Genomic DNA, 72,089 nt, shown 5'->3' with positions numbered 1-72,089 from the left:
CACGGTTGGCTATATTTGCTATCGTGGAAAAGAACCAGTCTTAATTTGAAATGAAGACCGGACGGAGGCTTGCCGGTTTGCAGTGACTCTGTCTGTGTTGCTTAAGGACTGATTCTTGGAGCCTTTCCTGTTCATGTTGAACGCATGCCTCTCTCTTAGTTGGCCATGTCCGAAGACCGACCGCGAAGCCGAGTAGCTCAACTCAGGCCGGGAGTCGATAAGTATAAAGTATGCCTCGGAAGGGAGCCATAGGTGTGAGTCTAAGGGCAGGTGATTTAAAAGTCCTGATCGTCCTAGTAGAAGGGTAATCCCTGAGAGCGCTAGCGCCGATCGAACCCACGAATTTGGTTCCTGAGTTGTACCAAAGGTAACCCACGGCTACCCTTGCTAAGTATGCCAGGGTGAGAGTTAGGAATACCCCCTCAGCTAAGTTGTAATTCGATTCGAGTTGCCGTCTCTCCCGGTTAGTGAGAACTTGACGGGCTTATCTCCAAAGTAGATACACTAAATAGCATAATGGTTCAGAATTGATGATATGATGATGACAGCCTTATTATACCTACTATGGTTAATATTGTTTGCTCCTAATAAGTGAGTGCTCTAGTATAGGTGCTAATCTAGTGGACAGGTAAATGATGATAACTTGATGCTAAGTTTAAATTGGTTACTATTATCATAAGCTCTTTTATGCAATTGTGTCAAGCTAGCCCACCTAAAAAGCCTTGCATGATCCTTGGTGCCTTTTATTTCTGGTTTTGATGGGTAAGTCTAGCTGAGTACCTTCTCGTACTCAGGATTTATCTCCCACCTATTGTAGATGACCAGTTTTACTTTGGTTGCTGCAAGTACTGCCTTCTCCCAGCTGGGGATGAAGACTAGACCATTGGGCATGGTCTCTACTAGTTCTCGTACCTGATAATGCTTTTGTGGGACATGACTCAGACTTGGCAATGTAATTGAAAACTATGATGTTTTGTACCAAACTATGTTGCTTCCGCACACTCAAACTTGGTTTGTAATATTCTATTTAAAACTCCGATGGATGTATCCGAATGCTACTTATGAAATGTTGTAACGGATGATGTGTTGTGTTGAATCACTATGATCTTGGTTTGTATGTCGAGAGTTGGTTGAAATCCTTCATGATTTCTGGACTACCGGGATTATAGGAGCTTAAGTACAGGACTTTGATCGCTTCGGTGATTGTTTTTGTACTTATGTTCTTATGATTTGGTCGGTTCTGTTACAACTGGTATCGGAGCAAGATTTGACACTAAACATGTCATTTGTGTATTTAAAACAAAAGTATTTGTGAAAATCCTAAATTAAACACTAAGTATTGCCAGTGGTGATATCCCTTATGCCTAAATAAGGACTCTTAGGTGGCTTATTAAAGTACTAACTTGGGGGTTCCTACTTGTTTCTGTTTCATCATCCATACGGTGTGCTATTGTATGGATGCCATCTACTTGGGTGGTAATGTATGGATCAAAATACCTCTATGCTCTGGTAAGTGGGAGTTGTAAGGGCATGACCGTCCAATCGTCAGTCTAGGGGAGAGTAGTTGTGGTTGCTCGCATACTTACAAGTTCGATCATGTATCTATGAGAGTACTTAAATGTGGGTATCTCTGACGGGTAGCTGTGATACTAGAGTATATGCATCAGGGGATGTATGTATGAAAGTATTTAGTTTACTGCTTGTTTTCTATGCTTTTTGAGAAATTATTGGGCTGAAATGAAATTTTCTGTAGGTACACTAACAACGTATCATTGTAGATTGACTAGCTACCATATATGAGAGAGCGTATGTATGCCATCGTATATTTCACTAGCCTTTAAATTTTTCTAGGTTTGTGAGGACGTATGGATCGTGCATGCATCATGTTCAAGCAAACATGGCATTTCTTACATTATTCCCTCCTTTAAAATTGATGGTCCTGACTAATTAAATTTCGTATCCCTTAAATGATTCTCCCCTTACGTTGTAACTTTTTGCTACAGATGGCGCGCACGAAATGCACTGCTCGCAAGTCCGCTAGAGGAAGGGCACCTCATCACTGGTTAGCTCCTCATGAGCCTCGTCCTAAGCCTACTGAGGTGGAAAGGCTGAGGACAGAGCTGGCCTAGGTGACTACGGAGAGGAATGCTGGCTCAGCACTGTTTGGAGCAAGTAACATAGGAAAGGGACCAAGAGACCCTTGAGGTTCAGAGGTTGATAGTTGCTCACCGCAACTGTGAACGCATGTTGATTCATGTGATGAACCAACGGAATGAAGCCTGGCATGAAGAGAATGTGTTGAGAGCGCGACAGATGGAGCTAGAGCAGCAAGTGGCAGTTGCTGAAGAGTACAATGACAATCTCCATGAGGAGGTCCACCTGTTACACAATCAACTTCACCCTCTCCTGCCACCTGATGATGAGGATGAGATGGGTTCTAGTGTCATCATGGCTGAAGGTGATGATGACATGGAGGTCAATGGACCCGAGGACGTTCCACCTGATGAGGAGGAAGATGAGGAGTTAGAGCCTGCTAGTGATGAAGATGGAGGAGAGATCTTCGACACTAACTCCGAGGACGATGCGTAGTTTAGCTTACTACTTAGCTAATGCGCTAGATCTAGTCTTTTGTTGATCCTCATGCATGAACAAGTAGCTTTGTATCAAGTTAATCATTGGGATGTAATATCAAACCCTATGTTACCCTTGATGTAAGTTTGGAACCACTATGGCTTGGATGTAACCTATCGAACGTGTTGTGCTCCACGTATGTGAGCTTTTGCTGAATTTCGTCCTTGCGGTCTGTGGATCTCGTTGTTGGTTAAGTTCATCACATTTATGTGTCAATTGATGCGCTTGATGAGTTGTGTGATTGTGATGAATGATTGTGCCTCTGTCGATTATTTAAATGCATTCTCTCCGATGGAATCAGTTTGGCATAATTATACAATTCATCTACAAAAGTTTCCACATCGTCAGTGCTCATTGGCTATACCTTTTGCAGATGGCTTATAACCTTCATCGTGGTCATAGCATGGGAGATGAGGAACAACCACCTCCTCCACCGCCCACACCAGTTGAGCTAATGCAGACGGTCGTGGAAAGTCAAGCGCATGCTAGCTGAGGCTATGCGCCAGATGGCTAACCGTGAGGATCAGCATGTCCGCCAGGGACCCGAGCTGAACCAGTATAGCAGCTTTAAGGACTTCATGGACATAAAACCTCCTATCTTTCATGAGGCAGAAGAACCCTTATAAGCAGATGAATGGTTGAGCATGATAGAGCAAAGGTTTGGATTGCTCCGTCTGACTGAAGGAATGAAGGCTTCATATGCAGGACATTAGCTCCAAGGCCCTACAGGCATCTGGTGGACCTATCATAGGACCACCTTCCCTGCTAACATTGAGATCATTTGGAACCAGTTCTAGGCAGCCTTCAAGGGACACTTTATCCCTCCTGGTCTCATGGCCATTAAGCATACTGAGTTTATGAAGCTCACCCAAGGCAACAAGAGTCTCAATGAGTACCTCCAGGCATTCAACAACCTGGCAAGGTATGCTCCCGAGTTTGTCGATACTGACGCCAAGAGAATAGCTAGCTTCAAGAGGGGACTTTCCCCAAAACTGATGAAGTCAATGGGCAACTACAAGTGTGTTACCTTCAATGAGTTTATCAGTGACACTCTGACTCAGGAGAATAATGACAAGATTTATGCTGCTTCCAAGAACCGTAAAAGAAACTTTGAGGCTGGTGCTTCTCAGTCTAAGGCTCCAATGGTATCTAAGACCCTGTACCGTTCACCCAATGCTAATGTCCGGTACCGCCCACCTCAGAAGAAGAACCAAGCTAAAACCAGTTTCCGCAAGGGGTATACAATTTCCTTGCCAAAGAATACCTCTGGGCAGGGCAGCTCCAATGTTCCACCAGCAAACCGGCCATGCTGGAACTATAACCAGCCTGGTCATTGGGCAAATAGATGTCCCCATCCTCCCAAGAATGCTCAAGGAAACGTCCGTCAGGGGCGTGTTCACTACACTAAAGTGGAGGAAATTCCTGCTGGTGAAGTGGTCACCGCTGGTAAGTTCCTTGTTAATGATCACCCTGCAGTTGTGCTCTTTGATTCGGGTGCTTCGCACTCCTTTATGAGTTCTACTTTTGCATCTGAGCATAATATGAATGTGATTACAATTGTCAAGGGTGGTTATTGTATTAGTGCTGCTGGAAATAATATCCTGACTAACCAAGTAGTTAAAGATGTAAAGATTGAGATTGGGGATCAAGAGTTCCGTACGGATCTTGTAGTTCTACCGAGGGTAGGAATTGATATAATCCTAGGAATGAAGTGGATGAGTGGGAATGGAGTGTTGATCGATACCTCAACCCAGTGTGGTAATGTTGAGGGATCCTATGGATAAGAAGGGTTTTCTAGTGCAGTTACCTCATGATATCTCTATCCACAATACAGCCAATGCTACCCTAGCCAAAGCCATTAAGGATCTACCGGTTGTCTATGAGTTTCCAGATGTCTTTCCTGATGACTTGCCTAGATTACCTCCGGACCATGATGTAGAATTCAAGATAGAACTCATTCCGGGTATGACTCCTATTTCTCAAAGGCCCTATAGAATGCCGCCCAATGAGTTGGCTAAGCTAAAGAGTCAGTTGAATGAGCTATTGAAGAAAGGGTTGATTTGGCCTAGTTCTTCTCCTTGGGGTTGTCCAGCTATATTTGTGAAGAAGAAGGATGAGTCCTTGCGCATGTGCGTGGATTATCATCCCCCTAAATGCTGTTACTATCAAGAACAAATACCCTCTTCCTTGCATCGATATTCTATTTGATCAGCTCTCCAAAGCTAATGTATTCTCTAAGATCGATTTGAGGTCTGGCTACCATCAGATCAAAATTCGTCCTGAAGATATCCCAAAGACAGCTTTCTCTACTCGTTATGGCTTGTTTGAATACCTCGTCATGTCATTTGGGTTGACAAATGCTCCGTCACACTTTATGTACCTGATGAATTATGTATTCATGCCGGAATTGGACAAATTTGTCGTCATGTTCATTAATGATATCCTGGTATATTCTCAGAATGAAGAAGAGCATGCTAAACATCTGAGAATTGTTTTAACTCGGTTGCGTGACAACCAGCTTTATGCTAAGTTCAGCAAGTGCGAATTTTGGTTGAACAAGATACCTTTTCTAGGTCATGTATTATCTGGTGATGGAATTTTGGTTGACCCTACTAAGGTGCAAGAAGTCCTTGAGTGGAAGGCACCTACTACGGTCATAGAAGTCCGAAGTTTCCTGGGATTGGTGGGCTATTATCATCGCTTTATCCTGGATTTCTCAAAAATCGCCAAGCCCATGACTCGACTACTGCAAAAGGATGAGAAGTTTGTGTGGACTCTAAAGTGTGAAGAGGCTTTCCACACTTTGTGGACCTTACTAACCTCTGCTCCTGTATTGGCACAACCTGACAACGAGAAGCCTTTTGATGTCTACTGTGATGCATGTGGCACCGGTTTGGGGTGTGTTCTTATGCAGGAGGGCTGGGTCATTGCTTATGCTTCACGCCAGCTTTGAAAGCATGAAGTCAACTATCCTACCCATGACTTAGAACTAGCCGCAGTTGTTCATGGCCTGAAGATTTGGAGACATTACTTGCTGGGTAATGTGTGCAACATCTATACTGACCATAAAAGCCTCAAGTACATCTTTACTCAACCTCAAGTTGAACATGCAGTCAATGGCGATGGTTAGAATTGATCAAAGACTACAACCTTCAAGTGCACTACCATCCTGGTAAGGCAAATGTGGTTGCTGATGCCTTAAGCAGAAAGGCCCATTGCAATTCCTTGGTTAGTAAAGATTTTCATCCGGCACACCTCCTTCATCCTGTAGTACTCCACAATATCACTACGGATTGCTCTCTTAGAAGTCAAATTATCAAACTCTAGAAGACTGATGTGGGTGTGTTTCACATCAAGCGAAAGATGAAAGAGAAAGAAACCAAGCACTTTAAGGTTGATGACAAGGGAATTCTCTGGTTTAATGATAGGCTTGTGGTACCCAAAGACAAAGAACTTAGAAATCAAATTATGGCTGAAGCCCATTCTTCTAAATTGTCCATCCATCCTGGTAATAGTAAAATGTATTTAGATCTCAAGCTATATTATTGGTGGACCAAGATGAAGAAAGAAATCACAGCTTACGTGGCAAGGTGTGATAACTATTGTAGAGTCAAGGCTATTCACATAAGGCTCGGACTATTGCAGCCACTCTCTATTCCTGGCTGGAAGTGGGAAGAAATTAGCATGGATTTTATTATTGGATTACCCACTACCAAAAAGGATTGTGATTCCATCTGGGTTATCGTAGATCGTCTAACTAAATCTGCTCACTTTATTCCGGTCAAGTCTACCTATCACCCGCACAATTATGCTGAGATTTATTTTCAACAAGCGGTACGTCTCTATGGTGTACCCAAATCCATTGTTTCTGATAGAGGACCTTAGTTCATGGCTCGCTTTTGGGAGTGCTTACATCAGAATCTTGGCACTCATCTAATCCGTAGTTCTGCCTATCATCCGCAAACATCAAGACAGACTGAGCGTGTTCATCAAATTCTTAAAGACATGCTTAGGGCTTGTCTTATCTCTTGCAAAGGCTCTTGGGAAGACTGGTTACCTCTCGCTAAATTCTCTTATAACAACAGTTATCAAGAGAGTATCAAAATGGCTCCTTTTGAAGCTCTTTATGGTCGTAAGTGTAGAACTCCTTTGAACTGGGTGGAACTCGGGGAAAGAAGATTCTATGGTATTGACTTTGTAAAAGAAGCCGAAGAGCAAATCCGAACTATACAGAAGAATATGACTGCCGCACAGGCTAGACAAAAGAGCTATGCTGACAAGAGAAGAAAACCTATTGAGTTTGAAGTAGGTGATCATGTTTATTTGAAGGTATCCCCTATGAAAGGAGTCAAGCATTTTGGAATTAAAAGGAAGCTTGAGCCTCGATATGTTGGACCCTACCACATTATCGAGAAAAGTGGAAGAGTAGCATATAAGCTCGATCTACCATGTGAGATGGGAGCTATATTCCCGGTATTCCATGTGTCCCAGCTGAAGAAGTGTCTTCGTGTTCCTAAGGAAAGAATAGCAACAAGGAAAGTCAACTTGAAGTCTGATCTTTCTTATGAAGAGAAGCCCGTGCAAGTCCTGGATACTCAAGAAAGAGTGACTCGTACATGAGTAGTTAAATTATACAAGGTAGTTTGGAGTAATCATAGTGAACGGGATGCAACTTGGGAGCGGGAAGATTATTTAAAGGAAAACTATCCGGCTTTCTATACTAATTGGTACGCTTTCCAAATCTCGGGACGAGATTTTTTTCTAAGGGGGGAGGGCTGTAACACCCTAGGTGTTTGGCTTCTACTAATTGCATTTCATTTCATAAACATGTGCATCATCTATCTCATCATGCCTTTGATTACTGAAACATGCATATGCAACATTTTCTAATTGTGTATGTTTCATACTTGAGTGTTGTGAATAGTAATGGTGTAACATGTGAATGCAACCTGAGTTTCTCATACCTTGAAACATGGCAACATGGTAGTAATATGACAAGTATAAAATAACCACAAGGTCATGAAACATGTGAAACATGGAAGTGAAACATATGAAAGAATTGCTTGTTTTAATTGCTTTATCACATGTGATCTTTAGAAGTGGTATAACAATTTTGTAAAAGTGGTTGATTATGGTCTATTACACCTTAACTATACTTAGGTTACTTGTTGGGACATTGTTCATGTAGATCAAAATGACCAAAATGCCCTCAAGTGAAGGTTTGACTAGAATTGACCCTTGGTGTGTCACTATTTGACTGATTCAAAAGACTAGCTTAGAGACTTTGTATGGCTATGCACTCTTTACCAAAGTTGTATCTAATTTATCAAGGAACAAAAGTTGTTTTATGGCCAACTCATGAAAATGTGTGGAACATGGTCAAACATGGCCCACAAGTCAGATTTCTAGGCTGGATTCACACTTAGAATTTTTCCTAAGTCTTTTGGCGAATTTCAGTTTCGAGTGTCCCTGTTTGGAGGCTTGTATCTTCCAATCCAACCTGAATTAGTCCAAGCTCCAATTAACAAAGTTGTTGTATTCACTTGGATCTTTAATTTTGTTAACTACACCAGGAACCAGATCGTCATGGTTTAGGAGCAATTAACCGTCAAACTCGCTCTGTCAGTCACCGTCGTTGAGCTCTGAATCGCGTTTTCAGAAAACAGTTCAGTGAACGTGGCCGACCGAGTTTAGACAATGCTCGATGCATGTTGCCACCCATCACCGCTCGCCTGAGTATGCAGGCCACACGCCGTGGACGCCCTAGCATGGCTAGCCGTGTCTTGAAGCCACCTAGCGCCTGCCCGACCGAGTCGCCGCTTCATTTCTCATCTCTCGCCTCTCACAGCGCCGAGCCAAAGCCATCCGCCATTTCCGACCGAGCATCGCTGTTACCGTTTGAGCTCACCACTACAAAAATGCATCGGCCATCTCGCTTGCAGCCTCACCGTGATCCCCTCTGCCACCTCCACCTCTCAGCCGGGTCGATTGTGCCTTGGTAAGGACAAATTCGTCATTTCCTTCGACCGCCGCCGTGGCTAGTCTCGCCGGAGATGGCACTCCACACGGCCAGCTCTCCTCACGCCATTGCCATCCTGCCTCTGGCTCGCGCTAGGTCATAGGAACACCACCGAAGCTCCTAGAGTCAATCGTTAGGGCAGTAGCGCCGTAGCCTCGCCGGAGCCGGACATGCCGCGGCCAGTGCTCCGCCGTGCTCATCGCCAGCCCCTGTAGCCATGCCAATAGCTTCCATTTAGGATACCACTTGATGCGCATGAGTGAGACGAACACAGTAGCGCCATTGGTCTCGCCGGAGAAGCCACCGATGGTGAGTCCCGTCGTCGTCTTCCTCCGTTCCCCTGTTTCTCTCGCTGACGCGCGGGTCCACCCTATCAGCCACCGAGGCTCAGGCGGGAGCAAGCCTGGGCTACACCGTGTCTTGGGCCCCGCCGGTGCGCTTCGCGGGCCGCTGTTCCTTCGGGCCGGCCCAACAGCGGCTGTGACTTGTTTCCTTATTTTGTTTTGTTTTATTATTTCACAGATTTGTATTGATATTCAAAAATATGTATTTCCTAGTATATAGATCCAAATGATGTGGTTCTAATTTTGGTGAGTTCCTAGTATTGTCTAGTATTTAATAAAAATATTATATGAGCACATGTTTTAGAAATTTTGGATGAATAAAATTGGACTTTGAAATGTGTTTTTAGATGCATGCAAACTTGTTTGAATTTTATCTTGAGTTTCTTTGGCCCAAAAATTATGAAATTTTGTGGGTAATCTGTTATTGCTTAGTAGAATCTCTGGTTAAAATTTCAGAGCTAGTGCATGTATAGTTTTTGAGTTATAAAGTTTCTTTTTATCAATATATGGATCTTGTGTGAATTTTCATAATTGTTCTATAGATCCAGTATAGGTAAAATTTGGTGAGTAAGGTTCTTATGCTAGAATGATGCTAGGAAAAATGTGAAATCTGTTACTTGACACTTTTTATTAAGGTTTCCTAATTATGCTAAAATTGGACATGCCACTTGTTATTTTGGGATACAGCAAGTTCTTCTTGCTCAATGGCTTTGAAATTTTTATGGTAGTTTATGTGAAGCATGAGATGGCTACTGTAATTTTTGTAGATTTTTATGAATAGTTTTACTATATATTACTTAAATCACCTAATTAACTAAATAAATTGGAAAATGATATTAAATAATTTATTTAGAAGTTGGCACTATACTTTCTGATGTTATGTAGGTATGAAAAACAAGTTGGTAAACTTGGTTTGATCAAATTATGCTTTTGCATCATCATTAAATAATTAATTTAGTAACCCTGTCATTCCTGGACAGATTCTAGGTTTACTGGAAATTGATTTGGTTAACATAAGAATCATGCTTTGCTGTTTACCATTGATTTGTAGAAAATTTCATAAGCTTTCCAGAATGCCCTCATGTAAGTCATTTGGAATTGTAGAACTTTAGTTGTGATTGAATTAAGGGACTACTGGTATGCATATGAAACTTTAAATGTTAAATTATGTATCCCTTTACTATTCTAAGTTTGTGGTAATGTTCTTAGGTGTTAGGCCTTTAACTGAAGATGAGCATCTTTATCTTAGGTTATGCAAGTTAGGTAAGTTGATCTTGTTCTTTAAGTTAAGATAGATACCCGCTTAAAGTGATTTGAATAGAGCTAATTACTCGGTAAACGAGTGTCCAGTGATGCTTTCGTAAACACTCACTGTGATTCATTCATCATTGAGCATCATGTCATTCCTTATGCATCCATGATATTTATCCTGTGCATCGACATGCAATAGGTGTATCGGAAGTAGTGACCCTACTGGAATTCGAGGAACCGAGCGAGCAGCAACAGCCGACACCGGAGATTCAGGAGGAGTAGCCTTCAGGAGAAGTGCCAGATGAGGTCACCGTTGAGTGCCCGGATCACTGTCCTTGCAACTTTGTGAAAGGCAAGCTCCAGAGCATATTAAGCCTCCTAATTTCCGAACTACAGTTACAGTATTATTATTACATATATTGTTGCATTAAGTTTAGGTGTTGGATGCAAACACTTACTGCATTGGTTACCCATTCCTTGTCCAGATATTGTTACCCTGAATCCTATGTAGCTTAGGCTCATGTAGTGCTTAGCCCTACTTAAACACGGTAGAAGTCAGGTGATTTCCTGTCACCTGCGAGATATAGGAAGATACATGTGGCACGGTTGGCTATATTTGCTATCGTGGAAAAGAACTAGTCTTAATTTGAAATGAAGACCGGACGGAGGCTTGCCAATTTGCAGTGACTCCGTCTGTGTCGCTTAAGGACTGATTCTTGGAGCCTTTCCTATTCATGTTGAACGCATGCCTCTCTCTTAGTTGGCCGTGTCTGAAGACCAACCACAAAGCCGAGTAGCTCAACTTAGGTCGGGAGTCGATAAGTATAAAGTATGCCTCGGAAGGGAGCCGTAGGCGTGAGTCCAAGGGCAGGTGATTTAAAAGTCCTGATCGTCCTGGATAGAAGGGTAATCCCTGAGAGCGCTGGCGCTGATCGAAACCCGCGAATTTAGTTCCTGAGTTATACCAAAGGTAACCCACGGCTACCCTTGCTAAGTATGCCAGGGTGAGAGTTAGGAATACCCCCTTAGCTGAGTTGTAATTCGATTCGAGTCGCCGTCTCTCCCTGGTTAGTGAGAACTTGACGGGCTTATCTCCAAAGTAGATACACTAAATAGCATAATGGTTCAGAATTGATGATATGATGATGACAGTCTTATTATACCTGCTATGGTTAATATTGTTTGCTCCTAATAAGTGAGTGCTCTAGTACAGGTGCTAATCTAGTGGATAGGTAAATGATGATAACGTGATGCTAAGTTTAAATTGGTTACTATTATCATAAGCTCTTTTATGCAACTGTGTCAAGCTAGCCCACCTGAAAAGTCTTGCATGATCCTTGGTGTCTTTTATTTCTGATTTTGACAGGTAAGTCTAGCTGAGTACCTTCTCGTACTCAGGGTTTATCTCCCACCTATTGTAGATGACCAGTTCTACTTTGGTTGCTGCAAGTACTACCTTCTCCCAACTAGGGGATGAAGACTAGACCAGTTGGGCACTGGCCTCTACTAGTTCTCATACCTGATAATGCTTTTGTGGGATATGACTCAGACTTGGCAATATAATTGAAAACTATGATGTTTTGTACCAAACTATGTTGCTTCCGCACACTCAAACTTGGTTTGTAATATTCTATTTAAAACTCTGATGGATGTATCCGAATGCTACTTATGAAATGTTGTAACAGATGATGTGTTGTGTTGAATCACTACGATCTTGGTTTGTATGTTGAGAGTTGGTTGAAATCCTTCGTGATTTCCTGGACTACCAGGATTATGGGAGCTTAAGTACAGGACTTTGATCGCTTTGGTGATTGTTTTTGTACTTATGTTCTTATGATTTGGTCGGTTCTATTACACTATGTGCAGAAGGAAGGGAAGGAGGGGGGCGTGAGCTAGGCTGCCAGCAGGCAAAGGCTACCAGGCCAAATGCACGAAGGACGTTGGGCCAAATCTAGAGTTGGGCTAGAAGGGGAGAAAAGAAAGTTTTTTCTAAGGAAAATCTTTTCCTATTTTAGAGTTTTGAAAATTGATCAAATTCAAATGAAATTTGAATTCAACCTCAAACAACCTAGCCCTACACTCAACCAAAAATAGTATGCTTCGGCATGAATACAACAAACATGTTTTTAAACCTTATAGTTAATTTTATTTAACCAAAATTTATTATTTGGCCTAGGTTTAAAATAAATAGAAAATCAAATAAATGCTCAAAGTTAATTACTAATTTGCAAATGATATTTTAGGATGTTACACGTTTGCCGGGGTCGGGTGTCACAAAACATCGGGGAGTTCGACAGCGAATCTAATAATAAGAGAAAATATTCGTTTATTAAGGGTAAAAGTGACATAGCTGCTCAATGTTACCAGCATTTGATGAAGGCATCGCCGTTAATGGTTTTGAGCTTGTAGGCGCCTGGCCAAAGCATCTCTGTGACAACGCGCAATCCTTCCTACAGTGGTCCTTGCATATTTGGCCGAGCGAAGGAGGACGACGTTGCGTGCTTCATCTAGCTAGACTCCATCCTATGCCCCCCTTGTTAGAGCTTTCGGACAAGAACTGCTTCAAGAGAACACAATCCTTGTACAAGTGCTTGATGGGGAAGGCATGGTTTGGGCATGGACCTTCAAGTAGCTTCTCGAAGTGGCTCAGGGTGCCCTCTGTGGGCTTTCCGACCCCCTATGTGGTCAGCATTGGTCACTAGCGAGCTCCCACGCCGCCGCTTGTTCTTCCTTTTGTTGGGAGGCTTGGAGGCACCTTCGTCGGTGTCCTTGTCCTACTTTGCCTTGCCCTTGAGGGTCTATTAGGCCAAAGGCCTGAAGGTCCCATCAAGTCAGGGCTCAGGCTTCGGTCCTCACTGCTATCATAGCGTCCGCCACGATGTGGATGGTAGCTATGGCTGGTCCCCCTCCTTCATGTCATCATAGGCACGCCTGTGGGCATCGAGGGTGTCACGGGCATCGTGGTGGAGGCCAAGATGCTCATGCACCCTGAACCATGGCACATGGCCCGATGCCCTATTGGGCCTGATGGACCAGTACATCCTCGTCGGGTTGTTTTGAGGGCGCTTCTCATCTGCTGAGCGTCGGGGGTGTCACGCGTGTTGCGGTGGAGCTCAAGACGCTCGTGCACCAAAATCATGGTACATGGCCTTCCATAGTTGAAGCTGAGGAGCTGGTTGCTTCCAGGGTTGCAGGACCTCCATTGTAGGCAGCTTCAGCTCCTCGGGCGCCTCGGTGATTGCATCGATGCCGGTGAAGAGGAGGGGTTATGTGGCAGCAAAAGACTGCAGCAACTCTCTCTCCATCGTAATGATGAAGTCCAGGTTCCTAAAATGCACGTGCATGCTCGGGACCCGACTGACGTTGCGATTAGCCATCTGAGGCCTGGTGTTGATGTCGAGACATACAAAAAGGCCCCTACCTAGCGCGCCAACTGTTGGTGTTTCGAGTAAGCATCGGCTAGTAAATTTGTATATTGCGCATCGGACATAGATGGTGTGTTAAGAGGACACAAGGATTATACTGGTTCAGGCCGAATATCCCTATGTCTAGTTTTGGGCTGCTCCTATTACCAGTACTGAGTTTGTAGTAGGTGTTACAAACGGGCTGAGAGAGGGAGATAGCTCCCAAGTCTCTAGTGTGATACTGATGTGTTTGTTCGATCAATCGATTTGTGATGAATCAATCCCCTTAGTGGGATGCCCTACTTTCCCTTTTATAGGTCAAGGGAAAGCAGGGGTTACAACCTGAAGGGAAGAGAAAAAGGAAAGAGAAATAAGGCTCCTAGAGGTGCGCCATTCTCCTCTTCACGTGGGTCCTGCTGACTCTATAGATCATGATGGTAGCGGTGTCGTACCAGGGTCCTGTTGGCCACTGCAGCTTACGTGCAGGTATCATGCGCCATTAATGTCTTTCATCCCATTTGAGCAGATAGAATGGTCAGAGGATCCCCTACTAGAAACCATGCGGGGGGCTAGTGGTATAGTATCAGTCAACTAACACTAGTTGATTGACGTTGGATGGTGGTCAGGTAGGGAGTTGGCAATAGAGTGACCAAGTGTCCATCACTGTGGGTGATGTGAGTTCTCCGAAATGACATGTCATGGGGATGGGTCATGCTGAGATGTCACCGCTCCCTACACGATGCTAGAAGTTTGACCCTGAGTAGTACTTTCTGGCCCATAGTGGTTGGCGGCGACGTGAGCTTCCGTTAGGAACCATGTCTAAGGGATTGGGCGAGGCAGAGCCAAGTCCTCAAATGTTGGCTGAGGTGGAGTCGACCCTCGGGGGTCAGGTCGAGGTGGAGCCTACCCTCAGGAGTCAGCTGAGGCGGAGCCATCCCTCGAACATCGAGTGAGGTGGGGCCTACCCATAGATGTCGAGCGAGATGGAGCCAACCCTCGGGGGTCGGATAAGATTGAGCCAACCCTTGGAAGTCAGCCAAGGTGGAGCCGACCCTTGGGGGTCAGGCAAGGCAGAGCCTGCTGCCTTATTGTCCATCAAAGTAGGGGCCAACCCTTGGGGTCAGATGAGGCGGAGCCCATGGTCTCAGTAGTGAGATGAGGTGAGGCTCAGTAAGAGGTGTAGTCAGTGCTCTTGACCGCTCAAATGAATCAATGTTGATAGTTATCAGCTCCTCTTCGAGTATCCTAGTATTGGCCCCCGACACTAATGGATGATCTCTTGCAACATTGGTAGGTTAGAGCACTTATACTTGATTTCTTGCATTTGATTGATCACTTGGTTGAGATGATGAACTAGCCACTTGTTGATCTTGCACTTTGTCATCACTAGCACTTGCTTGCACTTGATCATGAGAACCACTAGCTTGCACATTTGAGTTAGAGAGCACTTGATTCTTGTCATCTTCAACATTAATCACTTCTCTAGGCCTTATGTCACAAATGTCCATATTCTTCATTGCATTGACCAATTGAGGGCCTCTCACATCTTCTAGATTCTCATCCTTCCTCTTAGGAACTATTGGTTTCATAAAATTTCACGTCATGCACCTCCTCAAGAGTACCACTAGCCAAATTCCAAACTCTATATGCCTTGCTAGTAGTGGAGTAACCAAGCATGAATCCTTCATCACATTTCTTTTCAAACTTGCTCAATCTTGTGCCTTTATTCAATATGTAGCATTTACAACCATCTTTTCACCGACCATGCCGAGCGTAGCCACAGTCAACGATCTCTATCAGATTGACTTCCTTGAGGCCAACCACCCTGCACCTAATGATAAACATGGTGCAAATCCAAATAGATCTTTCAGATGACATGCTCCATACAATCCTAGAGGAAAGCCCTGAGCCATACTCTGAGGGCTCTACCAGCACATGCACACCTTTCCCTCTAGGCTTTGGGAGAGAGCTCTTCATGGTTAGCCATGATAGCATTGCTATCGATGGAGAGACCAGTGACAAGCGTCATGAACATGAAACTAGGAATGCCGATTGCCAACGGTGTCGCAATGAAGAAGCAGAAGACTGCCGTCCAAGCTGTCAGAGGTGACCTACCACCTCTCGCTCATAATCTCCAATAGGAGTTCCTCATGGTGGACAACCAGCAAGCAGAGCAGACGTCGAGTGCCAATCTAGCTGTGGCCACCAATGAGTTGGCTCGACTCCCACCAACGTCGGAGGTACTCAAGATTCAAGCACTGCTTAAAGCAGGTCTAAGTCAACAACATCTAGAACCCAGCTCCATCTTATTCGATAGCAACCGCATGCAGTTGTAACCCTAGTAGATTTCACCATGATGGGGGGAGTCATTACCATAGTGGCCAGATCGTCCAAGGGGGGTCCAGGGGCAATGTTGCCATCAATCCCAAACTATAAGGACCACAAAATTAGCATGGCCGACCAGCTCATAATGCCAACTAGGAGGTTAATCAACCCCTACGTGGTGACGCCCATAACCGTATCAATGTCAATCTCAATGTCCGTAATTGCATCAAGAATAGTCGTGCCCAACGACATTAGGCAGAACTCCAATGCCGACAGGAGTATGACGACAAACATGGTGACCCCATCGGCCTCCGACCACTCCCTACTATCGAGCCAATGGGACCTCGCCCCTTCATAGCAAAGCTATGAGTTGTACAGTGGCCTATAGGTTTCAAGATCTTTGGGGTCGATCCCTATGATAGGAAAGGCTAATCTTGAGCAGTGGATGCCGCTCTATGAGATTGCCATACGTGCAGCCAGGGGGAAATAATGATGTAATGGCAAATTATTTGCATGTCATGCTCTCCCTAGACAGCCAACAATTGGCTTATCGGCCTAAGGGAGGACTCCATCGAATCTTGGGATGATCTCAAGAAAGACTTCATCGAGAATTACATGGCAACAGTGCCAGCAGCGTGGCACAAAATATGATCTAGAGAAACTCCATTAGGACCTCTAGGGAACCTCTATGAAGCTACATCAGGCGCTTCTCTAAACCAAGGAAAACCATCCCCAATATTGGGGACAGCGAGGCCATCTCCGCTTTCACCAGAGGACTCCATCACCATCAGGAGTTGTGCTCCAAACTTTACCACAAGAGGCCCCAAACCATTAACGAACTCCTCAAGGTGGCAAACTCACACACAGACTTCGAAGAAGCTAATTGGTAGTTCAAGGACGACAGTCACTCGTGCTTCCCGCTTGGATCGCCACCCACATCATGATGATGATCGCCTGCAAAGAATGGCATTATGAAGATTACGGAAGGCGCTACGACGATCATGAATGCCATCAAAATGATAGGCTAATGTCATAGTAACCAAGATGTTTCCATAGGAAAGGATGCGCATGAATCCCAAATATGTGAACAAAATAAGCCATGAATACAACTGAGTTCGCTGGTATCGGGGGTTAGGAACGGTTCACCTACAGTGAGGCGCCATCCGATGGCCGAGCAGCGCTGACGTGGACTAAGTGAAGCTCCTCAGCTAATGTTTCCCTACAACATGATGTCTTATCATTGATACTTCCACACTAGTTTTGCTTAGACTAAGTCTAGAGCAGAAACACTTACTCATTGGACTACCTGCGTGCAGCTCTGAATGGCTAGGGCTATTTGGAGCTCCCCTGCCCTCTAGTTATCGGTACAACACTGAAGGTGGTTGGTTTGCATGTCCTCGCTGCGGTGGCCCTGTCAGCCGAAAGCCTCTCATCTAGGCTTGGGGACTCTACCCTAAGCAGATCTCTGGCTAGCGGTGCCTTGGGCTAGCTAGTCAGAGGCTCTGGCAGTCAGTGCCAGAGTGTCCATCCACGTAGCACACTGTTACAATGTCTCGCCTATGTCTTCATCATCATCCGACCAGTCCGTGATGACTTGTCGGCTGCCGGAGGCTCTCTCATCGAGATTCCACCCTTGGGTGCTGGTGGATTGTTTGGGTTCTTCTTCTTCTTCTTTGCCGGCTCTTCTAGGGCTGACTCTTTCCCATGCGGTGGCTATCGATGCCTGGGAGGTTTCTCCACGATGTCCTCAGATAAGGACGACGAACTGCTCTCCGATGGCAGAACAGCAGGAGCCTAGGTTGGACAGGCATCTATGCCCTTTAGCTAGGTGCCATCCGGCACATCGGAGACATACACAGCACGATCCTACCCACAAGTTTTCAAGAAGACATTTTAACATCATCAAGATTTGACATTATAAGGACTTCAAATGGTACACTCTTACACTCAAGTAGATCAAACTTAGAGCCCTTAGGATACCACAAACCAAGGTTAAGAGTGTGTACTAAATATCTAAAGATTCTCTTAACGGCCACTAAGTGACACTCTTTTGGGTTAGCTTGAAATCTAGCACATATGCACACATTAAGCATAATATCGGGCCTGGATGCGCACAAATAAAGTATAGAGCCGATCATAGAATGATATACCTTGGTATCTATGGCTTTCCCTTCAATGTTGAGATCAAGATGTCCATTAGTTGGCATGGGAGTTTTGATAGGTTTGGCATTCACCATGTCAAATTCTTGAGCACATCATGGGTGTACTTTGTTTGACTAATAAAAGTTCCATCCTTCACTTGCTTGATTTGAAATCCAAGGAAGAACTTCAATTCACCTATCATGGACATCTCAAATTTCTTGGTCATGATCCTACTAAATTTCTCACAAAAAGAATAATTAGTTCTACCAAATATTATGTCATTGACATATATTTGGCACACAAATATATCTTTGCCAACTTTGTGAGTGAAAAGGGTAGGGTCAGCTTTGCCTATTTCAAAGCCTTGTTTAAGTAAGAATTCCTTAAGGCATTCATACCAAGCTCTTGGTGCTTGCTTAAGCCCATAGAGTGCCTTTTGGAGTTTGTATACGTGGTTGGGGAACTTGGGATCTTCAAAACCCGATGGTTGCTCAACATAGACAAGTTCTTGAATGGGGCCATTAAGGAATGCACTCTTCATATCCATTTGATATAGCTTAAAATTGTGATGAGCTGGCATAGGCTAGAAGCATTCAGATTGCTTCAAGTCTTGTCCACCGGTGCATATATTTCCTTAAAGTCTAAGCCCTCTACTTGAGTGAAACCTTGAGCAACCAATCTTGCCTTATTTCTTGTCACCACGTCATTCTCATCTTGCTTATTACGGAAGACCCACTTGGTGCTAATGATATTGGTGTTGGGTCTCTCCATCAAGGTCCACACTTGATTTCTTTTGAAATTATTGAGCTCTTCTTGCATGGCCATCACCCAATCTAGGTCTCCAAGTGCTTGTTCCACCTTAAGAGGCTCCAAAGAGGAAACAAACGAGTAATATTGACAAAAGTTTGCTAAATGTGAATGAGTTGTTACCCCTTTTCGAAGACTTCCAAGCATGTTATCAACGGGAATGATCCCGTTGTATTGTTTGCCTTAGCCTTGGATGCTCAATGGCCTCTTGTTCATCTTCTGGATCTTCATCATCATCTTGCTCAAATATGGGTTGTAGGTTTTGTCTATGAGCTAGAGTCGAATCAGCTGCTGCTGACTATGTAGGTGTGGCACTACCGCACTCTAGAGTTGTAGCAGGTATTTGCTACAGTGTAGCATTAGGTACGTCAGCGAAAAATTGGTGCAGCAGCAACTTCAGGAACCACCACTTTAGTGACTTCATCTTCTTGTGGTCTAATATCACCAATAGCCAATTGCTTGATTGCTTCACATGGTGGATCCTCCTTTCCTACAACACTTGAATGAACTTGCTCCACTTAAGAGCTGTTAGATTCATCAAATGTCACATCTACCGCAACCTCAACTCTCTCAGAGGTTTTGTTGAAGACACGGTAGACATGCTCATTTGATCCATAACCAAGAAGAAAACCTTCATCAACTTTAGGTGCAAACTTAGAGATTTTGGGTTTCTTGTTAAGTATGAAATAATTGCACCCAAACACTCTAAAGTAAGACACCTTAGGCTTGTTATCGGTTAGAAGCTCATATAAAGTTTTCTTCAATTTCTTGTGTAGGCAGAGGCAGTTGATGGCATGGCAAGCAGTGTTGACAGCGTCACACCAAAAGATGGTAGGCGTCTTGTACTCATCTAGCATAGTCCTTGCCATAGTCAATGAGTGTATGGTTCTTCCTCTCTACTATACCATTTTGTTGCCGGGTGTATGGAGTTAAGAACTCATGCTTGATGCCCTCTTCATCAAGAAACTCCTCAACTTGGGTGTTCTTGAATTCGGTCCCATTGTCAGCTTTTCATTTTCTTGATGGGGAGACCAAAGTCCTTTTGAGCTCTTCTAACAAAAGTCCTTACTTTGTCTCTAACTTAACACTTATCAAACAAGAAAAATACCCAAGTGAAACAAGAATAATCATCAACAATAATAAGACCGTATTTGTTACCCCCGATACTTAGATAGGCGATCGGTCCAAAGAGATCTATGTGTATGAGCTCCAATGGTTGCATCGTGGTCATGATACTCTTTGGTGGGCGAGGTACTCCAACTTGCTTTACAGCTTGATAAGCGCTACATATCCTATCTTTCTCAAAGTGAACATTTGTTAGCCTAAGAATGTGTTTGTCCTTTTGAAGTTTGGCCAAGTTCCTCATCCCAACATGGGCTAGTAGGCGATGCCAAAGCCACTCCATACTAGATTTTGCCACTAAACAAGTCTCAAGATTAGCTTTACTTTTGTTGAAATCAACTAGATAAAGCTTGTTCTTTAAATGACCTATAAAGACAATAGAGGAATCCTCCCTTCTAAAGACTTCCACACCCTTATCCGAAAAGAGACAATTGTAGCCCATCTCACACAATTAAGAAACGGACAACAAATTGCAACTTAATGAATCAACATGTAATACATTTATAATTGAATGCTCAAGGGTTATAGCAACTTTACCGAGACCAATCACATCCCCCTTTGAATTGTCTCCAAAGATAATATTTTCATTTGAGTACGTCATCGGGGAATATGATGAGAACATACTCCTTTCTCTGGTCATATGATTTGTATATCCACTATCAAGCACCCAACTTGATCCACCGGAGGAGTATGCCTATAAAATAAGTTTAGTTCCTAGATTTAGGTCCCCAATTTGACTTAGGGCCTTGCATGTTAGTCACAAGAATCTTAGGTACCCAATTAGAAGTAGTCCTATATATATGTTGGCTTCCTTTCCAACATATTTGGCAACCACTTTTCCATTGCAGTTATTCCTTAAAACAAAACACGAAGTCAAGCTTTGTTGAGGTGGTTGAAACTTTGGTTGATATGCATATTTGTTCATAGTGCCCACACTGATTCCCTTGGCTTCTAGTAGAACCTATTTCTGCAGGGACACCTTCTTCTTAGGCTTAGTTTGATTAGGAGCAGAATTGGTAGCCTTCCTATTTTTATGGGGAGCGGCACAGCCGGCCTTGACTGTGGCACTACTATGGTGCAGCACCATGGTGCAGCACTACCACTCTAGACTATAGCACTACCGCTGTCTGTGTAGGCTAATCTGTACCAACTCTTTCCTTCATCTCAAACTTGACACACTCATAGCCATTTATGATCTTTCTTCCATTTGTCTTGGCTCCTGTAGTGTGCCTATGCCCTATGCTTGATTGAGGGGTGTCTCCCTTGCTTGAATTGAGGCACTTTTGAATCATTTGCCTTCTTGTCACTTACTTGAGCCTTACCACTCAAGCAACACTTGCCAATGATCTCATTGAGTCTAGCAATTTCTTTTCTCAATGCCTCCATGTTTGCAAGGTTAGTGGAATAAGCATTCAAATCAATATTATAACATTTTTCACAACCTTGACTAGTGGAGGTAGTAGAGGTATCCTTTGCCTTAGAGGGATGTGAGTTGCTATCCCAAAGAATGTTATATTACAACTCAAGTTCTTTGTGCTTTTCATCTAAGTCACAATACTTTTTCTTGAGAGCAATATTTTCTTTCTTTGTGATAGCATGGTCCCCTTGTTCTTTGGCCAAGGCCTTGCACAAGGATTTCACCTCACTTCTCTCTAATGTAAGAGCTTCCTTGCTAGCAATGTAGAGATCCTCTTGTTGGATAAGAGTTCCCTCTCCAGATTCTAGCTCGGTTTGGACACTCTCTAAGTCCTTCATTAATTTAGTGATGAATAGTTTAGTCTTTCTATCTAAGTTCTTAGTTAATTTATCAATTTCTTCATCACTAGATTCATCATCACTAGAGCTATCACTAATATCACTACTAGATATATCACTAGGAGGTGGAGGAGCTTTGGCCTTGGATTTAGATTTTACCTTCTCACCCTTTGCCATACGACAAATGTGAGGGGAGTAGTAGTCATCATCGGACATGTTGGTGAAGAGTCTTGGTGAAGAAGATGGCTCATGGATAGTAATGGTTGCAACTTTCTCATCTTCTTCACTTGACCTTTCAATAGATGAATCACATTCATGCCCAATGTGAGCTTCTCCTATGTTTTTCTTGCTCTTTCTCCGGTCGGCCCTATCCTCCTTCTTCCCTTTCTTATACTTGTTCTCCTTGATCTCATGTGGTCACTTGGGAATAAAATGATCGGTGCTTCTATAATTATAGCATGTCCTATTCTTCTTGTTTGGTAACTTTCTCTTTGCTACCTTGTACCCTTGCTTCTTCAACCCTTTGTGAAACCTCCTCATAAAGAGAGCAACATCATCCACTTTCTCATATTTGTCATCATCATGTTCACTCTAACTAGAGGATGAGGTGGTCTCTACTCTTTCTTAAACTTGCTTGACTGCTTTGGGCTTACTAATTCAAGCTTGCTTGTTGGTCTTGGACTTGCTTGATTTATTGGCCTTGAGAGCTACATTCTTGTTGATCTTGATGCCTTCTAGCTTTGCTTGCAATTCTCCAAGCTTCTTTCTCTCATTTGCTTCTTTTCTTTGCATGTCAAAGGTCAAGATCCTCCCAAGTACATTATTTGGTGTGAAGTACTCAAACTTCTTTTTGTCTCTAATTAGAGTTACTATGGTCTCATTTCTTGGTGAATAAGCTTATAACATAATCTTGAACAACTTTGTGATCATCTAGCTCATCACAACCATAGCCTCTAATCTTACCACCATGGTCATCAACCTATCAAACATCTCTTGTGACCTTTCTCCATCCAAGATAACAAATCAATTGAGTTTGGACATCAACAAATCAATTCTTGCCTTTCTCACTTTGTCAACTCCTTCATGTGCAAGATGCAAAGTATCTTAAATTTGCTTGACAACATCCACACTAATCACTCTATTGTACTCATCACCATCCAAGGCACTAAGTAGCACACTAGTAGCTTGACCGTTGCAGGTGGATGATTCTCATTTCTTCCATGGTTGGATTCTTGGGATCAATCAGTGGCTCAAATCCATTGCAAACAACCTTCTAAATGCTAGGATGAAGACCTATAAGATAGGCTCTCATCAAGTGCTTCCACTTGGTAAGTTAGTCCCATCGAAATAAGGTAACTTGCCCGTGGGCACATTGATGAAAGACTTGCGATCATGGTTAGTCATAGACATAGAAGAATAGTTAAAGGATACGGCGGCATATTTGTTGTCGTCATTCTTCTTGCCCTTTCCTTTCTTGTCCTTCTAGCTATGCACTTGGTAGGACTCATCATCATCACCATCTTTGGAGTGGCTAGATAGCTTACTTGAAGATGCATTGGAGGCTTTTGCTTCTTGTTCCTTCTTCTTTCTTGCTTCTCTTCTTTTTCTTCTAGCTTCTCTCTTGAGCCTTCTTTCTTATTTTTTTTTCTTTCTTCTCTTCTAACCGTTGTTGCTCCTTCTTCTTCTCTCTTGCTTCTCTTTTCTCTCTTCTAGCTGCCCTTCTTCTTCTTTCTTCTTCATTTTGAGCTTTTTGGCATCGGTTGCCTCTAGCTACGAGAGCGTGAGTTGCTCACTGTAGAGGCGCTAAGCTCGCTGTTGTCGGTGTCATGCAGCCCAATGTCCTTCGGATCAACATTGATGGGCTTTACAACACTGGATCCTCCCCAGGGCTCCATACCTCACATGGTGAAGCGTACACGAGGTAACCTAGCTCTGATACCACTTGAAGGATCTCTAGGTACGCCTAGAGGGGGTGAATAGGCCTATAAAAATTCAACTCAAACCGAAGTCAAATTCACCCACGGCACTGCCGCTCTATGAGCACGACACTGTCGCACCTATAGGGGAGATTAGTTCATAGTTCAAAATCTTTCCAACAAAATTTAGATCGGGTATATTTCTTAGCTTCCTGTAGGGTAGTAGATCATAGATCGATAACTAAAAAGTGGTGGAAACACCACACATAAATAGATCGACCTCAAACTCTAGAAATAACCTCAACAACAATAGGAACACAAGTGTAGCAACACAAGCACAAGATGACACAAGGATTTATCCCGTGGTTCAGCTCAGTCACCAAAGCTTGCCTAAGTCCACGTTGTTGAGGTATGCCACTAAGGCTTAGGGGTTTACAACCCTGCCTCATTCTCAAGTCAAGAGAGTGAACTCTTGAGATGAGGAATGATTTTACTTACTGTGAGAGGTGGTTACAAACCTCTTAGGGCTGCCACATAAGTTGGCAAGCTCATGGGCGACGCTCTAGTCGGCTAGGAGCTAAGCTCCAAGAGTAACAAACACAACCGTCGGCTAAAACATGATTATGAACACAAAGCAATACTAATATTATTATAAACAAGTTGATTATGAACATAACCAATAAGTAATTAAATTGTCAAGGAACATCAGAGGTGTTTGTGTCCCAAGGTCTACAATCAATCCAAAATCACACTTATATTATTTTATGATTTATCCTAAACATTTTAGTATTTATTAATTAATTAAATAAAGGCATGTAATTAAGTGGATAATTAAAAATTATCAAAACAGTACCAAACTTTTTGTGGAGGTTGGTTATTGCATATAACATTTACACAAAAAGTTTCATGATTAAAGGTTAATTATTTTAGCCTATAAAAATCATGGAATGTGCATTTATTAATTAAAAAAGGTAATTTTAAAGTATGCAAAAACTATTAATTTTCATCATTTCATATTTTTCCTAGAAGAGCACATCATGAAGAGGCTACATGGCGGGATAGAGCACAGCGGCGCGATGGCGTTCTAGATGCTACGGTGTTGTAGAGGTAAAATTGAAGCGATGCACAGCACTAGGAACTTACCATGACCAAGCCTAACTACTTGGTTGGGGCGGAGGCACGGCGGAGGTGTGTTGTCGTCATGGGCGGCTACAGCGGCGTAGACCGGCGACGAGGGTGGTGTTCCGGTGCGTATGCTGCTCCACAGATCAAAAGAAAAGGATGGTGAGCAACACGGCGCCAAAGACAACCCAGAACGAGAGCTAGAAGGAAGAGAGGTGCCTTAGAACATGCTGGCCATGGTGAGGGCGCACCTCGGCGGTAATGGCAAGCTGCCATGGTGAAGAAGATGGCGCGTGACTGCTTTAGACGATGAGAGGCGAGTCTAGCAGGCTCAGATGGCGTGTAACAATATGGCGGAGGTGAGGGCATGGTGAATTTGGCAGGGGTGAAGAGACGGTGACTGAATTGACCGGCACGACAAGATCATCGACGGCGAGCAGGAATGGAAGAGAAGAGAAGAACGGCAACCCTAGGCGCTTAAGAAGAGAGGAAAGGTGTCCCATGCTTCTCTAGCTCCTGCACGAAGTCACCACGCAGATAGTTGCGTGTCTACGTGTGAGGGAGCGGTGCGAGGGCGGTGGCCGACTCCGGCGAAGCAGCTGCGTCACCAGCTTACCGAGAAGAGTGTAGTAGTCTAAAACTCCTCCTTCTCCTTTCCTTTTCTCCTGATTTCAAATGGTAACTCAATTGGCTCCAAAAACAGAAGTCATACCTCTTGATCTGCTCTCCAACTTTGCTTCAAGCTCCAACCCCTAAATCTAACTAGATTAGGAGATCCATGCTCAAGAACATAGGTAAGCTGAACTGAAAACAATGATCACTTAGAACTGACAAATTAGGGGTTTTGCAAAATAAATACTTAGCTACTTTGGGAATTAATTGGTGGTTAATTATCAGTCAAACCTTTCAATCAATAATACCATTGTATAGCACAAACTTTGCACTATCAAATGATACTAATGTTTGAACAATTTTATTTATAAAAATCATTTTAATAAATACTCCAAAATTGAATTCAATCGTTGAAATCCACAACTTAGGCAGATTTGTCTGAGTGATGAATTTCAATACTGAGTTCACTTTTGAGGTCCAAATTTTAATGAATTGAACTTGAATTCATACCCTATACTTGATCCTAGTGTAAAGTACATTCTTTACACTACAAAGTTTATTAAGGTATGTTTCCAAGTATTTTAGTGAATTTTTAAAAATAGAAGGTCACAAAGTACCTTGGAAATATTTTTGGTTCTAGCTCATCCACCACACAAATGCATTGCTTCACTAACCAAATAACATTGATTTTAGTAAATGCAAGACATAGTTAGCTAAAATGTATGCTTATGATGCTTGATGATGATATGATCAAGTTTTTAGTGACGCTTAACACTAGGGGTGTTACAATATACATACGTGCACCCTTTGTTTAATATATTTAATTAAGTTTTATGAACTATTGAATTTAATTAAGTTTTAACTAGGTAGCGTGCCCGTGCGTTGCTACGGGATAACTAACAATTTATACTAAAAACGCACGGATCGTACGATAAGATAACAATACTATAAAAATTAAATACGAATGTTAAAGTGACATTTAATCCAAAAGCAAAGTTTATGAATTTAACACAGTCACAGAGTGCGTGACGTCGCAGGCTCACAAACTCTACTTTATAGACCTTTCCGTGATGCGACTAAGATAATGTTTTATATTGGCATGAAGAAATCTTCGATATCCATTTCTTTATATTTTGTGAGTCTGCGACGTCGCGCACTCCTGTGACTGTGTTAAATTCATAAACTTTACTTTTTACATTAAATGTCACTTTAACATTGGTATTTAATTTAACAGTATTGTTATCTTATCGTGCGATCCGTGTATTTTTAGTATAAATTGTTAGCTATCCCATAGCAACGCACGGGCACGCTACCTGAAACAACAAGCGAGGGCAATAGAACACGTGAGCATGAAACCAAATGAAAGGAAGAAAAAAGCTGTCCCTTTTGCAAATGCAAAGAGGGGAAGTAATTAAATATAGACAGATTTGGCAAGGTTCTCAGAAATGCAAAGAGGTTCTTTTTGTCTTAATTCTCCTTCCTTCTGTGTTAATTCTCTTTTCTTTTACTCGTTGCCATATATGCTGGTTCATGCAAACATGCAATGTGTATATGGATAGCACAATAATTTTATACTTCATATTTTACCGTGATTCCTCTATCATCACATGACATGCAATATTCAATCAAGGATAATTATGCATGCGGGAGATGTCGTGGGATCGCAGGCATGGATAGATGGACGAACCAAAATAAATGTCGCACCAAAAAATATTCACACTTTATTCTTTTTAGTTGTAGAAGATAAAAAAAAAATTATGGAGCGTACTAGGATAAGAAAATCTAGATGGGAGCACACATGACATGATATTTGTATAGATAAGATCAAGTGTCACGAACACGATTGAGTGACATTTTTGTTCATACTAAATAGTATTAAGTACGATATATGATGGTAGGACACTTGTGTTTTCATCTATAAGTCACTTCAGCATCAATGTAGACTAATTGTAAAAGACGACGAGAGGATTTAATCTTGGCACCATGAGATAGAGAATGAATTTAGAAAAAATATGAAACTAGTTTTATAGTTTTATGAGCTAAACCAAAGTTTATATTATTTTTAAGATTAATTAAATAGTTTTTAAAAAAGTATTTGCAAATATCTTTTTTGAAAATATTGTATAGCCCGATTTACCCCTAAACTATGAGCGGAGTTTGATTTACCCCTTTTAACTGACGTAACGCTATACATATAGGATGATGGACCGTCATCAAACCCATCTAGGATGCAAAACCAAAAAAAATAAAAATTGAGGGAGGTAAAAAGAACCGTTTTGTAGACGAGCAAGGCAAATCGAACGACTGTAAAAATGGATGGGATCAAAAGATGAAAAGACTTTTTCCGAAAGAAAATTGTGTGGGCATGGGCATGGCTTCATTTTGTCAAGCCCATTGTCCCAGCCCAACCCGATGGCCTACATGCCCAAGCCCCAGAAAAAAGCCCATTGCCCCAAGAAAAAAAAAGCCCATTCCCACTCCACAGGGCATAGGTCCACAGCGGTCCAAGCGTGTGCTAGCAAAAAATCAATCAGACTCCACTGCTACCCACACACCGCCCCAGCACATCTCGAGCTCGTCGTCGTCTGCTCCGGTGGCATCTATGGATCCCCGCCGTCTCCCCTTCCTCCTCTTCCTCCTGCTCGCCTTCGTCTCCGCCGTTGCCGCCTCTGACGAGATCCACGGATGCGGCGGCTTCGTCGAGGTCGGCGTTCCTCGTGTTGCTCGATCTCCGTGTGCAGTGTGTTTCACTTTGGTTAGGTGTGGCTTGTTACACTGATGCGACTTGGGTTTTTTTGGTTGTTTCAGGTGAGCTCTGGCTTGGCCAAGTCGAGGAAGGCGTCGGATTCCAAGCTCGATTACTCCGACATCACGGTATGCCGTCCGCTCCCGCCCTCGTCAGTTTTTATATCTTGGGACTGTCTTATCCCATCACGTAAACTTGAAGCTTTGTAGTTGCACTCAGCTAGGCTGTCCTTGCCTATCGAGCTTTGGCTGGTATTTTTAATTTTTTATGCATGATTCGGATAGTCTAAACATACATTTGCTTGAGGTCGTTCACTTGAACTGGACCTCATGGAGCGCTGACCACGTTCTGGTTGCATGATGCTGAGTTGCCACCGCTGCTCAAACAACTATCTTACTTTCGGATTGCCTGTTGTTCCGTGGTATTCCGATCACTGTCGTATGGGTTTGCCTGGTTGGGTTTAGCGAGTCTACATTCTATCCAGACCATTTAGAATTACAATTAGGGTACAAAATGTTGCCCTGCTGGTGTTTTAAGGACTGAAACCATGCTTGTACATAGTGATTTCTTGTTTCTGGTAACTTTGGTGATTGCTGGACACCAATTATGCTGGGGGTGATTTGAATGCTCAGACTCAAAATCCAATTAGGCATAGGACAGATGAACTTTGTGTTAGTTTCATGTATTTTGTGGTTCATGATGGTCAGAATGCTGTAAATGTTTGAAATTCATTTGACGGCTGCTGTAATTTTCTTGAGGTTCACTTTAAGATTAATAGTTGGTGTGTACTCCATAGTCACTTGAATGATTCTCTTAAAGAGTTTATACTACTACTAGTTAAGTACTCCATGATTTTCTCTGTGCTATCAGAATTGATATTCTCACCAAGCAATGAATTACCCCTTTTTTTTCACTCCTATAAAGGTGTATGCAGTATGTCTCACCAGGCTGTTGTTGACTCCTTTTTATTCACTCCTAAGAGTGTGCAGTATGCTGCAGATGGATATTTTCATCTCTCGTATAGTGACATATGCAAACTGTAGTCTGTAGAGATTAATATTACTTTTAAGACCTGACTATTATTGTAGGGTTGCTCTATTTGTGTCTGTGCATATTCCGTTAATCATGCTTGTGCTTGGGCCTTGGTGCATATGCTTTTATGTTTATTTATGATTTGCACTAAACCTCGAACTGATTCCTCTCTTAACTTTCTGTATCAGGTTGAGCTCTGCACTGTTGATGGTTTGGTTAAAGAAAGCACACAGTGTGCTCCTAATGGCTACTATTTTATCCCAGTCTATGATAAGGTATCTTTGTGTTTTTTATTTGCTTTAGTTCTGGATTGTCTTTTATGTGTTCGTTTTTAATTTGCTTTAGTTCTGGATTGTCTTTTATGTGTTCTTATTTTATTTACATATACATATAATTTTATTGCAAGTAGGAGCAAGGGTTAAAGGGCACTACACCCTCCTGTCACAAAACATGTTATGTTTTGGCTACTGTCAGCATGTTGCCCTATTTAAGCTTTTATCATCAATATCCTTTTTAATATTTCAATTGAACTTCTAGAAATAATATAGCCTGATCTTCCTTTAAAAAATAGTTTCATACTATTACATCATTGATATATTTTGTATATATTTATACTACTAATTATAGTGATCAGGGTATGTAAGCTCCTAATGAATATTACCAAGATAGTTATTCTGTGATTGTATGACATCCAAAACAGCACCTATTTTTTTACTGGAGGAAGTAGCTAAGATCATAATTTTGATATTCTCTCCCATTGTCACTAAAATAAATTTATCTCTGCTATTTATGCTTGTCGCTTCTGTCCCCACAGGGTTCGTTCATGGTCAGAGTTAAGGGGCCCAAGGGATGGTCATGGAAGCCCGAAACTGTAAAATAATTCCTTGACTGAATCTTTCCTTCATTTCCCTTGTTATCTTTGTCTTTACTAAGCACTAAGCGCATTTGTTCTTTTGTTGGATGACATGTTCACCTAACACTTCAGGTTCCTGTCATCGTTGATCACAATGGGTGCAATGGAAATGAGGATATAAATTTCCAATTCACTGGGTGTGTTCCTTTAGCCGTTTAGTTTATTTTTTGTGTGAACAAGAATCACATTGAAACTTCAACTGTTAATGCATGCATAATTGCATACACCATGCAGGTTTATGATATCTGGTAAAGTAGTGGGAGCTGTTGGTGGTAAGAGCTGCTCAAAAGGGGGAGGACCTGCTGGTGTGAAAGTTGAGCTGATGACAGATTCTGATGAGTTGATTGCATCTGCTTTGACGTCATCATCAGGAGAATATTCATTTACAAACATAATTCCAGGTTTTTCCTTAGTGTCCTTACTATACACGTAAAATTGGTATGTATATGTCACATGCAGTTGTTAGGTAGTTCTAGTTCTACCTAACAGAAAAAAGTTATATATGATATGATTCCATTTTTAGCCACTAATGTGATATTTTTGTTTACAAATTCTACCATAAATACTGAGAATGAGTAATTTACCTATTTTGCAATAGCATTTTTGTTACTTTGAAAGTGTGAAATTTGGAATCTGCTTTGATTTGAATTTGACTGAATTCTTACTTTTCCACTGGAAAGTAGGGAGATAATCCTTTCATGACCTGCTCGCCATGTTTCAAATGCCCAAAATATGCCCCCTATGCTCAGCACCTCATACAATCATGGACCATCTAACTTGTTTGTGGTCCTGTCTCCCCTCTCCACGTCCAGCACCTTGGACCACCACATCCCATCAGCCTCTTTATCACCACAGACCATTGGTTTAGTAATATGAGAATGCTGAGTGGGTTATAATTTATTTTCTGATTATTTCTTGATTTCATGTTATGTGCCTCTGCATTATTAGTGGCCTTAGACTAATATTGTTAAAAACAGTTTTCCCCCACAAAGCCATTGTGTTTTCTCCTTATGTTTATGCTCCTTTTCCAGGGCGTTACAGATTACGTGCTTCTCATCCTGATTATGAAATCGAGTTGAGGGGCTCACCAGAGGTTAAGATCATGCATGCTTTCCATTGGATGGGATGTTGTTACAATGATCTTATTGTCTTACACAGTACATTTTATTATGTACAGGTTGACTTGCGATTTGGAAATGTCGTGGCAGATGATGTCTTCTTTGTATCTGGATATGACATTTATGGCACTGTGGTTGCACAGGTTGGAAGCTGAATGGTTCTTTTATTGATAATAACTAACACTACAACCACATGATTGCATGTCTGTTTTAAATTTTGATCTGCATTGTTTAGCAAATGCAAATTCTAATGTTGAACGTATTCTATGCATTTTCTTTGCCAGGGAAATCCGATAGTGGGAGTCCACCTATATTTGTATTCAAATGATTTAACGGAGGTCCCTTGCCCACAAGGTTTCAGTGATGCACCCAGGGAAGGTGCTCTTTGCCATGCAATATCTGGTGCTGATGGGAAGTTCACATTTAGATCACTACCTTGTGGTAAGTTGATAATTTATTGAACTAATAAAATGTCACCTTAGTGCAATGGAATCGTTATGTCAAATTTCTTCATGAAAGTTGTTCAGGATTTCCTGTTGGCAATTGACACATGTACATTGGATGTCTTAAAGTGCATCAATTTAAATACCTCTGCTCATCTAACTATAAAGTAACAAATAGCCAGCTATAGCTGTTGTATACAGTGTACCGCTATTTGTACTCATGTTGAATTTAGCTCTTTTAGCCCGGTATAGCCTGGTTTTAGCCTTAGGAGAACCCCTACCGCTAAATGTGTATAGCCCGCTATTTTAAACAAACCAATTACTAAATATACCACAAAACTGATTCCTTGTATTCATGCAGCACCAATGGTAAACACTTTAATTATTTGGTCCTGTTCATTGGGAATCCTGTTCTGCTCTTTCTGGGTCCCTAACTCCCTATATGACGTTACTTGTTTACTGTTTTCTGTTATATGCAGGTAGCTATGAGCTGTTGCCATACTACAAGGGGGAGAACACCTGTCTTTGATATTTCACCATCTTCACTTCCTGTTTCTGTTGAGCATAGTCATTTGACCATTCCCCAAAAATTCCAGGTACTGCCTGAAATTGATTCACACCTTATCGTTTCAGGTATAGAAGTTGCAGTGAAAGTAGTTTGCCTCAGGATGATGAAAAATAAATATCTATTTTCATTCGAGGAAAAAATTATTTGGATTTAAGCACCTGTTGGATAAGACTTTATGCATTCAGAATAAAAGGTAGTAGAAATGACACATGGATATACAAATAGAGAAGTATACATGATTCTATTAGTCAAAGCTGTCGCAAGGTTGGCTGGGCATAAGTGTTTGTATTGTATGACAGTTGTAGGTTCCTTTTTTTTTCCGATTTAACCGATTGATATTCATTCATATGCTCTATTTTTGTTTGTCTTCCTCCTGGATTGTCCATGATTACTAACTTCTTAAGAATTTCTTGTATAAATTTAACTAGGTTACTGGATTTTCTGTTGGAGGGCGTGTTATTGATGGTTATGGTGCTGGTGTGGAGAGTGCCAATGTTGTAGTTGATGGGCAGTTGAGAGCCATAACAGATAGTCTCGGATACTACAGACTTGATCAGGTATTGGACTGATATTATTTGACATATGAAAACTATCATATATGTTGATCTTTGAAGTCCATTCTCATGTTAATGTCACCTTCTCTTTGTGCATTCATGCCCACAACTGTTTTCTTTTTTGTTATGATAACTTACCCAAATCGTTCTATGACTTGGTTTCTTTGTTATTCAATATGGTGTTTGTGGTGCAATCTAGCAATTTGCAAGATGATGATAATATTTAAGCATTACTTATTGATATTTGACAGTGAAAAGTAACATAATTAATTAGCTACAAAAGGGAAGAGAAAATTATGAACTCAGTTTAGTGGGTCAACATACGTCTCATATAAAAGCTGCGAGTTTATATTAGAAACTAGATATGTCTTGCATAGATATTAATTGAGATGCCCAAAATTGAAGTGTCTGTATTTTTAATGCTTATGAGCGATACTAATAAGCTAAATTCTGATGGATAAGTCTCAGTTTTTTTTTTTTTTTTTTTTTTTTTTTTTTTTTTTTGTGGGGCTGCAGCTGTACTCCTTGTGGCTGCAGCATCCTTGACTGGTCCTTGTGGTCTTGCTGCCCAAGGACAGCACAACACCCTTGACTAGCATCTAGGACAACATCTTAGACTAGCATCTTGCCATATGCTTGGCTGGCTAGCAGCCTATAAATATGTATCCCCAACCCCTCAGGTTGGCATGGCATTTGTGTGAGAAATAAACCAGAAAATTGCCCCAACTTCTAGTGTCATCCTCTCTCGATGAGAGTAAGAATTCTGCTACTAACAACTGGTATCAGAGCCGTATTATCCTGTAGCCTGAGCATTTCTTGCTCATCTTCTCTCCCAGCCCCACAACAGCCCCAGCTGTTGGCAGTAGCAGCTCCTCCAGCCGCTCCTGTTCACTCCTCTCCCTCTGCGCAGACGAGAGCTCGTCTGAAGCAGCCCTCTCCCCACGCAGCAGCCCCCCGGTAGCGCGTCATGTCCACAGGGCAGTCTCAGCGCTCGGTCGCCTCGAGCACGCGGCGTCGGCAGGAGGCCGAACTTGCCGCGACAGAGGAACGTGAGCGAGCGGCGGCAGAGACCGCTGCGGCGGCGGCAAGGGCGTCGAGGCTGGCAGCGGCGGAGCTGGTAGCAGCCAGAGCGGAGGCGGAAGCAGCGGATGCAGCGCGTGCGGCGGCAGCGGAGGTCGAGGCTAAATGCGGCAGCATCAGCAGCTCCATTTCCGCTGACGCGGACCTCGAGCTGCTAGAGAGGGAGGCAGCGCGAGCGCGGGCGGCGCAGTGGGTAGCCGCGCACGCCCACGAGCGTGGCGGCAGCCCAGACAGGCGCGGACGCGCTGGCGGCGCTCCTGGAGGAGGCCCGCACGGCGGTGGCGCTCCTGGGGCAGCCGCGCACGCCCACGAGCGGCGGCAGCCCAGACAGGCGCGGACGCAGCTGGCGGCGCTCCTGGAGGAGGCCGCGCACGGCCGTGGCGCTCCCGGAGGAGCCGCGCACGCCCACGAGCGCGGCGGCAGCCCAGACAGGCGCGGACGCGCCGATGGCGCTCTTGGAGGAGGCGCGCACGGCGACGGTGGCGGACGGGTCGATGGAGAGCGCGGCCTTCACAGGCAGCGTGGCTCTCTCTCCCCGGATCGGTACCGTGGTTACCACGGGCTCCTAGGCTGTCGTTAGGGACGTCGGCCCCGGCGGTGGGTGGCCTACCCTCACCAAGACCAACTACGTCGAGTGGGCTGCGGTGATGAGGGTAAAGCTCCAGGTGCGGCACATGTGGGAGGCAGTCCGGTATGGCGACATCGACTACGACCTAGATCGACGGGCGCTGGATGCCCTCATCGCTGCAGTCCCGCCCGAGATGCAGTTCTCGCTTACCAACAAGCGGACTGCCAAGGAGGCTTGGGACGCCATCGCCACAGCACGCATCGGCAGCGACCGCGCCCGCAAGTCCACACTGCAGGCACTTCGCAAGGAGTGGGAGAACCTGGCCTTCAAGCCAGGTGAGGACGTTGATGACTTTGCTCTCCGTCTCTACACTCTGTTGCAGAAGATGGTGCAGTTTGGTGATACGGCGAGGAGAGAGCTATCGAAAAGCTCTTCCGCTGCGTCCCCGAGAAGTACAAGCAGATGGCTCGCTCGATCGAGTCTCTGCTGGATCTCTCCACGATGTCGATCGAGGAGGCGATAGGTCGCCTCAAGGTCGTCGACAGCGATGAGCCACAGGCTCTCTCGGGGCCCCATCACCACTGGCGGGAAGCTCCTTCTCACTCGGGAGCAGTGGCTTGCCAGCCAAGGTGACCGGAAGAAGGGGGAGCCTTCTTCCGCGACAGGCGGCCGCAAGCGTGGCAAGCCGCGCAAGGCGCGCAGAGACGCCCAGGGCTTGGCGCGAGGACGTGCCGAGGGTGATGCTCGCGGAGGCGCCCAGGTGAAAGGTCCTAGTATGGCTAGAGGGGGGGGGGTGAATAGCCTATTTAAAAATCTATAAATCAACTAGAGCAATTTGATTAGTATGACAAATGGCGTAATGCAAATTTGCTTTAGCTCTACAAGGGTTGCAAGCCACCTATCCGACACTTCTAGTTGCAATGTTAAATAAGGCACACAAACTTACTAGTCTAAAGAGCTCAACTAGATGAATGTAAATAACAAAGCAAGCTCTCAATTCTAATTACATTAAAGAGCTTGTATCAACTAGTTTGCAAGAATGTAAACAATCAAGTAGGGTGATTATACCGCCGTGTAAGGGATGAACCAATCACAAGATGAAGATCAAGCCAATCACCGGGAGAATGCAAATGACAAGAGAGAACCGATTTTTCTCCCGAGGTTCACGTGTTTGCCAACACGCTAGTCCCCGTTGTGTCGACCAACACTTGGTGGTTCGGCGGCTAAGAGGTGTTTCACAAACCTCGTCCACACGATAGGACACCGCAAGAACCGACCCACAAGTGAGGTAACTCAATGACACGAGCAATTTACTAAAGTTACCTTTCGGCACTCCGCCGGGGAAGGTACAACTCCCCTCACAATCACCGAAGGCGGCCACGAACAATCACCGACTCGTGCTGATCCTCCACCGCTGCTCCAACCGTCTAGGTGGTGGCAACCACCAAGAGAAACAAGCGAAATCCGCAGCGCAACACGAATACCAAGTGCCACTAGATGTAATCACTCAAGCAATGCACTTGGATTCTCTCCTAATCTCACAAAGATGATGAATCAATGATGGAGATGAGTGGGAGGACTTTGGCTAAGCTCACAAGGATGCTATGTCAATGAAAATGTGCAAGTATTCTCCCTTGAGCCGGCCATGGGGCTATAAATAGAGCCCCCATCAAATAGAGCCGTTATACCTCTTCACTGGGCAAAACGCGCTCTGACCGGACGCTGGCCCTCAGCGTCCGGTCGCCCGATGGACGCCACGCGTCACCAGCTTCAAATGATGTTCGTCAGATTTCAACGGCTACGAAGCTGACCGGACGCTCCGGCGAAGCTGACCGGACGCTGAAGCCCCAGCGTCCGGTCGTTTCCAGTAAGCTCCCCGAGGCATATTTTTCCGACCGGACGCGTCCGGTCCACCTTGACCGGACACAGACCAACGTCCGGTGCAATACCCTAGCCACTGTGCCGTCTAACAGCTCGACCGGACGCAGCCTTTCAGCGTCCGGTCGCTGAGTGACCTAGCGTCCGGTCAGTAGACCGACGCCAGCATCATTTCGACCAACTCCATTTCAACTCTAACTTCTTCACCCTTGCTCAAATGTGCCAACCACCAAGAATTTTGCATCCGACGCAATAGAAAATAGGCATTTCATTTTCCCGAAAGCGCCGAATCCCGCCGAGCTTGCTCGGCGGGAGGGAGAGAAGGACCCCAAACCCATCTCAACCCTGCAAACACCACCTCCTTTGTAGATGTGCCAACACCACCAAGTGTAACACCTTGTGCACAAGTGTTAGCTTATTTTCACAAACATTTTTAAGGGTGTTAGCATTCCACTAGATCCTAAATGCATATGCAATGAATTAGAGCATCTAGTGGCACTTTGATAACCGCATTCCGATACGAGTTTCACTCCTCTTAATAGTACGGCTATCTATCATAAATGTGATCACACTCACTAAGTGTCTTGATCACTAAAACAAAATGGCTCCTACATTTTATACCTTTGCCTTGGGCCTTTTGTTTTTCTCTTTCTTCTTTTCCAAGTTTAAGCATTTGACCATCACCATTGTCATGATCTTCGCCATTGCTTCATCACTTGGAGTAGTGCTACCTATCTCATAATCATCTTGATAAACTAGGTTAGCACTTAGGGTTTCATCAATTAACCAAAACCAAACTAGAGCTTTCACCAGGGCGGCGCCGCCGGCACGAGACGACGCCTGTCCGCAACTGCGGCCAGCTTGGCCATTGGGCCAAGGACTGTCGACAGCCACGACATGGCCAGGCCCACGTCGCACAGGCGGAGGAAGAGGAGCCGGCTCTGTTCATGGCACATGCAAGCATCGAGCTACCTCCAGCGGCACTGGCCGCAGCGGCTCTCCTCCACCTTGACGGGCCAAAAGCACACGCCCTCCTCGGTGACGGCTCCGGCAACGACAAGACTGACGGGTGGTGCCTCGACACTGGCGCCACCCATCACATGACCGGTCGACGGGAGTTCTTCACTGAGCTTGACTCTAGCGTCCGAGGCTCCGTCAAGTTTGGGGATGCCTCCGGCGTGGAGATCAAGGGCGTCGGCTCCGTCATCTTCACCGCCGTGTCTGGTGAGCACAGGCTGCTCACCAGAGTCTACTACATCCCCGCGTTGAGGAACTCCATCATCAGCTTGGGACAGCTGGATGAGAACGGTTCGCGCGTGGTGGTTGAGGATGAAGTCATGAGGATTTGGGATTGCCTTCTCGCCAAGGTATCCAGAAGCGCAAATCGACTCTACGTCCTTAACGTGCAGGTGGCACAACCCCTCTGTCTCGTTGCTCGTCGGGACGACGAGGCGTGGCAGTGGCACGAGCGTTTCGGGCACCTTCACTTCGAGGCCCTGAAGCGGCTCAGTGCCACGGAGATGGTGCGAGGCCTGCCGTGCCTCGACCATGTGGAGCAGCTCTGCGACGTCTGCGCGTTGACGAAGCAGAGGCGACTCCCCTTTCCCCAGCGGGCGAGCTTTCGAGCCAAGGAGAGGCTCGAGCTTGTGCACGGGGACTTGTGTGGCCCGGTGACACCGGCCACACCGGGAGGACGACGCTACTTCTTGCTGCTCGTCGATGACCTCTCCCGCTACATGTGGGTGATGGTCCTCGGTAGCAAGGGAGAGGCTGCGGACGCCATCAGGCGCTCACAGGCTGCTGCGGAGGCGGAGTGCCATCAGTCTCTGTGGTTTTTTTTTTTCTTTTGTGGGGCTGCAGCTGTACTCCTTGTGGCTGCAGCATCCTTGACTGGTCCTTGTGGTCTTGCTGCCCAAGGACAGCACAACACCCTTGACTAGCATCTTAGCATCTAGGACTAGCATCTAGGACAGCATCTAGGACAACATCTAGGACTAGCATCTTAGACTAGCATCTTGGCATATGCTTGGCTGGCTAGCAGCCTATAAATATGTATCCCCAACCCCTCAGGTTGGCATGGCATTTGTGTGAGAAATAAACCAGAAAATTGCCCCAACTCCTAGTGTCATCCTCTTTCGATGAGAGTAAGAATTCTGCTACTACCAAGAGTAAGAATTCAGCGACTAACAAATTCTACTGCATATTGAAATAGGACAAGACAAGTAAGGTAATACCTGATATATGTTTCGTTAGAGTCTGATTGGTTGCCTGCATTAGAGGCTATCCAGGCTAGCGGGCTGCAAACTTCTGGTGTTTGGTTGCCTGTATAGGGCCTTATACAGGCTTGCATGCTGCTTAAAGCATCATGTGGGCTGCATTCACAACAACACAAGTGGTGGGCATACTAGGCTATGCAGGCCGCGCCAGTGCAGCTTCTGCACCTGCCCCTGCACCTGCAAGGGCCGCACCCGCATCAGCTTTTGCAGCAATTCGCAAGGGTATCTCTGATACACTCACCTGTGTCGCCCTCGCTCGCTCTCGCCAACATTGGCACTCTTCCCAAATTGCTCCTCCCTCGCTCTCGTTCTCTTTTGGTCCCTGCGTCTCCTCTGTCACCGTTGTTCAATTCATTGCTGGAGACGCAGAATCTCACTACCAGCTGCCACCAAATTGATTGTCCATCCTAGTCACGTTCTCTTCCTCAGTATTCTCATCTCAAATCACTTCCAATAGTTGCTGAATTGTAACCCTAGTAGTGCGAGAGATGGTGCAAAGGGACCATCTCGTTTGAGCTGTGAGTACGGCAGCGGTGTTGGACCTCAACGATCTTGGTAGTGGTTTGCTGGTCCTTGATGACCTCTGCCATGGCCCATGGGTCCTCCTCACGTCACCTCCCTCACCTTTGCTCAATTTAGCATCCGCTCTCCTCTTGATGCGCCATAGCCCACATGCTCTGCAAGGTATTCTTGATTTGTTTGTCACTGAAGATGAGAGGAGTACACTCGTTAAGAGTAAAATGGAAGTGCAAAATCAGAGTTTTTTTTTTTCAGGTTATGAGAACTAGTCTGAACCTTGAATGTACAGACTACTGTGCTGCTTGTTTATAGTTGTCAAAGGTGCTCATATGTTGGTGTCAGGAAGCAAGGTTCCAAAATTCCAAAAGCGTTCTTAAGCACCCGCGCATAAGCGGTAAGCGGCGGGGGGGGGGGGGGGGGGGGGGGGGGGGGGGGGGGGGGGGGGTGCGCGGGGGGCGGGCGGCACCGCTTCGCTTTGGGGCATAAGCGCTTCCTAAGCAGTGCTGGCACTTGGGCGGGCGCGTGCAAGCGGCAATTGCTGCGCCGCGGGCGGGCACCAGGCGCTGCCAGCGCCCGGTGGGGAGTCGCAGGCGGGCGTCGCCGTGGTGGAGCAGCGGTTGCTGGCTCGCGCTGCTCAGGTGGAGGAGCGGCGCACAGGCGGGGGAGCTGAGGAGCGGCGGCGCACAGGCGGAGGAGAGCAGAGGAGCGGCGGCGTGCATGCGGAGGAGCAGAGCGGGGGCGCGCAGGTGGAGGTGAGCAGAGGAGCGGCGGCGCATAGGTGGAGGAGCGGTGGCGCGGCCTTGTGAGAGCGAGGACCGCCAACGGTGGTGGCTGCCTGTTAGGGCATCGTTGGGTGTTATAATGTTTAGATGGGCTAGTGGGCTTCCTCTCTTGATGGGCCGAGTGGGCTGTTATGGTACTGCTCTTCCTTTTCTATTAACTCTCACATTTATGCAACTAAATCTCCTGATTTGTAGTTAGTGTGTAAACGCTTAAGCGACGCTTAGAATGCTTAAGCCCGCTGAAGCGCTAAGCGACGGGTCACCGCTCGCTTAGCGCTTAACGCTTTTTTTTAACTTTGTCAGGAAGTCGATGTATTGGAAGAATTTTCATACAGTGTAACCTTGTGATTGTTACTTCTGATTATAGTTTCGTGTGCTTATTGTTGCTTCTCGTAGCTTGATTGTAATTTCAAAGAGATCCCTACTGTATAAACATGTTTCAGTTTTGAGCATAAAAATCTGTTGTTTTGGTCTACGACACACACGATTATAATTATCCCTTGGTTGAAACTTGTTTTTGTGAACTGAAACCTTGGCATCCTGACTTCTTGAGTATTTCTGTAGACGTAAACCTTGGTACTGAACTTCATGAGTATTGATTGGTTTCAAAATCTTTGGTTACACCGTTACAGTCAATGCTCAAGGATTCAGATGTTGTCATGTGAGCTATTCTAAATCAGTCTGATGCACTTGTGCACCGAGATTGAGGAGAGAATGGATAGTATGGTTATAAAAGTTCAAACTTAAAAGGGCCTTCCTAGGTTGGTAATCTCACCATGAAGCTCAACTTGGTGAACACATGTGGTCCAATCCAAGCAACCAAATGCAATCTTTTGCATGCGTCAATGCAGTCCAACCCCTTATGCAACCAACCAAACATAGGCTCACCTAGTCCAAAGAGCCCTGTGCAACACAACCAAACACCACCATAATGCATACAATTAGCCTGGCTTGGATTGGCCTGCATTAGCCCTTATGCAGGCTTAGGCTTGTCCAAGCAACCAAACAGACCCTTAGCTACCTCTTTGTTATTCCGGCACAAGTACCATGTACAAATTAGTTCTTTCTGCAATTTACAGAAATAAACAAAGCAATGAGGCCAAAAAAAAAAGAGAGAGGAAAGAATGGATTACGTGGTAGAAGACAAACCAAACATAGTACCTGATTATTAACCTGTAAAAAAAGTGAACTACCAGATTCATGCACCAAACCATTTCACTCTGATCTTGTTATAAGTAGGAAGGGGTAACAGGTGGAGGCGTACTCAACCTCAAACAGAGGCTCTGAGCAACCTGATTAAGTGGAATTGAGTCTATTGCTTTCTTGATTACAATGACTCAGCGGATACTCTATATAGAGGCAGCTCTACTCCCTGTCTTACAACCTTCTACTTCTCCTATCTGAAATGGACTCTGAACTAACTCTGAGAGAAGCTAAACTGACGCTAACAACTAGGCTTCGGCCACTTGTGGACACAGCTCCCTCCTTGGGACGTGCATATGCCTTGCTGATGAAAGTGTCACATCACCATTCAAATGGGAAGGGTTCATAATTGTGTTTTCGCCATCACTTGCTCCCTCAAATTCAACCGTTTTATAGTTTGTGCACCAGCTCAGTGCAGCACTTAAATTTAACCCACTATTATCAGGTCCTCATTTGTAATAAATTGTCATCTGTGCTGCCATTGTGTAGGTTACATCCAAGAAGTATACTATAACTGCTGAGAAGGATCATTATAAGTTCAACCGTTTGGAGAATTTTATGGTAATATTAAGTTTGCTTGGGGGAATCTTATCTTCAGTTAGATCTACAGCTCAAATGCCCCGGGTTTCATGTTTTAACTAAATACATTCTTTTCCATTAGATTTTACCAAATTTGGCCAGTATTGATGATATCAGATCAGTTAGATATGATGTATGTGGTATTGTTCGAACAGTTACTCCGAATTCAAAAGCAATGGTACTATCTTAATCCTTCCTTTTGTTTTGTTGAGATCACTTCAAAAACTATCCTTACAATTGTGATGGGATGGTAGGTTACTTTAACACATGGACCAGAAAATGTAAAGCCACAGCGGAAATTAGTGGGTGAAAATGGACAATTTTGCTTTGAGGTATGTGTTCTCCCCCTTCTTTTTGCCTCCTTGCAAAAAATATATTATACTATTACCTAGTAATGTGTAAGTCCTTTGAGTGTGGCTAACTTTTCTGTATGAATATATAAGTTATGCATTATGTATTGCAATTTAAACTTGTGTGGTGATCTTCTTAATTTTCAGAGTGGTCCTATCTTCCATGTTATTATGTTTAATTTAACAATAGCAATATATGAATATATAAAATTCCAGTTTATAGGAATATATGAATATATAAAATTCCAGTTTCAGTAATTGTTTATATCCTTGTGAATTATGGTCTTATCTTGGCATAAACCAGTATACGCTGCTAATAGCTTCTACACTGAATCTTGATTTAAGCCTTAGATGGCATTATTACTAATTATGCTTTCTTTGTTGCATTTTGCAGGTTCCTGCTGGTGAATACCAGTTATCTGCATTACCTGTAGATTCCGAACGTTCTTCTAGTCTTATGTTTTCACCAGGATCTATTAGCATCAATGTAAATAGCCCGTTGCTTGATCTGGAATTCTCTCAGGTAGACATGAGCATTACTTTACCCCATGTTTTCCTTAGAAATACTGTGTTAGCTTCCATCAAGCTTGATAGATGCATTCTAGGTTGAGATAATATCTGAGAGGATTATATCTCTTTGTTGGCAGTCACAAGTCAATGTTCATGGTAAAGTCTCATGCAAAGAGCAATGCAACCAGAACATTCTGGTCTCGCTTGTTAGATTGGCTGGCAGTGTTGAGCAGGAAAAGAAGACAGCTACATTGGAGCAAGATAATGTCAGTTTTGTGTTCAAGAAAGTATTTCCTGGAAAATATCGTGTAGAGGTAAGATCTTGTGTGATAGTCACTGTAAAAAAAAATTACTCTTTACATGTAGAGTGTCTTTCTAGTCTTTACTATTTTCAATATATTCCTTCTAGGTGAAGAATTCTTTACCCGAGGGCTCAGCTAAGGATGATTGGTGCTGGGACCAAACTACCTTGAATATAGATGTTGGTACTGATGATGTGAGAGACATTGTGTTTGTACAAAAAGGCTACTGGATTGAGCTAGTTTCAACTCATGATACTAAAGCTTATATTCAGCAGCCAGATTCTTCTAGACTTGATTTGTCGATAAAGGTCCTACCTCACAACTAGAGAAATCTACATTTTTTTTTATCAATGGAACCTTCATTTGACACAATCCTCTTTTCTTCTTGAACAGAAAGGATCTCAAAGGATTTGTGTTGAAACTTCAGGGCAACATGAGATTCATTTAACTAATCCTTGTATTTCCTTTGGGAGTTCGTCTGTTTTGTTTGATACAGCTAATTCGGTGGTAAGTTTTTTTTCCCTACTTTACAAGATATATTCCTGCAAGGTTCTTTTTGGCACCCTAACATTGAAAGTTTATCTTTTAGCCGATTCATATCAGCGCAAAGAAGTATCTTGTAAAAGGTGAAATCCATGTGGACATGAGCTCCCTTCAGGAAAACATTGATTCCAAGGATATAGTCGTGGATGTCTTGAAGAGTGATGGCAGTTTCATAGAAAAGATATCCACTTCACTTGTTCTTGGAAAGGATAATCAAAATGACTTTACTGCCTTTGAGTACTCTATTTGGGCTGACCTTGGGGAGGACTTCATCTTTGTCCCCCATGATTCTAGGTACTGTTCCATTATCCTTTTTTATTATTGTCCTTAATCAGAATTTGTCTCTAATTTTATTAGCAACTAAAAAATTGTTCTGCCTAGGACCCTTGTTTTACCTTTATTGCAGACTGCTTTATTTTGTTCTTTTTTGAAGATTGCTTTTCTTTGATCAGCAAATAGTCATGTAAATGAATTTATTATACTGACATGATTTGCATATTTGCAGCACTGGAAGGAACAAGGTCCTATTTTATCCAGCAAAACAGCAGGTGAGTTACAGTCAATAAGTAAACTTCTTTTTATTTGAAACCATTGTTCTAATTATTTTATCATTTAAACTGCAGTATTCAGTGTCTATGAATGGATGCCAAGATACCGTTCCTCTAATCACTGCAAAAACTGGTCTATACCTTGAAGGATCAGTGTTACCTGCAACTTCTGATGTTGACATCAAGATTCTAGCAGCTGGAAAGAGCAACTATGCCCATCTGAACAAAGGGGATGTAGCAACAGAGACAAAGACAGATTCTGAAGGATCATTTTTTGCAGGTCCTTTGTATGATGACATAGCATATAAAGTTGAAGCTTCAAAGGTTTGTATTACACTTTGAGTATACCTATTTGGAGTAAAAAATATGACTAACATTTATACAAAAAGTACTAACATTTATGAAACTGAATAAGTACCATTGGGTTAATCACGGAATATATTTTCATAGTGTACCTATTTGGAGTAAAAAATATTGATAATATTTTCTATAAACTTGGTAAAAAATTAAGCAAGTTTGACTCAATCGAAACCCAGAATTGCATCCTTTTTGGGACGGAGGTAGTACAACACAACGGTGTACTGTTTGTGCAGGAGCATCACTCTCTTTACATTCTGTTTTAGATAATGGAAATAAACTTGTGGCCTCTGCTTCATGAACACATGTGGCCTAGTACATAGTAGAAAGTTGCAGCATTAAGCTGAAAATTCAACCTTTAACCAGTAATTGCAAAAGTGGTGTTTTGTTGAATATCCTATTTGATATCATTTTTCACCTTCATGCAGGATGGTTACCATCTCAAGCAAACTGGCCCATACACCTTTTCTTGTCAGAAGCTTGGTCAGATATCAGTGCGGATTTATGGTGAAAATTCAGAGCTTTTACCTTCAGTATTATTATCTTTGAGTGGCGAGGAAGGGTACAGAAATAACTCAATTAGTAGTTCTGGTGGAACCTTCACCTTTGACAACTTATTTCCTGGAAGTTTCTATCTCCGACCACTTCTGAAGGTGCTTTGTTTTTCTGTGCGCTCTTTCAGTCAATCTTCTTCTTTTATTCATAACACAGTCAATCTTCTTTGTGTTTCTTCTGCTAAATAACACAAAAGGAACTTGCCATAAATGGTTAATTTGGATCTGCAACATTTATCCTATCTGTGGCCATTCCATGTTTATTTTATGTAGTTTTATTTATGTGATTCACTTCTGACTGAAGTTTCCATCAAGTCTCTAAGATATATAATATTTAATGTATGAGTTTTCAAAATTTACAATTTCTTCTAAATATTCCTGATTTGGGTTGAGTTTAAGCTTAGGAGATTCTGTCACCACATAAACTTTTAGTCAGTTCATACTTGGACACAGCTGTAGAAATTCGAAATCAGTGCATCCAAGGATTCAGCATAAAATGTGTATCGAGTCTTTGAAAAGTAACTTAAGTTGTAGAATTATATTCAATTTTCTGGAGAGCGGCTAATGGTTTGATATTTCTGCTGTAGGAATATAAATTCAATCCGTCAGCAGTAGCTATTGATCTTAATTCTGGAGAGTCTAGGGAGGCTGAATTTCGTGCAACCAGAGTGGCTTACAGGTTTGCTTCACTGTCTATTTATGCATAAGTATTTTATTCTCTTATGTCTTGCTTTGAATGCAAAGAAACACAGTAGCATCTTGCAGAAAGTTCGTGTCCTTTCTTAACTCCACAATGAGACATTCTTTAAATTATAATCTCTGTATTTATTATTATATTCCACCATTTATGGATCCATAGGAGGATCAGTTCTAGCTACCCAACAAAGGTTACTACACCCACATTAGTGTCTGACTGATAATGTTGAATTATGGATACCTTGCTTAACCCATCCTGTTATTTAATAGTTTTGTTGTATGGTTCCCACATCATGTGCACACAAAGCTCTTAATGGTCAGTTAGGATAAGGTCCATGCTGGTGCTTGAAAACTATTGCTGTGAATATGCATTACTAAGTCTTAATTGTGGTCGCTGGCCAATCTTACGATACTAACTCATGATATTTCAATGTAGTGCCATGGGTTCTGTAACACTATTAACTGGCCACCCAAAGGAGGGTGTTTTTGTTGAAGCAAGATCTGAATCCACAGGTTTTTATGAGGAAGCTACCACAGATTCTTTTGGTAGGTTTCGTCTTAGAGGACTTGTGCCTGGATCAACTTACTCTATAAGAGTGGTTGCAAAAGATAATCTTCGGTTTGCAGCAGTTGAGCGTGCTTCACCTGAATATTTGTCGGTTAATGTAAGTCTAACATAAGCATTCATTGCACATTCTGCTTGCAGCATATCATATTCTCAGTTATGAATGAAGAACTTCTTGTGCTCCTTTTATTGTTTATGCTTAACAGCATTTGCATTTCTAGGTTGGTCGTGAAGACATTACTGGTATTGATTTTGTGGTTTTTGAACGCCCGGAAGTAACAATCTTGAGTGGTCATGTGGAAGGAGATGGCATTGATACGTTACAGCCACATCTCTCTGTTGAAATCAGATCAGCAGCAGACCCTTATAGAGTAGAATCTGTACTTCCTGTTCCTCTTTCGTACTACTTTGAAGTGCGAGATTTGCCCAGGGGCAAGCATCTTGTTCAGCTTCGATCTGGCCTTCCATCACATACACATAGGTTTGAATCAGATTTAGTTGAAGTAGATCTGGAAAAGGAACCCCAAATCCATGTTGGTCCCCTCAAATATAAAACTGAAGAGCGTCATCAAAAGCAGGTAACTTATCCACAAAAGTTGCATGAGCATTGCAGTGTTCTCTTGACATTGTAATTTTGCATTCTCAAACTTGAAGAGATGAAATCAGTAGTTATCCTGAACATGAGGGGTATTAAATATTGATGTCCTCGTTTATACAGCACTGAAATATCTTATGTGCTCTATAATGCAAGAACAGATAATGTTGCAAGCTATCTTTCTCTATGCATCCTAGATTTACAAATGAGGTAGAAACATATAATATAATTTACCTGAATTCTTGTTTAGTTATGCGGGGATTGGAATTTTGCTGGGGACTGGTGGGGTAAATTGATCAATTCACTACTCATTCCTACTGAGTAGTATCAAGTGTACTGGAACGTAAATATGTTAGTGAGTCAAATTTAATTGCATTTTTGTCTGTTTAGGAGATCATATAGTTTTTTTTTGTATGATGCAGGAACTGACCCCAGCACCAGTTTTTCCGCTTATTGTTGGAGTTTCTGTGGTCGCACTGGTGATCAGTATGCCAAGGTTTGCTGCTATCTTACAGCGAATCTCATGGTGCAACCTTTGGTAACTATGGGTTAGTAACTATTTTCTGTAATGTTTTGATCTGTACAGGTTAAATGACTTGTACCAGAGCGCTGTTGGGATGACTTCTCTGGGTTCGGGGATGGCACCAATCAAAAAGGAGCCACACAAGAACATAATTAGAAAGAGAGTGTAAACGGCAGATTAGCTTAGCCTTAGGGGTCGAGAAATGAGCACTGACAAATTTGAGCATGTCAAGAGTGGAAATAGCTGCTGATGAAAAGGAATCTGACAGTTTGATACCTATTGAGTTTTGACATTATACTGGCTTCAAGTGTTGACTTCTAGTGTTGACGCCAAAGCTGGGCGTGTAGCTCTTCGATCCAATTGTTGTACGATAGCACTGTGTACAGTTTTTCAAGCCTTAGATGATGCCGTTGATATACTTGTAATCGGGGAAACCACTTTTCTCTCAAACCTTTTTACAAGTCATTTGCAATTTTAGAAACTATATAAAGAGAGCGAGTTGTTGCATCATGAATGAACTTTCTCACCATGCTGTCCATGCACGTTCAAATAGGTTAATCCGAGCGATCCAGTACTAGAGTAGAATAGAAAAGTTTGTTGTGGCGCGTTGTTTGCCCCTCTTTGATAGAAACGACGAAGTAAAACGTGCACTATGGCCTATGGATCTCTTCACCATTGGGCAGATAGATGTGGATTCAGTGGGTCAGTTGGATCTGATGAATTGAACCAGCATGGGTGACCACCTCAGAGTCTTCAGATTACATATCCCCCTCCGCCTCAAGTTTCAACTACCCAGGTCAGATCCTAAGTACGTCAGATCCATGGATGAAATGTGGCATGTTCTGCCCGTGCCAGGTATTTAATGTCCTTTCATATCCGCCTGTATTTGAATTTGAATATTCAATGCCCAATATTAAATCTGAATTCGAATATTTAAAGTTACATATTTGATATGGAAATATAGTATATTTATATTAGTATCCGACTATTTCTTGACCCAAATTATCCGTTTGGATCTGTCAGCCTGTTCGATCGCTCGTATCTGGCTTATAAGCCAACGAACAGTATTTTTCTCTCACACAAAACCAATCAACAGTACTTTCAGTCATGTCTTATAAGCTAAACCAGCCCAAACGAACAGGGCGTGTATCTCGTTTCCAGATATTTAATGCCCTTTCGTCATATTCGCCTGTTTCTGAATTTGAATATTCAATGCCCAACATTAATGCCTTGTTCACTTGGCTGATAAGCCATGGCTGAAATTACTGTTGGCTGGTTTGTTATGAGAGAAAAATAATGTTCGTTGGCTAAAAAAGTACGATTTATAAGCCAATCAAACATGACGTAAATCTAAATACGAATATTTAAAGTTACATATTTGATATGGAAATGTAGTACTATATTAGTGTCCGACTATTTCTTGACCCAAACTATCTGTTTCGTATCTGTATCGATACACCTGACAATATCCCCTGTTAAAATGCCCCCAATGGCCCCGTTTCGCTCCGCTGAAAAAACAAGTCGAAACATTGTTCCGGTTAATTTGTTGTGAAAGAAAAACAATGTTCCGGCTGAAAAAACAAACTAAAAAAAACGGATTATAAGAGAAAAGAACAGGCCAATATTATATGGCCCTGTTTAAGAGTAGGATTATTTCAAGTCCTATGTTTTTTCAGTGAAATCGATCCCTATAAAATTTCTATACAACTTGTATGAAATTTCCATATTACGGACTCTTAGTGCCTGTTTAGTTCTCAAAATTTTGTAAAATTTTTCAAGATTCCCCGTCACATCGAATCTTTGACGTATGCATGAAGCATTAAATATAAATAAAAAATAAAATTAATTACACAGTTTAGACGAAATTCACGAGACGAATTTTTTAAGCCTAATTAGACTATAATTGGACAGTAATTGCTAAATAACAACGAAAGTATTACAATATCATTTCTCAAAAAATTTCGCCAACTAAACGAGCCCCTTTGTTTTCTCTTTGACATGTCGCTACACCTGACACCATCCAGTAGTACAACCACATAACTAACTGATTAGTACTATCATCATTCTTTTTATGTTTCTTTTCGAGACAACCTACCCTGTTTACTTGCTTTGACTTGAAGGCTCTGCAAGCGTTTCAAAACGCTAAACGAAAAAGAGCATTGATCTGGTGAGGCATCTATCTGTGTACCAAGCTACCAACCAGCAGCCAACCAACCAAACGTGTCATCTTCTTTTCAATCTTGGCACAACCAAACTTAAGGCAGCGGACTGTACAATGAAAGGAATCATTAGGTGGCCGGACTGCTACATGGAACTAACTAGCTAGACGCACGTTGACACCTACTGGCCTTGTTCTGTTGGGGGTTAGCGTCAGGGAGCGTTATCCCGGCCTGCCCATGTAGTGTTTAACAGCAAGATCGCGACGCGCCGGCTGACCAGTCGCTATACACGGATGGCATGCATTTGTTTGGTCCAAGCTGTATGTTCTTAACGAAAGGCCGGCTGGAACTAGAAGGTTCTTTCAACTAGAAAATGGGAGCAAATCTGTCAAAAATTTATAGGGAGGTATTGGTCAGCTTGGAGAGAAAGGGACCGAGCAAATAAATTAGCAGTTGACTGATTTTTTTTTTGATAAATGAAAGGTACTGTCGGGTACCATAGAACGGGGTACCCTAAGCGTACATCAAAAGAGTCACTTAAATCTCATCAACAAACGAAGCCAGAAGGTAAGCCATGGGTTCATCACCGGCCCCGTCCGAGCCCGCCGGCTCTCCGCCTCGCCTGAGGCCTCGCACGGGAGGTCTCGGCGCCCTGACGAAATCTCCGCCTCGCGCGAGGCCTCTCGCGAAAGGCCTCGGCAAGGAGCCCAATCTCCGTCTCGCCCGAGGCCCCGTGCGTACAGCCTCGAATGAGACAGCTATTCTCCGTATCGCTCGAGGCTGGCTTGTCAATAACCCGTCGCCCCCGCCTCGACCGGTCTTCCCGACAACATGTCACGTCCTATTAATACGTCAACCACTCCCGCGATCTCGGCCGGACGGCGGCTCGACACCACGGAGTAGCCGACGGGACGAGAAGTCGCATCAACACCATACCGGCTGAGACAGGGTGCGGCGAGGATTACCGGCCACTGTATCCTGGCGCTGTGCCCACGATCAGCGCCCTCACTATGCCCCGCAATCCCCGCCCCGAAGACAACGCGGCATGGGAAGTCTGGCCCGGGTCATCATCGCCTCCGAACCAGTGTACCAGATCGACCGCTCCCTCCAGGCCTCGGCACTCCACGCCAGGGTCTCGGCTATCTCGGGATTCACGTCTACCGAGACCCCCACCATGGTTCGGCCTCGGCACCAATCGAGCCTCGACCTCGTGCGCAGTCAATCCACAGCGACCCGCACGCTGACCGCTGCACCCACTCCGAGGCAGCCCTAAAGCTCCCATGACGCACAGGATCTGATGTGACCAGCACGTCGTCCCAGCGCTCCAAGGACGGACCACTCCGACGACCACACCGCCACAGGAACAAGCTACAGGGCTCGGACGTGCCACCTCTATTCGCACGACGCCGTATAAGTTAGCACATGTACTACCCTTGTCCTCCCTTCAAACTATAAAAGGGAAGGACTTGGGCCATTTCTGAGGGGGAGAGGCACTCACGAAGAACAACACCCTGTAACACACACACTTCCATGCCGCCTGAGAGCAACGTCTCAAGCAGCCCACATCACTCCCCGCCGAGACCTGGGACTAGCTCCCTCTCTCACAGTGCTTGTAACCCCCTACTACAAGCACTTCGGTGCAAGGAATACAAGATCGATCTCTCAGACTGGACGTAGGGCACCAATTGCCTGAACCAGTATAAGCCTTGTGTCTCTTTGCATCACCATCCGGGATTGGGAACACGCAGCATAAATTCACTAGTTGGTTGAGGATCCCCCGGTCCAAAACACCGACAGATGCCGCGCCAGGTAGGGGCCTCTGCGTGTCGGTTTCGTCATCCCAACAAGTTCCGGATGGCAGACCCCGTACGACCGCTGCGTCTCGGCACGGTGGTCTGGTTTGGGAGCCTAGAGTTCATGTCTCTAGGGCACGAGTACGACATGGTACTTCTCACACCCTGAGCCCCGCCTGCTGCCGCCGACGTCACGCACCAGTAGCCCAGGAGCAGGCGGCGCCCGGGCAGGCCGCTCTCGCCGTGCTCGCCGGGCACGATGCGAGCAGGATCACCCTGATGCTACACGAACCTAGGGCGACTCGCCGCTCTCCGCCAGTATCCTACAACCAGCTATCGGCGTAGGGTCCCTGGTTGGGGACCTGTCTAGCCTGAGCTTGGACAAAGAAAAAACACCGGTGGCACCCGACGACGCCCCGACATCAAGCTCCGCTCCACCACTCCCCGAGGAGCCAACTCTGGCGGAGCAGAGCCCGGCGACGGCACCATCTCCATACCCCTTCGGGTTGAGAAATGCCGCCGGCTCTTATGCTTGCGCATATGCTTCCGCTCACGCGGATCTCTCGGAGCGCCGCCAGCGCTTCGTTTTCGACTTTGACACCACTGCGTCGATCCACACCCACGTCGACTCCTCGGAGGAGGATGAGGCATGGGCCGAAGCGGATTTCTCTGACCTCCACGACAGCGAAACCATACGTCGCTTCTTGGCCACAAGTGATTATTGCTTTGGCTACTCCGATTCTGACAATGAAGGTACTTATGATCCCTCACGTGAGTGCTTCCACGTCGGACTTGGGATGCCAAGCACGGGCGACGAGGACGAGGGGGTAGGCAACCACACTCCGCTTCATCAGGGAACAGGCGATGCCACGCCTTCACGCATTATCCCACCGGCAGCATGGAACGAGAACCTTGCCCTCGGACAATCTCGACGCCCGGACCTGGAGCAGCTCCGCGAGCTTCAGGCCAAGGTCGAGCAAGATCGACTCCTTCTGCAATAGCTCCGAAACACTCTCGAGCAGGAGCAGTAGGGCCGCGCTGACGATGGAGGAGCCTGACGACGGGCTCACGACATGCACCACAGCATCAACGACGACGAAGGGGACGATCGTCCCCCAATCTTCAATCACGCTAGCCAGAATGTCGTGGCTCCGGCGATGCTAGTGTGCACGATGCCTGAGCCCTCCACCACAGAAGGGCGATGGGTTCGCGACGAGCTCCGAGATCTCCTTGAGACCACCGCGGTGAAGCAAGCCAAGAGTTCCGCCTTTTGGCGGTGCGGTGCCACCTCGGACCTCCCCTCAGCACTGCATTGGCAGGATAGGGAGGCCTCGGTTTGTCCTGAGCCTGCTCGGGCGCCGACAATCAACAGGGTCCCCCTAGTCCACGACCGCCTCGACAACCAACGCGAGGCACAGGGCGACCACAAGGTGATCGGCCGACGACGGCGCCACGATAGTGAGGGGCCCGCCCGAGGCTACCATCCGCATCGGGGCAGGCCGCTACGACAGTGAGGAGGACCGCAGTCCTTCTTCCGAATCGCCCGACCCCCGAGTCTTCAGCAGAGCCATCCGCAATGCTCAGTTTCTAGCCTGGTTTCGCCAGCCAGCCAACCTCACCAAGTATAGCGACGAGACCAACCCTGAGCTCTGGCTCGCTGATTACCGCCTAGCTTGTCAGCTAGGCGGCATGGACGATGACCTGCTCATCATCCGCAACCTCCCCTTGCTCTTGTCAGACTCGGCGTGAGCCTAGCTCGAGCACCTTCCTCCCTCTTAGATCCACGACTGGCGCGACTTGGTTAGGATCTTCGTTGGGAATTTCCAAGGCACATACGTGCGCCCTGGAAACTCCTAGGACCTTAAGAGCTATCGCCAGAAGCTATATGAGTCTCTCTAAGACTTCATCCGGCGCTTCTCTAAATAGTGCACCGAGTTGCCCAGCATCGGCGACTCAGAGATCATCCAGGCTTTCCTCTCTGGCACCACCTGCCGAGACTTGGTCCGAGAGTTAGGCCGAAACGTGTCGCGCTCGGCTGCCGTGCTCCTCGACATCGCCACCAACTTCGCCTTTGGCGAAAAGGCTGTAGGGGCCATCTTCCCCGAGAATGACGCCAAGGGGAAGCGGAGGGATGAGGCCCCCGAGGCCTCGGTTCCCCACCTCCACAAAAGAAAGAAGAAGGATCGCCAGGAGAAGCGAGCCGTCCTCGAGGCCGATCTGGTCGCGGCCGCAGAATGCAAGAATCCCCAAGGCCCTAGGGGCCCCAAGCCTTTCGACGACATGCTTAAGAAACCTTGCCCTTACCACCAAGGCCCGGTAAAGCATGCCCTCAAGGATTGCTCCATGCTGCGGCGTTACTACGCCAGGCTCGGGCTCCCCGACGACGACGCCAAGCAGAAGGGCACCAGTAACCGGGACGATGACAAGGACTGACGGGTTCCCTGAGGTACACAATGCCTTCATGATCTTCGGCGGACCCTCGGCGTGCCTTATGGCACGGCAGTGAAAGAGGGAATGCTGAGAGGTCTTCTCGGTCAAGGTGGCCACTCCCCAGTACCTCGACTAGTCTCGAGAGGCGATCACCTTTGATCGAGATGACCACCCTAACCATGTTCCGAATCTCGGGCAGTACCCACTTGTTGTTGACCCGATCATCAGCAACACCTGACTCACTAAGGTGTTGATGGACGGAGGCAGCGGCCTCAATATCCTCTATGCCAACACCCTGGAGCTCTTGGAGATCGACCGGTCAAGGCTCTGAGGTGACGCCACACCTTTCCACGACATCATGCTACTCAGGCGCATCGACCTTCCTGTCTGCTTAGGCACCCCCTCCAACTACCGCAAGGAGGTCCTTACCTTCGAGGTGGTCGGGTTCAGGGGAACCTACCACGCCATCCTAGGGCGGTCGTGCTACGCCAAGTTCATGGCAGTCCCCAACTATACCTACCTCAAGCTCAAGATGCCAGGCCCCAGCGGTATCATAACGATTGAGTCCACAGTACGAACATGCATACGACTACGACGTCAAGTGCATCGAGTACGCCGAGGCTCTCGTAGAGGCCGAGACCCTCATTGCCAACCTCGACCAACTCAGTGGCAAGGCACCTGGACTCCAAGCGTCGTGTAGGGGGTGTTCAAGCCCACAGAGGCCATCAAGCTCATCCCGGTCGACCCCGCCTGCCCCGACGACCGGGTGCTGAGAATCAGTGCCACCCTCGACATCAAATAGGAAGCCATGCTCGTCGACTTCCTCTATGCGAATGCCGACATATTTGCATGGAGTCCCTTAGATATGTCGGGCATACCGAGGGATGTCGCCGAGCATGCCTTGGACATCCAGGGCCGGCTCCAGACCAGTGAAGCAACACCTGCACTGATTCGATGAGGAAAAGCGTAGGGCCATCGGTGAGGAAGTGTAGAAACTCTTGGCGGCCGGGTTCATCAAGGAAGTGTCCCACCCAGAGTGGTTGGCTAACCCCATGCTAGTTAGGAAGAAAAATGGGAAATGGAGGATGTGTGTAGACTACACCAGTTTGAATAAAGCCTATCCAAAAGTCCCCTTCCCATTACCCCTGAATCGATCAGATCGTTGACTCCACTGCGGGGTGCGAGACCCTATCTTTCTTTGATGCATATTCTAGGTTACCATCAAATCAAGATGAAAGAGTCTGACCAGCTCGCGACTTCTTTCATCACCCCATTCGGCATGTACTGCTACGTGACTATGCCTTTTGGCCTCAGAAACATGGGGGCCATATACCAACGGTGCATGACCTAGGTCTTTGGCAACCACATTGGTCGAACCGTCGAGGCCTATGTGGATGACATCGTGGTAAAGAGCAGAAAGGCCGGGAACCTCGTCAATGACTTGAGGATAGCCTTCAAATGCCTTAGAGAGAAGGGCATCAAGCTCAATCCCGAGAAGTGTGTGTTCGGGGTCCCCCGAGGCATGCTCTTGGGATTCATAGTCTCGGAGCGCGGCATCGAAGCCAACCTAGAGAAGGTCTCGGCCATAACCACCATGGGACCAATCAGAGATCTCAAGGGAGTACAGAGGGTCATGGGATGCCTTGCGGCCCTGAGTCGCTTCATCTCGCACCTCGGTGAAAAAGGCTTGCCTCTGTATCGCCACTTGAGAAAATCTGAATGCTTTTTCTAGACCCCCGAGGCCGAAGATGCCCTTGCCAAGCTTAAGGCACTGCTCACTAATCCTCCTGTCCTGGTACCCTCGGCCCGAGACGAGGCCCTCTTACTCTACGTCGCCGCAACAACCCAAGTGGTCAGCGCTGTCGTAGTAGTAGAAAAGGCAGGAAGAAGGGCATGCTCTACCCACCCAATGACATATTTACTTCATCAGCGAAGTGCTCTCCGAGACCAAAACACGCTACCCCCACATCCAGAAGCTAGTCTACGCCATAGTCCTGGCCCGACGCAAGCTGCGTCACTGCTTCGAATCCCACCTAGTGACCGTGGTATCGTCTTTCCCCTAGGGAGAGATAGTCCACAACCGGGAAGCCTCAGGTAGGATAGCCAAGTGGGCCGTCGAGCTTATGAGGGAAGCCTTGACTTTTGCGCCTCGGAAAGCGATTAAGTCTCAGGTCTTGGCCGATTTTGTGGCTGAGTGGACCGACATCCAATTACCACCTGCTTAAGTCTAGATAGAATGCTGGAACATGTACTTCAATGGGTCTCTGATGAAGACCAGGGCAGGTGCGGGTCTCCTCATCGTCTCGCCCCTCGGAGTACACATGCGCTACATGGTCTGGCTCCACTTTGCCACCTCCAACAACGTGGCCGAGTACGAGGCCCTCGTCAATGGCTTGAAAGTCGCCATCGAACTTGGGGTACGGTGTCTCGACGTCCGGGGCGATTCGTAGCTCGTCATCGATCAAGTCATGAAGGAGTCAAACTACCTCGACCCCAAAATGGAGGCTTACTGCGAATTGGTACGTCGCCTAGAAGACAAGTTCAACGGTCTTGAACTAAACCACATCGTGCGGAAGTACAACGAGGCCACCGATGAACAGGCAAAGATGGCCTCGGCATGGGCTCCGGTCCCCCCGAACATCGTTGCCAGGGACCTCCACAAACCTTCCATTGACTACACCTTGGTAACAGAGGAGGGCCCACCTGTCGAACCCACGACGGGGCTCGATGCCCCCTCCGCTGTCTGAGACTCTCTCGACCAAGCCTGAGGTCATGGAAGTCAACACCGAGCCTCCCCAGACCGACCAAGACGCGGATTGGCGAATCCCGTTCCTTGATTGGCTTGATCGGGGGGAGCTTCCTAGTGACAGGACCGAAGCCCGATGGCTTGCGTGCCGAGCCAAGACTTACGTCCTCTACAATGACGAATTGTACCGACAAAGTCCCTTCGGCATCCTCCAACGATGCATCACCGCTGAGGTAGGCCGAGCCCTGCTTTGGGACTTGCACGCAGGGCCCTGCGGGCACCATGCGGCGCCTCGGACGCTCGTGGGAAACGCTTTCTACCAAGGGTTCTATTGGCCGACGGCGGTCGCCGATGCCACCAAGCTAGTACGCTCCTGCGAAGGATGCCAGGACTATGCTCGGCAGACACATCTCCCGGCCCTGGCCCTCCAAACCATCCCCATCACGTGGTCGTTCGCCGTGTGGGGGCTCGACATGGTCGGGCCTCTACAAAAGGCCCCCGGGGGCTACACCCATCTACTGGTATCAATCGACAAGTTCTCCAAATGGATCGAGGCTCATTCGATCAATCAAATCAAATCCGAGCAAGCAGTGTTGTTCTTCACTGACATTATCCACAGGTTTGGGGTTCCTAACACCATCATCACCGACAATGGGACACAGTTCACCGACAATAAATTCTTGACGTTCTGCGACAACCACCACATCTATGTGGCCTGGTCAGCTGTAGGACACCCAAGGACCAATAGCCAAGTAGAACGTGCCAACGGCATGATCCTACAAGGCCTCAAGCCAAGAATTTACAACTGGTTGAAGAAGTTTGGCAAGAAATGGCACGCCGAACTCCCATCGGTCATCTGGAGCCTAAGGAACACCCCAAGCCGAGCCACGGGGTTCACGCCTTTCTTCCTAGTCTATGGGGCTGAGGCCATCCTCCCCACTGACTTAGAATATGGTTCCCCAAGGCTATAGGCCTATAACGAACAAAGTAACCACACCACCCGAGAGGACGCCCTCGACCAACTGGAGGAAGCCCGAGATGTCGCGCTGCTGCACTCGGCTAAATACTAGCAAACCCTATGACGCTATTAGGCCCTGACGCATCTGAAGCCGAGACTTGAAGGTAGGCGACCTGGTATTGAGGCTGGCGAAGAGCAACAAGGGTCACCACAAGCTGACCCTGCCATGGGAAGGACCGTACATCATCGCCCAAGTGCTGAAGCCCGGGACCTACAAGCTAGCCAACGAGAAGGGCCAAATCTTCACCAACGCTTGGAACATACAACAGCTATGTCGCTTTTATCCTTAAAATTCTAAGCATTGTATATATCGTTTCTCGGAATACAATTGAAACCCATTTTTTAGTTGTTCTAATTTTTCAAGAAATTCCCTGAGCCTATCATTGGTCTCGGCAATACGATGACACTATAAGGGAGACTCGGCTCTGCCTCCACAGAATCGAATCTCCCTCAGGGGCTAGATGGGGGATTCCCCCTAAAGTCCCACGTGACATTTTTTAGTCGTTTTTCGAAAAAAAATTCCTACGCCAAACCCTCTAGCACGCTCTGACGAATCGGTTGCGGAAAACCCTAAGGACCAAAAGCCCGTCTCAGGGCTAGAAGGCCGGTAGAGTCGCGAGACGACCTAAGCCTCTGGGCTACGGCGCTCCCTCACCACCTTTTGCCCAGAGGACGGCTTAGGCTCCAAAGAGGTTTTTTGCAAAGAAATTCAGATCGGAGACAACAAGAGGGCAGAGGCTCGGAAATACAAGACAAACAATTAAAGAAACACGAATACTTCCAAAGAAAGGCCTCCACGGCCACAAACGTTACGATACATAGTTAATTCCTACTCTATTTACATGGCCGCTTGGGCCTAGGTCAAGGCTCAGCACCTCTGGCATCAGCAGACGGCAGGGGGAGGGACCACCTCCTCTTCAAACAACGTAGCCAGCACGGTGCTAGGGCCTTCCGCCACCTCCAACAGCTTCGTCACCACCTTGTCAGCCTCATCATCATCATTGGGCAAGACGTAGCCATCGCTGATGGCTTGAAGGTCAACACCAATGTAGTGCGAGGCGATGACGGCTAGTGCGCGCTTGACGCCCGTATGCAGCGCTCCTCGGAGCCGCTCACGCACTTGACCACTCAGCGCAATTAGATGGCTCCTAAGGGAGCTGCCTGACTGAACCCCCTCGACCATCAGGGCCTCGTAGGTGGCACGGGAGGCACTTTTTAGCGCCTCATGCTCCTCGATCTCGGTCTTGAGCACCGTCTGCACCGCGCTGAAAGCCTCGGCTGCCCGGGTAACCTCCGCCTCTAACTCTGCACCACAAAAAATGGAATGGGGTTGAGCGAGAGAAAAAACAAGCTAAATAGGGACTGGAAGCCAATGGAACTCACCCTTGGCCTTAAGCTCTCAGTGTCGGGCCTCGACCCGAAAGGCCTCGGCTTTCTCCTTCAGGTGCTGAGCCTCGACCCGAGAAGCCTTGGCCGCCCTGGAAGCTTCACTCCCCAGCTCTACTGTCACACGAGGAAGTTAGGGAACGAACATAAGAAAAAGCGAATAAAACAAAGGGACTAGGACTCACCCTCGGCCTTTCCCCTCCAAACCACAGCCTCGGTTCATGAGGCCTCAGCCACTGCAAGGGCCTCATCCAAAGCGCCTTTCATCAGCTGGTGCGCATTCTGTTCCACCCCTAGCTGCCCAGCAAGAGTCCATGGCTGAGGCCATAGCTTCTATGGCTTGAGACCTGAAGGCATCCTGATCACTGGCCGTGCAGGTGAGCTTCCTCCTCCAACTCCTTTACCCTGCACCGCCAGAGGGGCGAGCTGCTCTTGGGCTGTGGCCGCCTCAACCTTCGTGTCGGCACAACGACGGCGGAGGTCCTCCACCTCTGCGCTCCACACCGATAGGAGCTCATTGGCGCCTGCAAGAAGGCCCTTCTACCGCTGAAGCTGGTCCCAGACATCCCTCTCTCGGCGGAGGAAGACCAACTTCCCAAGAGATCAGGTCTCGAGCTCCTGGGAGGAAACAAAACAGGGGTCAATCCCTACAAAGAAAACTCAGAAAAAGACCACCGCATGGGAAAAGAAAGCACGAACCTAGGCGACTCCGGGCAAATTGTTGGCCACCACGGACAGCGCCATCCATAGAGACCGCTCCGCTAGCTGGCGGTACTGCTCGAACGTGTCCCAGCGATCGCCCTCGGCCGCTGAAAGCTCTAGTTTGGTTTTGGTTAATTGATGAAACCCTAAGTGCTAACCTAGTTTATCAAAGTGATTATGAGATAGGTAGCACTACTCCAAGTGATGAAGCAATGACGAAGATCATGACAAAGGTGATAGCATGGTGATGATCAAATGCTTGAACTTGGAAAAGAAGAAAGAGAAAAACAAAAGGCTCAAGGCAAAGGTATAAAATGTAGGAGCCATTTTGTTTTAGTGATCAAGACACTTGGTGAGTGTGATCACATTTAGGATAGATAGCCGTACTATTAAGAGGAGTGAAACTCGTATCGGAATGCGGTTATCAAAGTGCCACTAGATGCTCTAACTCATTGCATATGCATTTAGGATCTAGTAGAGTGCTAACACCCTTGAAAATATTTGTGAAAATATGCTAACACATGTGCACAAGGTGTTTGCAGGGTTGAAATGTCTATTTTCTATTGCGCCGGATGCAAAATTCTTGGTGGTTGGCACACTTAAGCAAGGGTGAAGAAGTTAGAGTTGAAATAGAGTTGGTCGAAATGATGCTGGCGTCGGTCTACTGACCGGACGCTGGGTCACTCAGCGACCGGACGCTGAAGGGCTGCGTCCGGTCGAGCTATCAGATGGCACAGTCGCTGGGGTTGAGCACCGACACTGGTCTACGTCCGGTCAAGGTGGACCGGACGCGTCCGGTCGAAAAAATATGCCTCTGGGAGCTTACTGGAAACGACCGGACGCTGGGGCTTCAGTGTCCGGTCAGTTTTGACTGGAGCGTCCGGTCAGCTTCGTAGCCGTTGAAATCTGACGAATAGCGTTTGAAGCAGGTGACGCATGGCGTCCATCGGGCGACCGGACGCTGAGGGCCAGCGTCCGGTCAGTATGACCGGAGCATCCGGTCAGAGCACGTTTTGCCCAGTGAAGGGGTATAACGGCTCTATTTGATGGGGGCTCTATTTATAGCCCCATGGCCGGCTCAAGGGATAACTCTTGCACATTTTCATTGACATAGCATCCTTGTGAGCTTAGCCAAAGCCCTCCCACTCATCTCCATCATTGATCCATCATCATTGTGAGATTGGGAGAGAATCCAAGTGTATTGCTTGAGTGATTGCATCTAGAGGCACTTGGTATTCGTGTTGCGCTGCGGATTTTGCTTGTTTCTCTTGGTGGTTGCCACCACCTAGACGGTTGGAGCAGCGGTGAAGGATCGGCACGAGTTGGTGTTTGTTCATGGCCACCTTCGGTGATTGTGAGGGGAGTTGTACCTTCCCCGGCGGAGTGCCAAAAGGTAACTCTAGTAAATTGCTCGTGTCATTGAGTTACCTCACTTGTGGGTCGGTTCTTGCGGTGTCCAATCGTGTGGACGAGGTTTGTGAAACATCTCTTAGCCACCGAACCACCAAGTGTTGGTCGACACAACGGGGACGTAGCGTGTTGGCAAGCACGTGAACCTCGGGAGAAAAATCGGTTGTCTCTTATCATTTGCATTCTCCCGGTGATTGGCTTGATCTTCATCTTGTGATTGGTTCATCCCCTACACGGCGGTATAATCACCCTACTTACTTATTTACATTCTTGCAAACTAGTTGATACAAGCTCTTTAGTGTAATTAGAATTGAGAGCTTGCTTTATTATTTACATTCATCTAGTTGAGCTCTTTGGAGTAGCAAGTTTGTGTGCCTAAGTAATCATTGTAACTAGAATTGTTGGATAGGTGGCTTGCAACCCTTGTAGAGCTAGAGCAAGTTTGCATTACGCTATTTGTCATACTAATCAAATTGCTCTAGTTAATTTGTAGATTTTTAAATAGGCTATTCACCCCCCCCCTCTAGCCATATTAGGACCTTTCAGCCGCGTCCTCGAGGGCAAACAGAGGCTCTACCTCAGGATCATCCTGGCTTTGCCACAGGACACGCGGGTGGTTCTACCCGCGGGGCTTGGGTCGCACCCACACGAGGGCCAAGCTTCCCTCGCCTGGGGTTGGAATCGGCTGTTCCACGACACCGGCCATCTCAGTGCCGGCCATCTCCTGTGCCCGGGAAGTATCGTCGGAGGAGATCGGAAGAACTTCCACCTCCTGAGCGCTCTCCCGCAATGGTGGCGGGCCTTGAACCAAGGGTGCCGCCAAGGCCTCCACCGCCTTCATCTCCACTTCCTGGGCCGGCAGCCCCGCCACGATCACGTCAGCGTCGGTGGTCCCGGTGGCTCCGGCCTCTGCCATCGTGGCCTCGGTGGTCCTAGGGGCTCCGGCCTCTGCCATCGTGGCCTTGGTGGTCTCGGGGGCTTCGGCCTCTGCCATCGTGGCCTCGGCGGTCGTGAGGGCTCCGGTGCCCACCGCAGCGGCCTCGATGGTTCTAGGCACCGCAACCTCCGTCGCCCCGGCCTGTGAAACCCCAGGGACCTCGCTCCTGGTGGTCTCGGCGGCCAAGGGAACCTCGGCCGCATCCGACCCATGGCAGCCCCTCCTTGGGTGGCCGGCTCCTTCGGGTCGGCCTTCACCGACACCGCGCCATGTTGTAAGGCGGCTTGTGCCTCTGCCACCCAGTGGGCGATGGAGCCGGGGTTAACCTTGAGCGCTTTAAGGGGCGCCAAGGTAGGCACCTCCGTAGGCCGCTTCCAGCTAAGGACAAGACAATCATAGGGTCAGCACAAGACAAAAGAATGAACGGAAGGCACTGCGACCCCACCAAAAATACACCTACCTCAAGTGGGGCGGCAGCCGCTTCGCCACGGCGGACCCTTGTCTGCAAAGGCGGTGGAGGCGGCAGAGGCATGGCCTCCATGTCCATCGGCGCCGGTTGGTCCTCAATGGACCCTCGGTGCCCCCTCGGTCCTCTGCGGGGGCAGTTGCAGTCGCCTCCGCCGCCACTTGCTCCACCGCCGCCGCTGAGCCCACTAGGCTGACGGCGTGTTTGCTCAACACCCATGCCTTGGGCGTGTCGGCCTCGGCCCCAGAGCGGGCAATTGCTGACCTCGGGTCTGCTCCTCCTCCTCCTCCTCCTAGGAGCGCTGGGCTGCTGGCCGATGCCCCGGGCACTATCTCCCCTACGTCAAGGAGATGGTCCAGGGGACCCCGCCCCATCTCGCCCTCGTCATCCCTGTCCGAGGCCTCCGTCGACAGCAACGGTGATGGGGATTCCTCCAACGGGAGGCCATTCTTCCTTTGCTACCAGTGGCACTTATCTAGTTCCTCGCGTGTGAGGATCTTCTTCGTGCGCTTTGCTGCCTTGGCATCCTTCCTCTTTTTCTGCGCCTCGGTGTGCACCCGGTTGATCGCCCACCGCCTCGGGTCCTCAGGAACGGGTGGTGGAGAGGCGCGCACGTCCCTCATCCCCTGTAGGAACGGCGAATGCGCATAAGGGAATGAGAAGTAAGGAGAGACGGAGGAGGCTCAGGGGCTACAGTGGCGCACGACTTACCTGTGAGAGGAACCCCCGTGACGGGCGCATCGCGATGGGGGTCAGGTTGCCACCCCTTAACTTCTCCTCCACCGTCTCCCCCACCCGACGAAGAATTTCCTTGTCGGAAAGGGCGGAGGAGGACATCCGGATGCCCTCATTGGGCTCACCCGGCCTCATCTCGAACAGTCGCCGTCGCCGAGCCATCAGCGGTAGCACCCTCCAGCGGTGGAAGGCAGCCACGACCATAGCCACTGGTAAGGCCATGGCCCCGTAGCCTCTCTAGCCCCTCCAGAAGCGGCTTGCAGCTTGGGCTGATCCTCCCTCGGGACACCAGTACTTCCACCTCTCTAGGTAGCTCCCCACAATCCGCTCAGTGTAGGGGGAAAGTCCTCCATCATCGTTGCGAAGATAGAACCAGCTCAGTGTACCATCGATGATTGGATGACGCGAGCTAGGCCGGAATGTAGAGGTACTGGTGGTCCTAGCGCACTTAGAGAGTGCAGCCGCCGGCCCTTGTCGCTTTCCTCATGCCCGACGTGCTCGTCGGCTTAGTAGTATGCCCCGCCCGGAAGAGTTGGAGCCACAACTCCCAATGGGGAGCAATCCCTAGGTACCCCTCGTAGACGGCAACTGAAGATGGCCGCCTATGCGATGGAGTTGGGGTTGAAGTTGTGGAGCTCCACGCCATAGTAGTGCGGGAGCGCTCGCATGAACCAATCCGCCGAGATGTCGAGGCCGCGCTCGTGAAAGGAGACGAAGCTCACGACGTAACCAGTCGCGAGGCCTCGACTCCCGCTTGCCCAATGGAGCGATCCACTCCGGCCTGTTGGGGTTCGTCACCGGACGAAGGAGTCCGTCGTCGACAAGCGACTGAAGCATCTCCAGCGGTGATGTCAGATGGGTCCCAAGGGTCTGCCTCGATGACAACGATGTCAGCCGACCATGGATGCGGTGGAGGGCAGAGCTAACGTAGGCAAGGTAAGGTGAGGAGGGGCGAGGCTCTTTGCGTATTTATGCAAGGAGAAGGCAAAACGGATGGGCGATGAAATCGGGGAAGTTTCCCCTGGATCCGGTGCGGTTAACCCTGATCCGATTTTACCACCCACGCGCCCACCTTTTTTTTCATTAACTATGGGAACAGTTACGTCCCATCCACCACATCACGCTCCGACTGCTGCGGCAGCATGCGTCGTTCTATCTCCCTAGAAAACCACCTCAAAAGGCACGCCAGCCGTTGCCGAGCCGATGGGGAAGATATTCCCCTCGCCCTATTCCTTTTAGATGAAGGAACTAGGCTCTGAGCCTATTACGGTCTAGGGGTTCAAAGGCTGGGCCCCTAGGGGTTTCAACAGCCATCCCAAGACAACAGAGTCAGGGATGACCATGGGCGAGCCCATACGGGGCTGAGGCCCAAGCAAGCAAAATGCTTGGGATGCCCTAAGTCATGTCCGAGACTAGAAGGGAGGTCTCCGAATGGGATCCCACCGTAGGGAGGCGCCGAGCCACCGAGGCTCAGTGAACGGTCTCGGCACCCACTAGAGAAACCCTCCAGTACTCTTGAAATGCGTCTCTAGACCGCTAGTCGTCCCCTAGCGAATGGGGCATGGGCCTCCACTCGGACTTACCCGATAACAGCTCACCGAAAGTGCCAACGCTCGTGCCCACCGAGGGTAGCCTGGCACATTCTACCCCTCCTTCCGAACGAAAAGGAAGCATGAGGGTCGTACAAAAAGCCGGGGGAGCCCCTGACAGACTTCTTGCTCCATGCAGAGGCTAGGGGCTCTTCCTGCAACCTTGCCGAGACCTAGCGACCCTGGCTCGCACTCGAGGGGGCTCGGCAAAACAACCCCTCCTTCCGAGCGAAAAAGAAGCGCGAGGGTCATGCAAAAAGCCAGGGGAGCTCCCGATGGCCCTCTCGCTCTGTGCTGAGGCTAGGGAGCCCTTCCTACAACCTTGCCGAGACCCCACGACCTAGGCTCACGCCCAAAGGGGCCTCGACAAACAAACCCTCACGTGCGAGGGGCGTATAAAAAGCCAGGGGAACTCCCGACAGCCCTCTCGCTCTGTGCAGAGGCTAGGGAGCTCTTCCTGCAACCTTACCGAGACCCAGTGGCTCCGGCCTGCACCCGAATGGGCTCGGCAAACAAACCCTTCGTCCGAACGAAAAGGATATGTGAGGGTCAAACAAAAAAGCCAGGGGACCCCTGATCGCCCTCTTGCTCCGGGCAGAGGCTCGAGGGCTCCTCCTGCACCCAAGACAAAGACAAATGACCTAAGCCCGCGCTAGAAGTTTCGTTACAAATACGATAAAGGGCACCGAGCTCGTTAGGGTCTAGGGGTTCGAAGGCTGGGCCCCCTGAGGTTTCGACAGCCACCCCAGGGCAATAGAGTCAGGGATGACTATGGGTGAGCCCATGAATGGCCAAGGCCTGAGCAAACTGTTGCTCGGGATGTCCTAAGTCATGTCCAAGACCAGCGGGGAGGTCTCCGAATGGGATCCCACCGTAGGGAGGCGCCGAACCACCGAGGCCCAGTGAACAGCCTCGGTGAAAGGTCCTAATATGGCTAGAGGGGGGGTGAATAGCCTATTTAAAAATCTACAAATTAACTAGAGCAATTTGATTAGTATGACAAATAGCGTAATGCAAACTTGCTCTAGCTCTACAAGGGTTGCAAGCCACCTATCCAACAATTCTAGTTGCAATGAGTACTTAGGCACACAAACTTGCTACTCCAAAGAGCTCAACTAGATGAATGTAAATAATAAAGCAAGCTCTCAATTCTAATTACACTAAAGAGCTTGTATGAACTAGTTTGCAAGAATGTAAACAAGTAAGTAGGGTGATTATACCGCCGTGTAGGGGATAAACCAATCACAAGATGAAGATCAAGCCAATCACCGGGAGAATGCAAATGACAAGAGACAACCGATTTTTCTCCCGAGGTTCACGTGCTTGCCAACACGCTAGTCCCCGTTGTGTCGACCAACACTTGGTGGTTCGGCGGCTAAGAGGTGTTTCACAAACCTCGTCCACACGATAGGACACCGCAAGAACCGACCCACAAGTGAGGTAACTCAATGACACGAGCAATTTACTAGAGTTACCTTTCGGCACTCTGCCGGGGAAGGTACAACTCCCCTCACAATCACCGGAGACGGCCACGAACAATCACCAACTCGTGCCGATCCTCCACCGCTGCTCCAACCGTCTAGGTGGTGGCAACCACCAAGAGAAACAAGCGAAATCCACAGCGCAACACGAATACCAAGTGCCTCTAGATGCAATCACTCAAGCAATGCACTTGGATTCTCTCCCAATCTCACAATGATGATGGATCAATGATGGAGATGAGTGGGAGGGCTTTGGCTAAGCTCACAAGGATGTTATGTCAATGAAAATGTGCAGGAGATACCCCATGAGCCGGCCATGGGGCTATAAAAAGAGCCCCCATCAAATAGAGCCGTTATACCCCTTCACTGGGCAAAACGCGCTCTGACCGGACGCTCCGGTCATACTGACCGGACGCTAGCCCTCAGCGTCCGGTCGCCCGATGGACGCCACGCGTCACCGGCTTCAAACGCTGTTCGTCAGATTTCAACGGCTACGAAGTTGACCGGACGCTCCGGTCAGAACTGACCGGACGCTAAAGCCCCAGCGTCCGGTCGTTTCCAGTAAGCTCCTCGAGGCATGTTTTTTCGACCGGACGCGTCCGGTCCACCTTGACCGGACGCAGCCAGCGTCCGGTGCTCAACCCTTAGCCACTGTGCAGACCCGTCAGTTTGACCGGACGCAGAAACCAGCGTCTGGTGCATCTCAGGTCCAGCGTCCGGTGCAACACCGAAACTGGCGACCTCTCTGCCAGCTCGACCGGACGCAGCCTTTCAGCGTCCGGTCGCTGAGTGACCCAGCGTCCGGTCAATAGACCGACGCCAGCATCATTTCGACCAACTCCATTTCAACTCTAACTTCTTCACCCTTACTCAAATGTGCCAACTACCAAGAATTTTGCATCCGGCGTAATAGAAAATAGACATTTCATTTTCCCAAAAGCGCCGAATCCCAGAGGGACCCAAACCCATCTCAACCCTGCAAACACCTTGTGCACATATGTTAGCATATTTTCACAAATATTATCAAGGGTGTTAGCACTCCACTAGATCCTAAATGCATATGCAATGAGTTAGAGCATCTAGTGGCACTTTGATAACCGCATTCCGATATGAGTTTCACTCCTCTTAATAGTACGGCTATCTATCCTAAATGTGATCACACTCACTAAGTGTCTTGATCACTAAAACAAAATGGCTCCTACATTTTATACCTTTGCCTTGAGCCTTTTGTTTTTCTCTTTCTTCTTTTCCAAGTTCAAGCATTTGATCATCACCATGCTATCACCATTGTCATGATCTTCGTCATTGCTTTATCACTTGGAGTAGTGCTACCTATCTCATAATCACTTTGATAAACTAGGTTAGCACTTAGGGTTTCATCAATTAACCAAAACCAAACTAGAGCTTTCACTCGGCACCCACTAGAGAAACCCTCTGGTACTCTTGGAGTGTGTCTCTGGACCGCTAGCCGTCCCCTAGCGAATGGGGCATGGACCTCCACTCGAACTTACCCGATAACAGCTCACCGGAAGTGCCAACGCTCGTGCCCACCGAGGGTAGCCTGGCACATTCCACCCCTCCTTCCGAGCGAAAAGGAAGCATGAGGGTCGTGCAAAAAGCCAGGGGAACCCCTAACGGACCTCTTGCTCTGTGTAGAGGCTAGGGGGCTCTTCCTGCAACCTTATCGAGACCCCGCGACCTGAACTCACACTTGTGGGCTTGGCAAATACAATAAAAACTCCTCACTCAAAACACGAAAAAACCCCTGGAGGAATGACTCCACTCCTCCAGGGCCTCAGGGGCTACACCCGGCAGGTGCGCTCGCGCGCACCCACCGAGACCTCAAGAAGCAAAACACAATCCCTACAGGAGCGGCTACAAGCCAAGTCTCGACAAACCCTCAGGGAGAGTGCACGCACTCCCCCCGAGGCTCGGAGACTACTGTCGGGTACCATAGAACGGGGTACCCCGAGCGTACACCAAAAGAGTCACTTAAATCCTATCAACAAATGAAGCTAGAAGGTAAGCCATGGGTTCATCACCGGCCCCATCCGAGCCCACCGGCTCTCCGCCTCGCCTGAGGCCTCGCACGGGAGGTCTTGGCGCCCTAACGAAATCTCCGCCTCGTGCGAGGCCTCTCGCGAAAGGCCTCGGCAAGGAGCCCAATCTCCGTCTCGCTCGAGGCCCCGTGCGTACAGCCTCAAATGAGACAGCTATTCTCTGTATCGCTCGAGGCTGGCTTGTTAATAACCCATCGCCCCCGCCTCGACCGGTCTTCCCGACAACATGTCACGTCCTATTAATGCGTCAACCACTCCCTCGATCTCGGCCGGACGGTGGCTCGACACCATGGAGTGGCCGACAGGACGAGAAGTCGCATCAACACCATACCGGCTGAGACAGGGCGTGGCAAGGATTATCGGCCACTGTATCCTGGCGTTGTGCCCACGATCAGCGCCCTCACTATGCCCCACAATCCCCGCCTCGAAGACAACGCGGCATGGGAAGTCTAGACCGGGTCATCATCGCCTCCGAACCAGTGTACCAGATCGACCGCTCCCTCTAGGCCTCGGCACTCCACGCTAGGGTCTCGGCTATCTCGGGATTCACGTCTACCGAGACCCCCCACCACGGTTCGGCCTCGGCACCAATCGAGCCTCGACCTCGCGCGCAGTCAATCCACAGCAACCTGCACGTTGACCGCTGCACCCACTCCGAGGCAGCCCTAGAGCTCCCATGACGCACAGGATCTGATGTGACCAGCACGTCGTCCCAGCGCTCCAAGGACGGACCACTCCGATGACCACACCGCCACAGGAACAAGCTACAGGGCTCGGACGTGCCACCTCTGTTCGCACGACGCCGTATAGTTAGCACATGTACTACCCTTGTCCTCCCTTCAAACTATAAAAGGGAAGGACTTGGGCCATTTCTGAGGGGGAAAGGCACTCACAAAGAACAACACCCTGTAACACGCACACTTCCCTGTCGCCTGAGAGCAACGTCTCAAGCAGCCCATATCACTCCCCACCGAGACCTAGGACTAGCTCCCTCTCTCACAGTGCTTGTAACCCCCTACTATAAGCACTTCGGTGCAAGGAATACAAGATCGATCTCTCAGACTGGACGTAGGGCACCAATTGCCCTGAACCAGTATAAGCCTTGTGTCTCTTTGCATCACCATCCGGGATTGGGAACACGCAGCATAAATTCACTAGTTGGTTGAGGATCCCCCAGGTCCAAAACACCGACAGGTACACTTTTATAAGAAAAGAAATGTTAGGGCAACTCCAAGAGACTCTATATCCTTCCTAATTTACATGAATAGAGATTTTTTGAAGAAATATCCTCCAACAGTCTCTTTAATTAGATCTTCAACATATACGTCATATATTCTGGATTTTTTTTGCTAGCCAAAGATTGAGAGTGACAATGGCTCTCTAAAGTGCGTATAAGATATAGAAAAGCTATTTGATGGTACAAAGATATAGAAAGCGATTTTTACTCAAATAAATCTCTAAATGATGATTTAAAGAGTAAATTTTAGAAAAAAAACTCTTGCAAATACTCTTATTGGAAAGCATCATATATGGTCGCTTACTAGTGAAAGAAAGATGAAAGAATAATCATTTTACATCATCTAGATAGGGACAATGTAAAAAATCTCAAAACGGGTGTGTGTGTGGTGGTGGGGGGGGGTTTATGGTTCTTAACTCATAATTTACACCGCCAACAATTATATAAAATTTATCAAAAACAATCACAAAACTAGAAATAGGGCTTTCAACTAATCATTTCCACAAGTTTTGGTGGAACATTTGTTTGAAGGTGACCAACATTGAAATACACCAAAGTGAGCCCAAGTGCACACTTACATAATTCAACCCAGAGCAAAAGAGGGAACAAAGAACTTGTACGTGACACGTTTGCACCGAAGGCCCCATGGGAATGCGCTCCAAGTCTAGCCAGCAGCCCATCGTGCGAAGGCGGTGGTGAACAGAGCTAGTCAAGGGGCGGCCGACCCCCAACCGGCGCCGCTCGTCCCGTCCTTCGTCTGGCGGTGGCATGGAAGCATGCAGAGGCGGTGGAAGCTGGGTGTTCGTGCCAAAGATAGTTGCAGCACCGCCTTACTCCCCTATATAAATAGAGGGGTAGAGCTCACCTCTACAACACACAACAAGAAACCAAGAAAAGAAGAAGAGCTTCATTACTACTTTAGCTTAGCTAGAATAAGAGAGGGAGTGAGAGAGGAAAGAGTTGGAGAAAGTATCGGGTTTGTCGGCAACCTCCCTTAGTGTACTCGCTACACTTAGCGGAAGAGTGTCAGAGCTAGCAACTCCTCCACCTGTACCTCTACGATCATCTTACCGTTTAACTTCGGCACTGATTTCTTAAGAAAGCTACCTTTGTTCATTATAAACTTATGGGTTCGTCGTCCGTCTTTGTGGCGGGTACTCTAATAGAAGGGCCCTGATAAAGACGGATAACCCTTGCATGCGCGCTAGAGTAATAGTTGATAGCGTAGACGTAGTGTCTAGGCTAGAAGCTATCTTCGTTTGCCTTGTTCCCCACGATTGAGGGGTAGGCGACAGGTGATGACAGCCCTGTCCATCCCTTGAAATCCTCCACGTCTGGGTTCGACGTAGAGCTACAGGTCGGCAATCCTTGGCAGACCAAGTATTCACCGGTGCTCGAAGCAAGTTTGTAGTGACGAAGTTATCTTCGCTTAGGATATCTATCCCTAGAAAAAACTCACTACCCAAGCTACCCTTTACTTGTTTTCTTTAGGTGAACTAGCTAAGAGACTTACACATCCATTTCTTTGGAAAAAAATATGATACCCTGAATACTTACAGGTAAAGTGCTACAACGGTGTATCCGTGCGCTTGCGGATTTCTCTGCTTACGCTAAGAAACACCAACAGTGGATGGGGAGAAACTTATGTGAGAACCTGGACCGGTTCTTAGACTTGTACTTTGGTGTTGGACAAACAACTGGATTTTTTTTAACTTCAATCCTAGCCTTCCTTCCCAAGGGAAGTCGAATCAGGACATGAGTAGGGATACTAAACCACCTAACTAACTCGGCTAGGCACCTGTTCGTAGATATGGACAATGTAGCTCAGCAACAAGAAAAATATTTTATACTAAGAACGGACCCAACAAAAAAGGTATATATGGCTATCTAATAAGTTGCGGTTAAGCCGTTCATGTATAGTTGCTCATAAATAACGAACACGTACGCTCATAGCGTGGTGGTTGCAACTCCCATCGTGGAGCACACCCACGATCCTCGATTGGAATGAACCGGGTGTCCCAGGGATGTTTCCCTAGTGAGGGTTGTTATTTTTTTTGTCTTGTACCTTGCGTTTTAGCCCGACTAGAAGACAAGCATGTGTTTGTTAATCTCTCTCCTAATGTGGCCCTTTTTGATATGGGCTCATATGTCGCCAGATCAAATACGTTACTGTACTACTCTAAGTTGTGTTTGGTAGGCGCGTTCTGACTTCTGAGTCTGCTTAGACAACCTCATTCATATTTGAGTGCACGGTTGGTACCGGTCTTACGTGATACTATAATAGTGTCTTTGTGGTCTTTATAGAGAAATAGGTAGCACGATGGAGACCGTAAATAGTGACCCTTAAATACTTGAATTTCCGATTCCAAATGTAAATGATTCTAGTCGTTCAAAATTGTTGGACTAATGGACTCTGACGCATTAGCGAAGTATATGAAAAAGTTAACTTGATTGACAAATGACAACACGTGATTCACGTTACAGGTCTTTGGTAGAAAACATGTTCCCATTTTCAAAAGGTCTGTAAGAGTTTGTCTTGGTTGAGTTTGAACACCTCATATAAATATAGTACTAAGTATTTTGCAAGAGAAATTAGATTCTGCTGATTTATACGGCTGGTTTGTTGTGAGAAAAAAATATTGTTCTATGACTGATTTATATAGATTAAAGCCGACTGAATAGCACAAA

General features: G+C 46.6%; 1 protein-coding gene across 1 annotated transcript; it reads left to right on the top strand.

Annotated features, from left to right (window-relative positions):
• The first annotated feature begins 27,991 nt into the window (after window positions 1–27,991).
• LOC136455975 (uncharacterized) lies at window positions 27,992–47,784 on the top strand. The gene is given in 28 exon segments (XM_066455717.1): window positions 27,992–28,154; window positions 28,259–28,324; window positions 29,417–29,503; window positions 30,043–30,099; window positions 30,214–30,278; window positions 30,376–30,542; window positions 31,173–31,234; window positions 31,319–31,402; window positions 31,544–31,700; window positions 32,182–32,222; window positions 32,224–32,298; window positions 32,699–32,827; window positions 41,620–41,691; window positions 41,792–41,887; window positions 41,964–42,041; window positions 42,454–42,582; window positions 42,707–42,883; window positions 42,979–43,179; window positions 43,265–43,378; window positions 43,461–43,708; window positions 43,920–43,962; window positions 44,038–44,286; window positions 44,748–44,972; window positions 45,461–45,552; window positions 46,006–46,234; window positions 46,356–46,712; window positions 47,152–47,225; window positions 47,316–47,784. Coding segments are annotated over 28 exon segments (3,582 nt in total). The 5' UTR covers window positions 27,992–28,052; the 3' UTR covers window positions 47,422–47,784.
• Window positions 47,785–72,089: the final 24,305 nt, after the last annotated feature.

This window comes from Miscanthus floridulus, chromosome 6 (genome assembly GCF_019320115.1).
Source record: "Miscanthus floridulus cultivar M001 chromosome 6, ASM1932011v1, whole genome shotgun sequence".
NCBI classification, from domain to species: Eukaryota; Viridiplantae; Streptophyta; class Magnoliopsida; order Poales; family Poaceae; genus Miscanthus; species Miscanthus floridulus.
This window is presented reverse-complemented; position numbering and strand designations above follow the sequence as displayed.